Below are 58,140 nucleotides of genomic sequence, written 5' to 3'. Positions count from 1 at the left end.
TTCCAAGAAAAATACAAAGGCTTAATAAAAGTAGTTCAAGAAAAATGGATCAAGTCCAAATCCAAGGCAGTGCTGGCCCTCACTTAAGGCTTTTTGTGTCACTTTGAACTGAAATCAGAACATTTGAACAAGAAATAATATAAAAGACATATAAAGCGTGACTTAAATCTGCTTCCTAATGACCAATTCTGAAAGGAAGCCTCCATCTTGAGCTCCACTGATTAAAATAAAGGCTCTGAGTGTTGTGGCATAATTAATTGGGTGAAATATTACATCCATAACACAAAACAGAGCAGCGTTACATGAATTAATCAGTATGCAAAATAGCAAACTAGATAAGCAAATGTGTGCTCGAAGAGCTGCTTATGCAAACAATCCTTTATATTCACGTACTGTCTCAGATGCACAGACAGCATGCTGCATATTTTGAATAAAATTTCAGATAGCCCGAATGTACTGATTTCATGTATTTCCAGGAAAGAAGAAGAATTGGTAAGTAAACAACATCTTAAATATAATTTCTTTTATACTTGCTTTACACCTAAGAATATTCTGAGCATCACTTACAGACTAGGTAATTTGCATGTGTCCACCATGTCACTGGTGCAGTACTCATCCATATAGTTCCCTTTGTCTCTCTCCTGTCATGACGCTGCATATAACAACTACTTTGTTCCGACCACAGTAAAGGAAACTAGCAGGAAGTGAATTCCTCTGAAGCTCACTCACAGACTGCCTGCTCACATGTTTCAGAGTCATCAGATGTTTTCAGCACTTCAGTACAATACCAGTACAGGCAAGCATGTGCATCCAGCCATCAGTTTACTGAGTTCATCAGGTCACAAAGCAGGTCTGAGTAGGAGTAGAAAGGTGTGTTTATATCTGATCAGCAGGGTTAAGATCTGACTTACAGTGATCTTCCAGAAAACAGATGATTGTAATTCAGTGTTTACACAAGGCTCAAGACACAAGCTAAAAAAGGCACTTTTTTCAGATCAAACAAAACAGGGATATAGTCATGTGATGCACAGAGTAATGACAAAACTAGTATGGACACATTTGTAAAGGCCTTTACTCCCTTGTGTGGAAGGCATCAGGAGGCTCTCCTCTCGAGTATCATTGCATCCAAGCTCCATGACCATGATAAAAAAAGTGAATGTATTTCACATACTTGACCATTAAAGCAGTTATTGCTTTAATTGTAACAGTTTTACATTGCTTAGAGCCTGAAGGAATGCAGAATTATACACTGTGGTATTGTGGTGCAAGGATCATCCTGATGTCGACCGCTGCAGATCACAGCACGACATTGGTTTGCTAGTGATCAATCGCTTTCTTTACAAAGTCAACCCTCTTGTGGTATACATCAGTATTGCAAAGTGGAAATCTCAAACAACATCTACAGTAGTTTTCAAGTTTCAAGGAGCTTTAAGAAGGGGCCATTGCCAAACAATGGCTTTGGGACATTAAACAGCCCAGGGATCACAGCTGTTCCTCCGACAAGAAAGAAGCCAGGATCATGGAGTCTGGGGAGTTCACAGCATTACTTCTCTCTGTGTCTGAGGCTGTATGTGCATCAGCGTGAGTACATCCCTGAAACATGACTCAGTGAATATACAGTTCAACAGCAGTTCACGTCAAACACTGAGCTCTTCTCCATCCACATGAACGAGGCCACTCTTTGGAATGATGCCGATTAAAAACAATACACACAACCGTCTATGAAATACGCAATAAAATATCAAACCATTTAAGAATTTTTTTAAAAAAGTGCTCAGTGTATAGTTGCTCTCTCAGAGAGATCAGTGGCTGAGGAGGAAAGTTTCCCAGCATGTACAGTAAAGGAAAGAAGGCCTTGTTGAGTCTGCGGAGCATCTTGCCGGTGCAGATTTCTCCGCCATTGCTCATCTCATTTGCCAGCATTCTCAGTGGGATTATATTCAGTTTCACCTGCCGACACCTGAGAGATGCGGCGCGTGGAGCCCCACAGACGACGGGAGAATTGTCCTGAGCGAACCTGAGAGCAGGAGGGGAAACGTTAATCTTCACTTGAGGGCTAAAATGGAGATGTTAGACTAAAGACGCTCAATTATCATCTGAAAAAACAGGCTTTCAACAAGTACTTAACATATAAACACCCCCCGACACACACACACACACACTCTCACACGTACAAACATGCATCACCACCCACTCCCGCATGCCACAACACTTGATGTCCTGCTTCTCACCTCCTCTGGCTTCCCTGCCCCCACCACAATTAACTTCCCATCCTCTAGTCCCACTAGGATATGGCTGCACTCCTTTGTGACAGACACACTCCTCACAGGGACCTTCAAGGCCAGGGGCGTGACCGAAGCATCCAGACTGTCAAACAGAGAAGAGCTCGAATGGAGGAAACCATAAAGTTTTGTATACACAATGCAAATGATGCTCTCAATGTCTTTACCTGCATAAATCCCGTATGTGGAGGCTGCCTTGCATGGTCCCCAGGATGATGTATTCAGACACCAGGTGGAGAGCAGTCACCTGCTCCTCCATGGTGAAGGAGGACAGCAGACAGCCATTTACTGAGTAAACATGAATGGAGTACTTGCCCTGTAGGAATAAACAGACGTGGCATAAAGAGGTTGAGAAGCTTGCCGGAGTGTGTTTTTCCATTTGCACTGTATGTATGTATTAATGTACCTTTCTATGAGAGCGTTCCTCCAGCGAGGTCTGTACCACAATGTGTCCCTCCATGCCCACCTGGAGCTGAGAGATTTCGGCAGGTACACAGCTCTCACCAGGAGGCCGCAGGGTTCGCAGGAACTGGCCTCGTCGGACAGTGTGCACAATCACAGTCCCATCCTGACACACAGTGAGCAGCAAGTAAGCGTCAATGAAGATGATCTCTCTACACCGTTTTGTCTGTATGGCCCTTATCTGTCTTGTGTATTTTTGTAATGTTTTTTAGTTTCACAATACAAATCAGGGACTTTAAACCAAAGACACATGGACTCACAAATAGCTAGTTTATTGGAGTTTTTTTGGCAACCTGTCATACTGCAACTTTTGGCAACAGACAGAGTCCAAACAGATCAATGCAAAGCGCTCCAAACAGTTAGGCATAATGAATTTTTATGATTTATACGTCTTCTCTAGCTTTAAAACCAGTTAGGTGTCACACAAAACTGTGATTTTCCCATGGTTCATTTTCTTGCATTACACTTTCCAGGAATGATAAACTGCTGGCTATAAGATGATTACATCTGTCTCTTCATCTCTATAAAGAGTGTGTGCTTTGGGGTTGTTTCCTGTGGCTGGTACAGATTACATTCTCACTTCTAATGAACCACATCACAGTTTGCTTGGAGAACATCCAAGTTTTTCAAGCATAATTGCGGTTACTTAGGTTGAACAGCATTTTTCACACCTGCAGAGACAGACAGAGCTCAAGCAGTATGAGAGAGAAAATAAAAAAAAAGTCTAACATGATAGATTTCTATCATTACTATAGAGCAGACACAATCAGTCGATGAATCAATTAGTTGATCAACTGAGAATTACAGTTTTTTCCTTGCTTTACATTATCGAAAAAAATGTTTGGGCTTTGGTTTTTTTTGGTAAGATTAAAAAAAAGCTGTTTGATGATCTCACAATGGGCTCTGGGAAATTGTGACTACATTTTTCACTATTTTCTGACCTCTCACAGACCGAACAGTTAATTAATGAAGACAATGAATGTCAGATCAATGAAAATAATCACCAGTTGCAGCCCTAAATTATTTCCTTGCTACTTCTTGTGTATACTGTGTGTTTTTTATCAAGCCTCTAACAATTCAAAGAGAGAGAGGGGTCTCTGACCTTTGACCCTGAGACAGCCATGTCCAGTTCAGTGCTGATGGCCACACAGGTGACCTCCTGGTCATGTCCACAGAGAACCTGCACCGGCCGAGGAGACAGGCCACTGGAGAAACCACCCTGATGGACAAAAAGCCATCCTTTTGACAGCAGTTCATAATTATGCATGTGCACAAGCATGTGACAGATCTGAAGATGTCTACCTGCTGTAGAACCTGCCACACTATGCAGGATGTATCCCTTGAGCCAGAGATGAGGTAGATGCCACAGAGATCCAGAGCCATGCAGGTAACAACGTCTTTGTGAAACACACAAAAACACAAATAAATGTGTAACACCAAAAGGAAGCATGTGTATACAGTAAGTTAGACATAAGACAAAAAGAGCTCACCTATGTGCCGGCAGATCCTGCCCACCAGCTTGCCCTTCCCCAGCTGTGTGACACGGAGACTGCAGTCCCAGTGTCCCCCACTGAACAGCAGGCGGCCGTCGTTGGACACCACCAGCACCTGAGCGCTGATCTCCACCCCGGGAGAGAAAGGTCCGCTCAAGAAACGCTGCGTCCTGCACCACAACGCAGGGTTTGAGAGATCAAAGCAAGTTCAAAATGAGAAGTGAGAGTGAGCCGTGGTCGAAATGTGAAGGAGATTTATAATCGGCACATTAAACTGTCATGACATCTGCAAATTACAACCTGCATGAAACCCAGTGTCCCAAAGGTTCTTAATCCTCATTCAGCCTGCGTTTATGTGATCTGTGTTCAAGGTCAGTTTGAAATAAGATCCATTAAAGCACATTTCAATTAATTAAACAGGCTTTGAAGCTTCACAGACAAAGAAGCACAGCCAGGCAGATGTTATCCAACTGTCAGGGAAGTTTTATGCGTCCTTTGAGTCTGCTAATGATGGCGTATTTCATCACTGGTTCTCAGAAAAGAGAAAAGCTTAGTGCAATATTCAGCTGCACCAACAACTAGACACACATCATAGTGATAACCTTAAAGATGGGACCCTTGTGGTTGGGACATTTTGGTAAACTGATATTTCACAGAGAGTAATTTTGGATGGCGGGTGATGAAACTTAAATGTGGGTGGGGGTATGTTTTCGTAGGCACTCACTTGGGGTTAGTCATGGTGGGGTCCTTAGTGAAAGTGAAGTAGTTGGCAATGTTTTTGTCATATGGCAGCCAGCTGTGTGTCCCTATCAACCCATTTGAACTCACAGTCACCTGCAGAGAAAAAGTGCCACAATACAAAAATGCTAAACTGCAGCTGTTTAAAATGAATGTCTTATTGCTGTCATGACTGAACCTTACCAGTATATCTGAGCCCTGGATGATGAAGGAACGATTCTGGCTCTTTGGTACCACTGCCTGGACCAGAGGGAGGCCATCACTTACCACCTGAGGCACACACACACATACACACCAACACATGATGAGTTATTCATTTAGCAGAATAATGACATCATGACAGGAATTTAAAGCATTTTAGAGCCCACCTCCACAAATGGTCGGAGCTTATTGAGCTGCTCAAAGATGCTCAGGGGCATAGTGTCCAGGCGGGCCTGCCGCCTCACCGCGTTCTCAGCTGACATGCGAGGAGGATGAGGTTCCTGGTTGGAGACAGGGAGATGATGAATAGAATTTAACAGCATTTTATTGATAAGCACAGCTTTAAAAGCAGCTGTGAATTTGGGAGTTGTACCTTAAGGAGCTGACAGGGAGTCTGTCCAAAGTTGCTGATGATGCCTTCCAGGGCCTTACGCTCTGTCTCATTGGCAATTGCATCCAGATCTACTGCACCTGCAGGGGCGCCAAACAGGAAACAAGAGTGAGTCTCGTACAAAAGAACACAGGAAAACACTGTTGATGCATAAAGGCTGAAGGCTTACCCTCATAAGTGCAGTAGTAGAAGACATTGAGGGCATTCACTGCCTCTTCACCTCTCTGCTTGCAGCCAAAGATCAGGTCAATCCACTCATGGAGGTGACTGGACACATGCTCACATTCCTTGAGTTTAAGATAATAGTTACTAGTTGTCTTAATACATTATGTTAAGTTTCATGACTCTGGCTGTTTGTGTAGACTCACCAGGGCTTTCCTGTGCTTCCTGATGAAGTCCTCTCTTGATGTGGCCCAGCGTGGCAGCAGAACATCTGTCACCGGGTCCTGAGATATCTGCAAGTGTCCCAGGTCGAAGCCTACAACAGTCATGCAGCAGCGATGCATTAGGTTCTTTCATTAAACAAATATTTGTACATATCTTTACATGCCATGACAAAACAATGCAGATTCATTCACTTTCTAACAGTCGCATTTGCCCAAAGTTACAGTCTTCCTCACCGTTCATGTTTTCCAGGAATTCTGGGAAGTAGAAGAACTCCGGGATGAGCTCTTTGACGTCAGCTGGACTCTCCATGCGAGCCTGCCAGGCCGCTGCCACTGAGTGGAACTGTCTGTCAGCGCAGTCAAACCTAAACAACGGCAGCATGCACCAACATGAGCCCACAGAATAGCAGGAAACTCAATGTAATATCACGCACTCGTCAGAGTTCCCACCTGCCACTCTGCAGCTGGATATGCAGAGTTGTGAATGGCTCCATGCGGATCATGTAGTGCATGACTCCTGCTGCATTAGAGTAGTGTGTGCCATAGTGGAATTTGTCGATGGTGCCTGTTGGGTCTTCAAAGCTCTCATACCTAGTGACAAACAGAAAATAGCTCATTGATTAAAGCATCAGAGGGAGGGATTTTCATGTTTTAGCCCATTATTGAAAAATTAGGCATCCTTCAATCTCTCTTAGCTTCCACGCTGCCATTTCAGTATGCTATGATTATCAACAAAAAGTCTGCTTGTGATAGGTAATCTAACACATTTCTGATAATTCAGACTGCTTTGAAACCTAATCCTTCTTGCTTCATTCAAATGCTTGGGGAAGACACCTGAGAAGTGATAGTCGGCTCCTGCTCCGCAACCCTTTTAATACGAGAAACAACACTGTTTTATAACCACTTACTTTTCTCTGACATTCTGTGCGTGCCGAGGGTTGACCACACCTATGGGCTTGGACAAGTCTCTGAAAACTGATGGGTTCTCCAGATCCAGAATGGGAGAGGTATAGTCACACAAGACCCAGGGGAACTGAAGAGAAATAACAAACACAACAACAACATGATCCCTGTAAGCACATCAGTGACAGGATCATAAATAGAAGTCGTACCCGCCGTCAGGGGAGATGGTGTGTACGTACCACAGGATACTGCGACAGGTCGTTGTAGGTGCGTCCAGCGATGGTGTTCAGTTGCATCAAATACTCAAAATTGGAGATCTCTCTGCACACCCATTTCTGTTCAACACATCAAAATCAGATCGGTCCAACACAATAAGCGCAGATCACAATAACCGAGGTTCATGAAGAAGAAGAGGAGTGAATAAATAAACACCTGTGTAAGCCCAGATGCCTTCAGTAGCTCTTGGGGGGAGCGAGAGCCGAAGTAAAACAGGTTGGGAGGCCGCAGGCCCAGGATCCTAGAGTACACTTTGTTTCGAACCTGAGATGGAAGAATTTAAGAGCCTTTGTGTCACAATTGCAATATTTCAAAAACATCTATTTTGCTTTAATTATAGAGAAGAAGGAGATAAATTTGAACTATGCATCACCTTCTTCCTGAAGTTGATGAAGTAATGAGCCTGGTCTATGAAGAACAGCTCCAGCGCAGAGCGTCGCAGGTTGTAGCGTCTCAGATGGACTTCTCTGAGCTGAGACAGAGGTCTCTTGAAATCGAACCCGATTCCTAAAGACACGGGTATTATTCACCTCTGCGAGCACCGTTTGAACAACAGTGAAAAAAAAAAAAGAAAGTTAGGTGTGATGCTTCTGATCACGTATTTTCTTACCTTCCTCTGTCTCTTCTTTCTCACTGCTGCCATCGTAGAAGTAAAGATGATGTGTAGTCACCTCCAGACGACCTGGAACAACCGCCACGATGGTGATGAGCTCACAGTCTTCAGACAGAACCAGTTTTTCTTTCTGGCTCTCGTCTTCTCCCTCCACCCTGACAACACAGGAAAATGGTTTACATTTTCTGCACTGCATGTTAACACACACACATATATATGGACATTATATTCAAGGACTTTTCAAATATTTTCAAGGCCTGTTGTGAAATTTAGTAACTGGTGTCCGAGTCCATGTGAAGTGCCTTTTTTCTGTGTGTTTATGACCCCTGGAGAACTTACGCTGGCACAAAAGTTATGCAAACCAGAGACTCACTTGTCATCCAAAAAGACGACGTCCTCTTCTCCTAACTGGTCATCCTCCATGTCACTTACTTTTGCCTGCTTTGCAACAGCCAATGGGAGGGGTTCAGAGCTACGAGGGCTGTCAGCTCCTGATGATGACAGAAACAAAAGCATCAACCATCACTGTATAATGCTCATATGACAAAACAGCAAAGGAGATGTCTTTATACTAGTGACATACCCATGTTGTCCCTCTGGGCGCTGGCCTCACTGTGGGGATCGTAGTTGTAGTTGGGCACAAGTTTGAGACGCATCTTTGAATAGGTCTCTGCATTGGACAATTTGAGTTTCACCTCTGGTTGAACTCTGGCAAAAACAAGGCAAAGGAAAAATGAAAAGTCAGCAAAGAACAGGAAAGTTTCACATAAATATTAAACAAAATTAAAACCAAATAGATCTCAGAGACCACCTTATCCCCTCAGATGTAATTCTTGGCCGGGGAGATTTTAAGAAAGATTCCTGATTAAAAGTCAGAGGTTGTCTTACCGAAGGGCCCATGCTCCTCTCTCACTGGTCAAAAGCCTGCGCAGAGCTCTCCAGTGCTGCCACACCACCCCCTGCTGGCTGGAGCTCTGCTTCTGCCCACTGTAGTACCTGTTGTTCTCACTCCTGACTCGCTTCAGGTACGGGTCCACGATCACTTCCTGCTCTCACACAAAGGACACAAATGTACGGTCAGTGATTCGAAAGGTTAAAGCCGCATTTTGAGCAAGATTCTTTCATGACGGTGTTTGTTGCATGACACCTGAAAGTTTTGTAACCTGAAACTTAGACTTGCTGTCTGATCGGTCTTTGTCCCGTTTGAAGGCTGTGCTCATCAGGTCATCGAAGCAGGAATTCCAGAAATTGGACATGATGTCATGGCTCCTCCCAAATGTGTCCAGCTCATACTGCTCCATGGTGGGCTGAACCTGGGAGTAGATTTTCAGAGGGAGGACATTAACACACACGCACACACAGGTACAAAAACGTCAAGGACACCTCAACAACTGGTGCTACGACGCAGACTAGGAATAAGTGCTCACAAACTTGCCTTTTTTTAAATTTATTGTATTAGGAGATATTTCATGCAAGGAATTTGAAGCTGTATAAAAATACATACCTATAGAATGACCATATACATTAATTTAAAACAAGTAGGCTCAACTGCAAACACACACACGCCTGAGAAATCAGCCTGGGTTATGTTTCAAATCTGTCACGGCAGCCAAAGCTATGCCATACTGGCTAATGTATTGCAGGATCTGTATACAGAAGCAATCTAAACAAAACAGATTTATGAACATGAACTGTCACACACACCGATGATAAATTCGCGTCTCAGCTCGTGGTTAGTGCTTCTGGCATCCGTTCATAAAATATCTCAGCTTCAAGTTGGAGCATAAACCGATCGCTGCTTAAAATGTATTCAGGGTCAGCTTGAAAACACTTGGGAGTTTCTGGCTGTTTTTCTTCTACCTTCTAAACTTGTGATAGCATTTCTTTAAAATGTGGATTAGATTTCCCAGCCACCCACCAGGAGGTAACTGGTCGCAGCAGGAGGCAAGATTGGGAAACTCCTGAGTGTATGTGACAAAGAACAGAGCCAGCAGTATCTGAGAGTGGATGCTTGATTACATCTGCGTTGTTATACTGAAGGCTGGAAAGGAGGCTCTCTAGACTCCTTAAACAAAAGCTGAATGACACCTATTTTTAAATGAAAATGTCAGCCAAAACACTGACCTGCTGCTGGTAAAACCCCTGCCACTCCACCGTGTGACAATAAGCCTTCAGGTCCTGGGCGAAGGTGGTGCTGCCGTTGGTGATGGGCAGGTTGGGTAGCAGGTTTTGGATGGTGACTGGGTTGGCATGCTGGTCGAGCAGCGTCCGCACAATGGGCACCAGATGGGGGAAAGCCTCTACATGGCCACAGTTGGTGCTGTCCATTACACCTCCCGGCCACAGGGGGGCGCCCAGCTGCCCCAGCAAGAAACACACCTCCTCCCAGCTGAGACACAGCACCGTCTGGAGGAGGCTGAAGAGCTTCAAATATGCCATCTCACACACCTGAGTAGGGGCAAGAGGCGAATCACTTGCTATGCTTCTGACTGAGCGATAATACATACAGTTTATAGTTTCTACAAACACATACATGTAACGTGTTTTACTGAGTTTCCCACTTTTTTTTTACTTTATCGGTGGTAGTGCTTTACCTGCATAAAAGCATCCAGACTACATTGTAAAAATACCCCTTTTACAAGTCAAAATCAGACTTTGTTCACAATAATACTTATTGTGCTGAGCAGGATTTAACTGATGTATTTTGTCAAGGTAGAGCTTATTTGTAAAATGTTGGGTGATTCATGACATAGCCTCATATTTTATAAGCTGATCACATGCTTTGTGTGGAAAAAAAATGTGAGATAACACATTAACAGCTGTCAGATGTATGTAGTGGAGTAAAAAAAAAGTATGATACTTCCCTCTGAAATGGAATTAATATGGCAATGTCAGGGTTTCTCTTATTTCAAATTGTATATTCACTCAACTTAAGTAGCAGCAGGCTTTTATTTCCAAGATGCCAACAGCTGTGATGTCAGGGTGCAATTAAGTTAATTCATTTCAAAGCAGACGTTTTGAAAAACGAATAGCTTAAGGGGGAGTTGTACCACTTTGGAGATGAACACAACCAGCAGCAGTGTGTGATGAAAAACGTTCTGGTCAGTGCATTTATGACCACTCGCTCTATCCCACAGTCCCACAGTGAGAGCAGCAGTCATAACTCTGAGAGGAGCTGCCCTTTCATACAGAACACTCCCTGCGAGGAATGACTGCAATGTCTTTGAAAAGAAGGCCATAGAAGGCCTGGTATTTCTAAACTAGCTCTATCTGAGTGCGCTTATCAAGTTAAATGAACACTGTTAACCCCTTTAAGTTTATTTTCTGCACAGTCCTATCACTTAAGTGTTTGGGCTGTGAAAGACATGTACAGTGAGGAATATGTGTGATTGGTGTACATGACTGAACAAGTTGTGGGTGTAGCTGACCGGTGAGTGCTGCTGTTGAATGTATCTGGTGATGATCCGCAGGCCGATCTGGGCCATTTCCTTCAGTTCGGTGTTCCCGGGGCTGCCAGGGGTGCTATGCCAGGCCTGTAACCTGTCCAGCAGGTTCACCACCCCCTCAAAAATCTGCAATACAACAGCAACATGCGTCAACAAAGGGCTCAACAAAAAAAGGCTCGACCTGTTTCCACACCTTGCAGCATGTACGACAACCAGCTCAACCTGCACTTAAAGGGTGATTCAAACGCTACCTGCACCAAACCATGACTCTCCACCCTCCAGTAAGACAAGATTTACTGTGTATCTGAAAACATCTACCTCATAGCTGCTACATAAATTATGATAGTGTCTTTTAACTATTACATAACAGTTTAATGTTTATACAGTGTGTGCCACTAGCTCAGTCACTGAAATCTGCTGCACTGCTTTCTGGCAACAAGAGATTTGATTGAAGAGTGTTGGTGGAATGCTGCCCTGAAGACTGCCCATTTGTAATTCATTCAGTAATTTAAGCTCCACTGTGTACTGAGTATTTACAGCAAGGGAAAGAAACGCACAGATAGCGACTCTGTCTTACTGATGTAAACTATTCTCAAGGCCTAAAGATTACCACAGATACACCACATGATGAGGGTTTGTGAATCACGACCCAAGAGTCCGATAAGAAGACAATACAACTCTCACGTCTGTGCAGTAAATATAAAATAGCTTAGCTTAGCGTAAAAACTGGAGACAGCTGACCAAGTCTGTCCAAAGGTAACACAATCCGTCCACTAGCTCCTAATCGACACGTTATATCTAACTTGTTTAGCCCACACAAAGACTGAAGTTTAAAAGTGACAAGTTGTGGTTTAACGGGGTTTTTATATTTTTAGGGTTTAGTTTTAATTTCTTGGCCAGAAGCAGGCACTGATGTTGGCAACCGGCAGCTCCAGTCTCTCCCCCTGATCTTCATGCTAAGCTAAGCTAACTGGCTGCTGGCTGTGGCTTCATATTTAAGAGACTGACAGGAGATGGGTGTCATTCTTCTCCTCTAACTCTCAGCAAAATAAGTGAAAAATCGGATTTCCAAAAATATTCAGCTATTATTTTAAGTGCATACACCATCATGCGTTTATGTCCTAATGTTTGAATATTTGATTTTAATATCTATATGAATATATTTTGTATCCAAATTTCCTCCAAAGTCCTGGTCCTGGTTCCTTCTTTATCTTCTATGTCTTAGGTGGGACATGTGATATACCTTTTCACTCCACAGTGTGTTGTTGTCTGTACCCTCAGCGAACAGGAAGTCCTGCAGCAGCCTGAGGAGCCGAAGCAGACCGGGACAGAAAGGCAGAAACATTCCCTGGGCCTCCCTCAGGTCCGACAGAGAGGACTCCAGCATCATCTCCAACAGACTGGCACACACAGTGGAAAACACACTTTGAATGCATCACGCCAGTGTGACAACAAAACATTTCTAGATATTTAGACAAAAGGTGACGCAGCTGAAGGTGCGGTTCAGTTTGTTTTTCCATTGCCATTTCCATACATTTGTTTTCTTTGAAATCTCCATCACTCACCTGCGCTTGATGTCATCAGGAGGCCGGACCAGTTGGCAGGAGGAGCCCAGTTTGGTGAGAACAGAAAAGACCTGTCCTCTCTCTCTCCACACCACATCCTCTCCCCCCTCGACGCCGCTGCCGCTCCACAGCACACGGAAGACGATGTTGGTTAGCAGGTTGCACAGCTCCTCCTCTGGGGTCTGCTGTAAAGCCAGCAGCAATCAGTCCCAAATCCTTACAGAAAACATCTATTCTCATAAAAATGACATATAATAGACTCTAAATTCAGAGCTTAGCTTGATGTATCAGACAAATCTGAGCTGAGGAAGCAGCCATACCTGTGGGTTGGACGTATTGGAGATCGTATCGCCAGTAGGAGGATCTGTCCCATAGCTGGTATCATCCAGCACGTTGGACAGACTGGAGCTCTTCCTGGGTCTGAGCGGTGGAAAGGGTTTGCATTGCTCTAAAGGAGATGGTGTGTTTGTTAGACTACCTGCAGGAGTGTGTGTGCCGCTCTCCCCCATGCCTCCTAGCTCCAAATCAAAGGGGGATGTACTAAAGGGGGAGAGGGGCTGGTAGTCTCTCCCATCCTCGTCCGGGCGAGATGAGGTGATATCGACTGCATTGGAGATGGAGGACGAGTGGCTCCCCTGGTCTACTGAATCAAACGGCTTAAAATGGAGGGAGCTGGTGAAGTTTTTAAGCGGGCCTCCACCTCCGCTTGGAGGCGACTGGGACAAGTCAGAGAATCCCTCAGAGATATCCCGCTGACCGCCGTCATCCTCCTCCTCATCCTCGATGTCCTGCGAGGTGCGGTAGCTCAGGAAGATGTCCGTGTTCGCGTCCTCGATGACCAGAGCCTGATCCCTCTGCAGCGGTGGCCGATAGCTTGGTTCAAAGGAACTGTTAGTGCTGGAGCCTGCAATGCTGGCAGCGTGGGACTCATAGGACTCTTTCACATACAGCTTGGTGAGCACGTCCTGCCAGCCGGGCTGCTTAGCGAGCTGCTTCACATAATCGTCATTGGAGTAGATCAGATGAAAGAGCTGGAGGAATATCAGAGGGAACAGAGGATGAGCTTGTTTCCAGTAGAGACGATAAATATGCTTTGGATGAAACTTCACTCTCAAAAGTTGACTCTTTTTAGCCAAGTACAAGCCCAATGCTAGACATGTTGGGACGCTGTATAAAACTTAATCACAAATTAAAACAGAATGTGATCATTTGCTAATTGTTTTTGACATATGCTCAATTGAAAACAGTACAAAGACAATATATTTAATGTTTTACCTAATCAGCTTCATATGCTTATTCTTAGTTTGATGCAGCAACATGTTTCAAAAAAGTCATGATTGGGTATGCAAGCAAGGATGGAGAGAAGTTCACCACTTTGTGAACACATGATTATATAAAGGATTTTAATACATGGGCTCAGGAACGCTTCATGAAACTGTTATTGGTGAACACAGTTCAAGTTCAAATGAATGCATTCTGTTTTTCTTTAGGTTTCACACAGCGTCCCAGCTTTTGTGCAAACAGGGTTGTCTCAATGATGTGAGCAGACTGACCTTGCGGCAGACGTCTAAGCGGACGGTGAGCTCAGCTCGATGAGACAGGCAGACCACAGCCAGGAGGTCTCTGAAGTTTGGGCTGGCATCTGTGGGGCAGCAGACAAACTGAATTCATTTCAAATTTTCACATGGAAGTTTCTGTATTTGTGATCTTTCTGTGCTGTTTTGATTGATTACATGATTAACACCAAATGACACAGTTCTTTCCACGAAAGACCTTTAAAAAATGTTAAGTTGTTGTTAACAAATGTAATAATGAGAATCAGACCCTGATGTGTCCTGATAAAGCAGATGCCTTTTTGAACGTTAATCTCTTCTCGCTTATTTAATGTCATAGAGAAAAACTTGAGATTTGAAGCAAACTTTGGGGTGCTTTGAAATTTTGGGATTACCTGTAGCAAGGACCTGCTCGTACAGACATCGCACAGTGGTCATAGTCACTGGAATGTTTTCAAGGAAACACACCAGACCAAGATATCCAAAATCCTTCAGCTTAATGCGCTGCTTGTTGCGCTCAGTCACTCGTTCGCTTTTGAGGAGTTTGTATAAAACCTGCAAAATTAAAGAGACGAGTTAATCACATGGGTGTTTGCAGTAACCATCAGTCATGGGATAGGCTGAAATATGTCATGAACAGGTCCAGTCGGTCGTTCTCACCCTGAAGACCGTCTCTCTGGCCTCGTCTCCGAAGTTTGGAGTGAGCAGCAAATAGTACAGCTGCTCCACGCCCCACTCCAGCAGCACAGCCTGCACATGCTCACGAGGAGGGGTCTTCTTCAACAGTTCATACAGCACATCCAAGGCCCTCACCACCTTTGAGAGAGGAGAAAATCAAGAGGTCAGAGGAGAAGGAGGAAGTACTAGGAAATATGGATAAAAGAGGGTAAAGTTTGAGGTCACAAGAGGAGTTTGGAAGTATACACACAGGAAAAGTCTTTAGTTTTTATCTATTTGGTCATATTTGTGAACACAAAAAGGTTGAGGAGGCTTCGGTGCATATATCCATTGAGACCTGGATGCCTAAATCTTTCCTTTTCATTCTGCTGCTGTAACACGTGAATTTGGAAAAAAGTGGGAAAAATTTTATCTTATCTTATCTTATCTTATCTTATCTTATCTTATCTTATCTTATCTTATCTTATCTTATCTTATCTTATCTTATCTTAAATAACTGTGAATCAATCACCTTCACAAGGTGTTGGGTTTGTATTGTAATAACTATTCAGAATTTCTTAAATCTTACCCCTGACAAATACTATATCACACCTTATAGTAAAACAACTTTTTAAACAATAAAAACCAACTAACTGAAACTAAGCTGGATTAAAACAAAAAAAAAGAAATAAAAATGAAAAATACAAAGTCTCGCACAGAGATGCCAAAACGCGTGAATAAAAAAGTAGGCATGGATGATCGGGGGGAGTTCATTCGAGAACTGGAAGTGAAATACGAAAAGGTCAAATGACACCAAAATTAAACTCTATACTGAAACACAGATAAAAGATACCTGCTGCTCCTCTCCTACAGACAGAATGTAGGCGAGGACACTGTGAAGCTCCTCTGACGTAGGAGACTTGAGAAAGTCTTTCAGCAAGGCGAACAGAGAGGTTTGAATGGTCTGCTTTTCATCGGACAGAGAGCTGCTGCCTTTCTCCACACTGTGACCAAAGATATTAGAAAGCAATAAAAAAACTATCCACTATCACGGTTTATAACAGGACAAGAACAAGTGTACAGATGTTTGTTTACACTCAGCTGCAGTTTCACTTTGCTTGAATTTCTCTTTATATTGTCGTGTCTTAATTTGAAACCAAACTGTGGATGTCAAACTCACCTGTAGTATGTGCGAATAGTGTCCAGAATATATTGGACGCCATACTTCCTCTTTATGCGCTGCTTGCCTTTGTTTATCACAGACGACAGGTACTGCACATGAGCTATGGAAGAAAAAGAGTGCTTTTTTCATCTCCCTTCAGTTTGACATTTAGAAATGTCAAATCAATATGCAAGCTTGTATCAAAGAATTGCATTCATACAGAATAGGGTACTGAGGTGCAGCTTTATGGTACACAATCACTTTTAATCCTTGCCACAGCTTGAACTCAGAACATTAATGTATTCTATTTCTGCTCTATGGTGCTCTTAGCATGCATGTACACATAAAAGGGACACAAACAGCTTCGGCATACATGAAAAGGTTCACAGGTGCATTGCTCAGCAACACCAGGGCTGCTAATGCCTTACCCAGACAAACAGCGAAATGGCTTTTAGTCCAGATGCGGAAATCAAAGAGCAGGTGCTGGTAGAGTTGCTGTAGAAGTGGGATGTTTCCCTCGTTGAAGACCTGCTCCAGCAGCAGCTGGCATGCCAATAAAACGTTCATGTCCATCATACTGCCAGGAACCTGCAGCAGAGGAAGCACAGAGGAGGGTGTTTAAACGCATTTGTGTTTAAGCATCTTTCCATTCATTTGGATTTATCTGTGTGTGGCGTCTAATTTCATTATCACTTCAGGGCTGATGAAGAGGTTGGGTTCACTACAGACTGTATGTCTGTTTCTGTTTCTGTCTTTGCCACTGCCAAGCTTGGCAACCCCATGTGATTATTAAGACACAGTTTCCTTACAGGATGCTCCACCTTAATGTCATATATTGCCACATATCCTGTAAAAGAAGAAAGCACGTCTTTGCTGCACCAAGGTGACACCTGATTGGCCTCAAATGTCAAAGATTCACATCTATTAACACTGTGATACAATGTGAACTTCTGAACTCAAAAACGTCATCACGAAGCTTAAGAAATCGTTTGCACTACTGATGCTGTATACTGCGATACTGCGCTTTGAGAGGGCTGAACACTGATCATTGCCTCAAAAGCCTTTGACAAACGCTCTTGATCAAAAATCAGAAAAACTGTGTTGTCTGTCACAAAGCAATAGAAGTTTGTCTTGATGTCTTAATTCCCAATATCACCAATTTGTATTCACAGTATATACCGACAGTAAAAAGCAAACAACATTAATAGTCATGCTTGCTTGACCCCCTCTAAGCAGTTTGAAAATGTATCAGCAAAACATGCTTCACTACTCACAATAGCTTCCATGTCTGTTACATGATATCTAATTTGCATATAATTATCCCAGATTTCAATACAACATTTTCATGCAACAGATTTTATAATTGATATCCTTTGTTCTCAGTCACAGAGACCACGCAATCTGGTAAACTCTGCATAAATTCCCACACACAAGCATGTGATACTGTCAATCTGAAAGAACCACTGCTGTTTCAGGAACACCATACCCATTCATTACACAGCAATTACACAGCAGCAATGCAATGAAAAAGGTCAAGTATTCACTTTCAGATGCTAATCAGCTCTTCGCGCAAATAGTTCCCACTTGCTTGAGCAATCTGACGTGCAGGGCACTTACTTTGCTGAGCATCGCTCCAATGATGCTCGGCCCGTGGCATTGCAGCAGGCTCTCCTGATTGACAGGGTGATGACGAATCAGGTTTTTCACCATCAGCAGGAAGGCAGCAATGCTGTTTCTCTCTAGTCTGCCCTCTGAGAGAAAAAAAATAGGGCAAAACAACTTTTAAGATTTCCTGTGTTAGCCACAGTCATTTCCACATTACAAAGCACTTTATTGACATTATAATATCTCAGGATGAGTCATTAGTCATTTGTCAGGGTATTTGTCTCACATCTGCAATGTGATCTTTGTTCCATCTACCTCATTTTGTCCATGGTAGAATTTATGCAGGCTACGGTGCACTGAGCCACTGAACTGCAATTCTTCATGCTGCTGATTCTGACATTCAACCTATTAGCACTGATTTCGCAATCTTTGCTGTGTATGTCGGTTGTATACAGTTGTATGTGCTTCTTATCCTGTTGAGCACTTCCTGTTTGTCCTTGCATCATGCACCATGTGTAGACTCACTGCTATTCAAAATGTCTTCTGACTCTGAAATTGTATTCATGATAGGCTACTTTAGCAAAAGTGCCTAAATATTTCCACCTCCACTCCAACAAAATGAAGGTGAATGATACATGATACATGCTCACAGTCATGAAAAATTACATTAAAAAAAATTCTAACATCTCTTTCCAGAAACAATGTCACTGTAATTGAGGTGAACCAACCCTTTAATGAACACAGTATCATTGCATTTAACATACAGTGCAGGAAAAAAATTGCTACTAAACATGGCCTAACCTGAGGACTTATTCAGTGGCAGCAACATGGCGGCGGGGCCTCTGGAGGAGGTGAGCTCCGGTCCTAGCAGGTCTGAGATCTCCTGACCACTGTTGTAAATGGGCTCGGCCTCACATACCTGCTCAAGCAGGGGCAGCAAAACACCTAAACCCCCCACCACGTTTAAGACATCCTGCAGGGGGGAAAAAACACACTCAGAAATGTGTTTTATAGTCCTACTTTGATCAGAAATTGAATTACAACCCTAATTCCAAAAAAGTGAGGACGGTGTGTAAGAGACATCATAGGCACATTCATGAGGAAAATCAAACATGTCTCATATCTAACCTTGATGTCCCAGTTCACTACCCTGTGTCCTGTAAGCCTGCCATCATATTGGTGATTGGGCGACAGGTCCAGGCATATCTGGCTCTTGAAGGCCTGAAGAAAACATACACACACACACACGTAAACAAGAATATGAAGCTGGTATTGTTAAGGATTTACTTAACAAATGCAGTGGAGTAAAATACGTTTTCCTGTGTTTCAGTGGGTCACCTGTGGAGTGTAGTAGAGCAGAAGCCTGCTGTTGAGATCAGATAACTCTCCATCCGCTTTGAATAAGGACACGTGATTGGGGCCTGTGATGGAGATAAGAAACCAATATAGGGCATAAAATAAGCAAACATTACTTGATTCATATTAAAAAAAATACTTTGTAGGAGTATTTTTTTACTTGTTTTCTTTACTATTAGTTTCCTGCACATTGTGAACTCTGGAATGCCAAAAGAAATTAAATGTTCAAGGAGTATAACGTGTGCAACATTTGCATTGCAGCAGAGCGTGACCTACCCGCAGCATGCAGAGCTCTCGCCTGTGTCTGCTGCAGAGCCTCGTGGCAGATGAAGGCAGTGCCAAGGAGCCCATCCAGAGACGTGGGGGTTCCCCACTCTGTGTCCTGCAGTCCGGCGGGGATTGTGTGCACTGGGGAGTCACCCAAAGAGCCCCAGCGACCTCCTGCAAAGGAGGCTGGGAAAGACTGGGAACGCATGAGGGAGGGGGCATGGGCAGGGAAGGCAAACTCAGGAGATGATGGGTTGGTGTACGAAGACATAGGAAGGTTGGGGGAGGTGGTGGTGGTAGTGGTCCGGTGGCCTGCAGAGCCAATGCAGCAGGAGGTAAAAGGCTAAGGGAGCAGGTTCAGGTGTGGGAGAAACAGAGGAAGTTAGATTGATAGAGAGGAACTACTTAGAAATAATACCATATATGTACATTAGATACCAGTTTCAGTTACCTCACTGAAAGATGGAAAGCGAAGCTGAGCAGTTACACGCTGCTCACCATCGATGTAGACGGTGACCAGGTTCTGACCAAATGGACGACGGCCTGGGATGTGGACTATAGCCACTGAATGCTGTGATGAGGACATTAAAGAGAACACAAAGCTGTCAACACTGGACGATGCAAATTTCGTGGTTGAAGTTTGCTGCTTATAGTGCAAAGATAAATTTTTAGAAGAAAATGCAGCAAAACAGTCTCACAGGCACAGTTCACAGCTTTAATTCAACCACACTGATTCTTACAGCCACTTGTCTCTTCAGGAGGTGCACTCTTCAATTTTCTACAGTGATTATCATCCAAGGTCACAGGCCCAGACAACATCGCTTAGAAAAATGATGAGTGATTTTCTCCGAGGTGGACTCTATTTTTATTTGGGACAGACTAAATGTGGACAACTGTTGGTCAAACGCCTAGTTGTCCACACTCACCCAGCATGAGTCAACTAGTGGGTGCTCAGGCAGCGCGACAGCCATGTAGTCTTTCTTAGTGCAAACAGCCACGACCAGCACACCCTCCATGGTGAAGAAGGCTTCCAGCCCAGTTCCACTTGCTGTGAAGAAACTTTACAAAAGACAACAAATTCTGTCAAAAAATACAGCCATCTATATATAATAGCTTGCAATTCAACTTAATTCTCACAAATGTGTCCCTTTACCTGTAGAGCTGTTTCCTGCGTGGTCCTTTTCCCATGTCGTGCTGCGCCCCTGTGCCAGAGTTGGTAGAAGGTTTCCGATTGTTGGAGAACTCCATGTTGAGGCAGAGCCAAGCGTGAAAGGCAAACCCACTGCCAGGCCAGCGTTGGATTGTGGGTACCATAATACCTGCCATGGGGGGCGTAAGATCGAAGTACTGCAAGGCACTGTCCTGGCCTTCTCTGGCCGCCATGGCTGAGAGCACTCGGATGATGCGAGTGCAGTAAGGGTGCACCTTCCCCACCACTGTGCCATTGTCCTGATCCACCCGGAGGAGTCTGAGCAGGCTCTTCAGCTCCTCTGGTCTCAGACACAGGGAGCCAAGGTCCTGCAGGAGGCTGAGCAGGGCGTCTGCACACTGCCTGTCCAGACTCTGGGGCTGCAAGAGCACCTGCAGCAGTGCCACCACCATGCCTGCCTCCACAGCCACAGTGCGACAGGATAAAGAGCCACCGCAGACGGCAGCCAGCCACTGGGCCACCAGCAGCTGAAGGTCCCTCTGACCCGACAGGTCTGGCAGCCACTGCAAGAGCAGCAGCAAAGGCTGGTCGTTACTAATGCCAAGGTGATGGGCGTGGGAATGCTCGCCCTCCACCGCCTGGAGACATAAATGAATACAAAGAATCAAGACACAGGAATGTTCACAAGTTAACAAGCAACACAGTTTAAGTAGGAACAAGGTCATCCATAAGAGCAAATTGAGTTCTACTATCTCTACAATCAGTGGGGATAATGAGGTAATGTGTCTTTCACCATGTTCATCAACTCCTGCAGCAGCCTTTTGGTGGGTTGACCTTGACTCTTCAGCACATCAAATAGCTGGGAGTAGCCAATCCTCTCCTTGAAAACCTCCTGAGGGGAAAGGAGACAGAAATAGGCTGGAGAAAGCAGCTCCACAGGGGATAACTAGTTGGCACACTTGGAAAGGAATACAATGAGGAAACAGCTTTCCTCAGACCAGCATCAGAGTATAATATGCTTTACAATACATGTAAGAAGTATGAAGTATTCATGATTTCACCACAGAAGATCACCGAGGGCCTTACCTTAGCAGAGGGTGAGTTACTCATTATAGCTGTGAGGACTCCTAAGGCATGAACTGTAATACTGTCTGTTCCTTTCTCCCAAACCTACATCAAAATAAGGAGGTACTGTTGATTATGGTATTGCAGAACTGCAAATATGCACCGTTATGAGTTGACACCAAAACCCCCCAAAAAGGTGGACAGTTCATCAACACTACATGACCAAGAAGAAAACATATCAACTTGGAGGAAATTGTTCACCAAATGAATGAGGGATTTTTGTTCTGGTAAACTGTGAAGTGTAAGAGCAAGTACAGCACATTTCCACACCACAATTATTGGAGCACACTGGCTCAAAGTAAGTGAACGGCTGTACCAGTCACTAACAATCACCTCTTTGTCAATTACTGATAGGTCCCAGCATGCAAAAAACAAAGCCAACCACCAAAAAAGAAAAACTGAGGTAACCCCCAACTATTGCTGGAAGAGGCAACGTCAAACCCCAGGACAAGAGCCAGGTCTTTCATACAAGCACAACCAGTCATACGACAGAGCAGCCCAAAAAACGGGGAAAAGAAGGAACGACATGCATCGAAAAACAACAATTTCATGCACTATGAAAAACACTGCATGCTCTTCTTACCCGGTGTTGTCAACAGGGAATTCAGCCTCTAATTATGAGTGTGATATAAATCAACACTCCCACATGAGCAAAGATTAATCCTCCAGCAGTTGATAATCTGAATCTTAACTTTTCAAGTTAGCTTGTCCTTAAGTGTGTTTCAAGTTGGATTCAAGTAGAATAAACAGAAGCACTAAATAACAGTAATCAAATATACCATAGGCTATAGGCAACATTGCATTACAGATGAGACAGATAGAAAGGGAACTCCAGACAACTATCAGGTACAGCCATATCACCTGCTTTATTTACAAATGAGTGTGAGCCAGACTTCCTGCCTGAAGCTTCCTGTTTGAAAAGCTCAAAGCTGTGAACGAGTGGAAAGAAGGCTGAGTTTCCTGCTGACAGACCAATATCAACACCAAGTGGGGGAAAGTACCTGGTCCACTTCGACCTCTGTGAGTAAACATGTAGTGAGGTCACACATAACCTCACGTTCCGGCCTATGCCTGTTGCTCTGAAAGAGCTACACAAGCAGGTACACACACAAACACACACAAACATACAAAACACAAAAAGACAATTAGACAAAAAAGTCATCTGTCAAAGGTAATGGAGACAGGTTTGATCCTGGTCCTGCAGGTGCAGCGGGGCAAAACATAAGCTGGAAGCATGAACATTTTTGTGATATTTCACATTGACCAAATAAAAAGAGGTTAGACAGCAGATGTGGTGACAGATGTGGCGGAAACTAAAATGACATAAATAAAAAAGGTGACAGACTGACAGGCAGGAAAAAAGACAGAAGGACGGATATGAAGAGCTGACAGAGCAGACAGAGACATTTTAGATGGGCAGGGGTCTGACCTTGCTGTTCTGAATGAGCCTGAGGATGTGTTCAAAGCAGTTGTTGTTGAGGAACACAGCCTGCAGGACTGGTCTGTCAGAGCACTGCAGGATCTCAGGAACGGCAGCTAAAATTGGCAACAAGGATGTTGTGAGGATGTGGTAATTTATCAGACACTGGGGAAATCAATTATTTGACCTCCACACTGATTGAAGGAGACAGAAAAGGAATGCTTTCTTCTAGACGAGCAAGACTCAAGACCTAGTGCACATGCTCTTACTCAGCATTAGGCTCTGGAGGGAGATCAGGCTGTCTTCCCAGCTCTGCCTGTCTTGATCCTCACTGCTAAGCAGACGGTTCCAGTTGAGGAGCTGGAAGAAGCTCTCCAGTATTGTTTTGATCTCCACCTGCCGCTCCGCGGGGCTGCTGGAGTGCAGCAGGTGGATCATCGCAGTCAGGCACTGCAAAGTCAGCCTTGGGAGCACCACGGCCTTGGGTTCAGGGGAAGTCCTGCAGCACCACACTCGCAGAACGGAGAACATGTCCTCAACAGAGTGTGGGGTGATGGAGAGGAGGCCATTCTTCTGCAAAAATACAGACAGAGTAACTGTAATCAGTTTCAGTCTGCACTTGTAGTGCAATCACTGATGAAGAGGACAGATAAGATAGCACACCTTTCCTCCACTGATGACAGCACCCTGGAGATGAATCAATCTGAGTGTGAGGAGCTCCGGGATCTGGTCGCTTTCCTGGAGGCTTCCTGTGAACACGTTCAAACCAAGAAACAATTAGATGCAAATTAAAAATGCACTTCTTTGTTTGTAGCTTCTCAAGGTTGTTTCTTTCCCCTTTGCTAATACATGCTGCGACTGACTGCAGCCCCCTGCCACTAAAGATAAAACTAAGTAAAAATAAACAGATAAATAAATAATCAATGGGAAACGTTCATGGTACAATGGCTCAACAAAACGCCCCTGAAAAGGCACCTCTGTAGCTCAGTTATGCCAAAAAAGAAAAGTCTTAGCCTTGCTAATTGGCAAGGTATTACACAATTAGCTCTTAATGTTTCTAATTAAAGCATGCTATTATGGTATAATCCTCCTAAAAATTTGGACATACTGAAACATGCCCAGACTGAGATTTCCCACATGACTTATAGAATAGCGCTCGCTGATCAAACATTCTTCTATAATTAGAAATGCTTTGACTGATAACCTGATAATTAGATGCTGAATAATTGCGTTTCTAGTCCAAATCTAAGATTCTGACCAGCAGAGCAAGTATGATTTAATAGGAAATTTGGAACGAATGAGAGCGATTTTTTTTTTGTTTGTTTATTTCAAAGATGACAGATCTAAGTTGTGTTTGGGCAGCAGCGGGAACAGTTTGATTCTTGTGGTATGTGAGGTCTGACGGAGATCAGAGTGGCAGAGCAGATGGAAGGGAGTGTCTCACCATGGAAGAGAGCAGGCAACTCCTCTGGCAAGGCCAGCGGGGAGAACTTATACTTGTTCCTCTCCAGCAAGCTCACCTCCTCCCTGCAACACACAAAGCCTCAAGTCACCACGCTGACTCCCACTCACATCACGCCTAATCAGTCAGCGACCGCCGCTAATACTGCTGCGACTCATGAGGCTTGACTTCAAGGCTTAGAGGCCACAAGACAGGGTGTTACACATCACAAAAGGTTGGGTAAGATGTTAAATGCAAAAGATAGTCTTTCAGGCTTTGTGCGGCTAAATTCCGCCTCCCACACACTCGTGCAGGCGTCTGCTAGCTAAAGCAGCACACACTCACCCTGCCAGGCGTCTCCTCCACGTCTGATTAGGGTCAAACAGACTCTCACACAGCACAAGCCCGTACTGCACAACCAGCTGCAGAGACGACTGCTCCCCTTGTCCTGCCTTGAGCTGATGAACATGAATGAATGAAACACATCCTCAGCACAGGTGCATCGGTTTTTGACGTTATTTTTAACATGCAATAAACACAACACATTCCAGTACAATGAATAGAAGGCCATACACGCCCACTTCTCTTTTCACTGTGAACTAGTTTTGTTACTTCTGGGTGAGGATGTCACACTCTGTAAGCAGAATAAATTGTGTATAGGTTTACGGTCTCTCTACTGTATATCACACTTCTGCAGTTTGGCCAAAATGGCACTAAATAATCTTTGCATGTATGACATACTGAGCATGCTGTGGAGCCAAGCCTCAACATAGATCACTGAAATCTGTGTCCTGTTTGAGCTACAGTTTAAAATAGCCTTACCTGGTCCAAACAGAAATTCAAAAGCTTGATGGTTTCGAAAACAAAACCAGGGGTCTTGTCTGGGTCGATGTTCTCCATATTCCTAGAAGTAAAGAGAAACTCACGCAAGTGAGTGTTGAGAACATCTGCCTGATGCTTACCCAATATAGCCATCTTAGGCATAAGAAAGGACCAATTCTACAACATTTTGAAAAAAGTATTTCAGATAGATATTACTTTTGAGTTTGTGTCATTATGTTTAGGAGTTTTACCATCGGAAAACGTATCCTCTAATGACAAATACCTATTTCAGATACTAAGTGCTGCTTCTAGAAAAGCTATAACAAGAAAGTGGCTAAAACTAGAAAAACCTTCAGCAGATGAATGGTTTGACATCATTTATAACATCTTCAAGATGGAAAGAATTACTTTTGCTATAAGATTAAAACAGGATCGGTTTTTGAGAAGATGGGAAAGATGGATTAGATATGTCACTCCGGTCCGTCCATCCTTTGTATAGATCTTATATCCATCTCCTTTCTTCATCTATGTTTTTCCTTTTCAACCCTTATGCATCAGTATATTTAGCTTATTTATTTATTTAGTTATTTATTTATTTTTTGGTATAACAGATGTGCACCCCAGCATTCTTGTTCTAAGTCAAAGGAGTTATGTTCTTAATTTTTGTATGTAATTGATTTCATCTGTGGTGTGATTGAGAGAGGACTAATCATCCCTAACTGTATATCTTGTGCAATTGTGGATGTCTTGCTGGATGAATCTGTGGTAATGTACAGACAATAGGAGGTGATTGGTGAATTGTTAACCTTGAAAAGCATAATAAAAACAGAATTGAAAAAAAAAAATAAAAAGAAAGGACCATTTCAGTGAATGCAGAGAACATAAGGGGATGACTTCCTGACACTGAGCTGCAGCTGTTTTGCACAATCTGCATCACAATTGCTGGAAAAGTTGAAAAACTAATTCATCTAGTTCCCTTTATCAATAGCTCCTTTGTTATTGGCAATGATTTAATATTTCAAAAGGAAACTTGATGACCGAATTTTGTAGATTATGTGAACTCTGGTAAATTTGTATTTACCCAAAAAAATGTATTTGGTCGCTGGTAACAACTTGAATATTGTTTTATCCCTACAAAAATACATCCAACAGCCTAACATCTATTACTACAAGCAGCACTAACATAATTTAAGGAAGAAATATTAAATGGCCAGCAACTGAAGATGTAGTCCAGTACTTCTGTCTGCTGCTTAATATCATGATAATAACAGCTCCACTATGTCACACATTTTCCTGTCATGACGAAGAAGCACGCACACAGCAGGCTGAGCCCTCACCTGCACACAATGATGAAGAACTTGATGAGGAGCAGGGGGTGTGGGGTGCTGCTGTTGTGCTCTGCTACGCCTGAGAGGTGCACCGCACTGTCCCATAGCTGGGTGCTGAGGAAAACCAGGACCTCCCTGGGGAGCAAGGGCACCTCCGAGCTGCTCTCCTCCAGCCTGGGAGATGGGAGAGGAGGACGTGAAGAGAGCGGAGGCAGCAGCAGCAAAGAGGCAAAGGGCGTTGTAAAAGGGGCTGTGTTTACACATAACATAAACATGTCATTGGTATCTCTACAGAGGGTCAAAGTTAATCCTGCTTTGGGCAATAGAAACTGGTGGGAGCTCTTGGGTATGTAGTTTCTGTAAAATAAATGTTACAACTCACCTCCGAGGCCCCAGTGACTGCACATCAATGAGCCTCTCAAAGGACGCCACAAACGCCTCCAACCACTGCTGCAGATAACTCACATCTTTCTGCAGGAGGGAGGAAAGAGCATTTGAGGCAATAAAGTCGACTTTACGCCTTGAGGCACATGCACAGTCTTTGTAAAGAATGTATGTAAGTATATATATATGTCAATGGAATCAACTCTTTGGTTTAGTTTAGTTGTATCACTGTCAAAAAATGTTGAGCGTTTAGCTGTGACACGCTGTGGCTGAAAACACAGCGCTGACTAAACCATATGACCTGTTTTTGTAACAGTGTTGCAAAGAGATGCAACTCACAGAGAGGAACACATGGTTTTACCAATTATTTCCCTTTTCAAAAACAGGGAGGTTGAAAGAAAAAACTAACTGTATTTCATTGCCTTCAGCGAGACCACTGCCTCCTTATAATGTCATTTAAGATGCTCTCAACCCTACGAGGATGTTTACATACAACACTCGTTATCTCAGCTTTAATCAGCCTCTGCAGTGCAACATATCCTGCCACTCTTGCCTCCTCACATCAGTCTCTCAATCTCACATTGACTAAATAACACAGATGAGTAACGCAGCTCACCAGAGAAACAAGTCAACTTTAGAGTAAGGAAGCTGCTGAATTAATCTTGTATAAAAGAAACCAAACGATCAAAAATGCGTCCTGATGATTGAGACATTTCAGGCCTCTCTCAGGAACCCTGTGTTTCAAAACCTAATTGCAAAACACAGGACATCTAGAACTGTTCCTCGATGCGATCGTGTGATGGAACAAACTGAACACTTTGATGAGCAACAGCAGCCTCTGCAGAGCGGGAAGCGTGAAGGAAGACATGAGTTGTTTCAGACTGACTGCCTCCTTGTACACAAATAGCAGACAGTGCTATGCGTATGGCACATGGTGCAACAATCAATCAGGTGCTTCCCCTTGGCCAACAAGCAGAAATGAGCAATGTACAGTGTGCTGCAGTTGATATAAGTTACTTCCAAAGCTGCACCGTGACAAAAACCTCAAGCACAGAGCTCAGGCATATATAATGCATGTCTAATGTGCAGCTAACTGACACAGTTCCTCTGCTGAAGAGAAATGGAAATCTAATGCAGTTAACTCTGAAAACATTGAGTAACCGTATCTTGTCTTATGCTGCATTAATGTTAAATGTACATTACCAACTGCCATTGACTTATGAGCCAGTCCATCTCTCATTGTATGTGGCTGAGCAGGGTGCCAGGTTCTTGCGAACCCAGTCTCAGGTGAGCCTTCAGCTTTGTCCTCAGCCGGCAGCTCAGAAGCTGCACAGCACTCCTAACCAGCACCAGGGTCTGACCTGTGCCTTTCTTGTCTTCCAACGTCAAGCAAGCAAACCAGGAAATGACATGTCACTTTAACCGACGCTTATTTCCTTCATGCTCTGCCTCTTCATCAAACCCCTTCCTCTTTTGGGTCTCCTGCTAGCTGTGAGCAGATACGAGGGAGGTCTCTATAAAAACATCCCACAGCATCAATAACTGCCTTTAAGCTCTCTAAAGTGACCACAACAAAAATCTGCCTTTCTTTGTCTGAACATGTGCCACTGGCCGAGCTGTGAGAGAACAGAGACCGACTAAAATGTGACAAGATGAGGCAATAAATGTCATGACAGAAGGAACACTGTATTTCCACTTGGGGAAAGTTTGGTTTGTATGCATTCAAGCCGTCACTGGAAGCTTTATGTAATAACTTTGACAGGTCAGCTATTGAAAAAAAATTAAATAAAACCTCTGCGTGTACTCTGTGAAAACAGGAAACTGCAAACAACCTATTGTTTTGTGCCTCTAACATCTGGACGATCGGGTATTTAAGACATGGGTAGGAGAGGCAAGGACATTGAGAAATAGTTGCAACACCCCTTGAGCTTTGTTTTATTTTCCAATTAAATATACAGCAGCAGAATAACTGATTCCTCCCTAACATTACTGAGGATATAATAATAGGCTTTTTGGATGACACCTAACAATACAGCGTTGCTGATGATGATACCCTGCACAGAATGTCATCAACTGCAGCCTACTGGAAATGCAGTAATAGGGGTTAATTAGTGACAAGATCTGGAATTTGTGAGTTTGCATATGGATGTTAAACTGAACCTGACTACATGGAGAGAATAAGCTTTGCTTTTCTAGTTTTATAAGTAAGGAAGTATCATTTTTCTGTTCCTTTCAGATGCTCTGATGTGATTTTTAGGTACGCTGATGCTGGGGGCAACTGCAACCAATAGATTTTTAGTGTATAATTTGAAAAAAATTAGATCGCAAATAGGAAGTGAATCTAGTTTGCTAATGAGAAGCAAAACCAGGGGAACACATTACGGTTTTCTGCAGCAAAATAGGTTCAGGCACCTGGTGTATGCCCGTGACCCTCCTAAAAATCATATTTTACAAAATTAGTATTGATCCACACCTCTCCAAAAATACAAATCCTTTGATTTTACTTCTATCGACTTCTTTCCCTCATCACCCCGCTCAAGGATTTGTTCAATGTGTGTTTGCAAAGAAACAAAGAGGCAAATCAAAGACACTATTAGAACAGATGTCACAAACCAACCATGAGGCACCAACCCCTACAAACTGTGTCATTTATCTCTGTTTTCTCTGCACATGGCCAAGCAGCTGTGCCGCTCTCTGCTGCTTGGCATTCTGCTTCGCTCCAGCTTCCTGCACAAGTGAAAGCAAAGAGCACTTTGATTTTCCTGGTTGGCCCTTCTGTTGGTAAACAGGGGAGACGGAGGCACACGAGGGGATTCAGTCACAGGGCTCATGGGACAGTCGTAGTGAGCTGCAGGCGATGGCTGCTGTTGTTGCACCCCTCAGCGTGGCACACTGAATCATAGCATGATCAGTGATGGAAACAGTAGGTTGACTGATGACGTGGTGACAAAAGCCAGGAAATGTGACTGTTCTCTGATCACAGCAGGCAGAGGAGGTGGCTTCACGGCTGTGTGGATGGGCAGCAGTCAGGTGGTCACTGTGGTCCATTTCTACCACTGCAGGCTTTAATTAGTCCCTCCAACAGTCTCTCAAGCTGATGATCACAGGATAATCACACACTTTTTTCAGCAGCTTGTGACGTCAGCCCCTCATTCTGAAGCGACTGGGGAAAGATGCTTCGTCCTTTCTCACTTTCGTTCAGATTACGAGACTTAGAAGGTCAGCAACAGTTGCAATGATTAGTCAATTAAACAATGAACAGAAAATTGGGTCGTGACTATTTTAATAATGGATTATTCACCATTTATCCAGCTAAAATACCAAATATTTACTGACTCCTGCTTCTCAAAGATGAGGGTTTGATCATTTTTCTCTGTTTGTATAACTGCAAATTGACCACAGCTGGGTATTTTAGCAGTTTAGTGACAAAATAGGTGGCATTAAGACTTGACTATGGGCTCTGGTAACTTATTTGACCACAGTTATGAGCTAAATTATCTACTAATTAATTGCAAAATGCATCTGCAAAGTATTCAGTTAAGACAACTGAAGTTATAGCCCTACAACTGGCATGTATGGACACAAAACTACTTTAACTGTTGTCAGTACACTCCAGTATTCCTGTATTATGACTTGGATAAAAGAACAAGCACATCCAAAAACAATACCATTTTGGGTGTCTTCAGACACGATCCAACAAGTCATGTTACTCCCTCTGTGATTGGATCAGATTGTTCTGTGTCTGTCCATATCTGTCAGGCAAGAGCATTTGATGATGGTCTGAAACACATTCTCAGATATGAGATATGGAGCTTTGAAATTGTGCCAGCAATGCGGTTTTCAACTCCAGCAAATGAAGGAGACAGGCACGTTTAGCTCATTGTATGATGTGCACTGAGCATGGCTTCGCTTGACGCTGACAGGAGCTCAATAACAAAGAAGCGTTTCGTCAATAAACACTGTATGTTTACATTGTCAATGCAATAAATGCATGTCTGTGGTGAAACGATGTGTCCATACAGTGTTGTCCCGAATATAGCAAATAATCAACCCTCTGGTCTTTAACAGAAGATGCTATCCAGAAAATCATCAGCTCATCTGTTTGCCTGTTTGTTTGGTCATTTACAGAAAATGCGTCATTTTGGGCCAACTTTAGTGCAAGATATGTTTATACTGTATCACAATGGCTTTTCAACATTTCACATCAGTCCTCAGACCTCAGCTGATCTGAAAGTCTTTGCGTGGGGCGTGTGACTTCTTGCACAATCGGAGGAAGCAGAGCTCCTTTATCACCAACAAGCCTAAGCAGGTTGGCCTTTTCTTATTGCAGATACAGAACAGCGGCTGTCATACTGTATGTACTCAGACATGCTCGAATCAATTGTTGGGATTCATAACAGATTTATTATATATTGCATACTCCTATATGATGCTATAGAGGTTTACTGAACATCTGAGCAAACATGCACTGATGCTGTCAGGATATCTCTTGCATACTGAGGTTGATTAATGCTAAAAAAAACTGAAATGATTGAAATACTTACAGACTTATATTCAGAGCTGCTACGCAGAATAAAGACAGCTGCAGGGGTGTGTTTGTTGGCACTCAAACAGAGAGTGTTAGGCCATTGCTACTAGTAAGTAAAGGCTTGTTTACAGCACTAACAAGAAGCCTATTTAATAGAGCTCAGGTCTTATGCCCAGGTTGACTCATTTGCAATAGTCAGAACTTTCCATGTTGTGTCACAAATCAGAAAACAAGGCCTGTGAGTCGGAGTTGGGATGTGTCCAGTTTAAAAAAAAAAAAAGACATTGTATGTACCAACTTGACTAACAGGCAGACAACAAAAACATTACATACAGTGACATGTTGATTTCTGTAAGAGAGCCAAGTGTTTGTTCTCTGAAGTGGTTCTGCTGCCTATTGTGTTTTTGAGTCACACAAGGTGGTGACGTTTAATACTGGGCTCAAATGAGTCCATGTCCCTCTGTCATCCGTCAACGCAGCTCACCAATAAGGGCAGGTCATGTGCACACATGCAAAAGCAAAATCCACTAATCTCCAAAAAGCTCGCAAATCTATGTGTCATTGTCTGGTGAGAAAAGACTATTAGAAACTTTGTTCCTTTAACCTTGAGGGCAACTGAAGAGAGCCAACTGAGAGCCAAGAGGCAGCTTAATAAGGGAGTGGTCTTGCACATGGAGATGCTAGACAGCTGTCATATTCTGACACACACATACACACACACCGATGACTCTTTCTGGCTGTGGATTATTTGTGGCAGTGCCTACAACTTGTTTAGTTTGTTAAAGACCGTGAAAGGTTTAGTAAATCCACAGTTGTGCATGCAGCAGCAGCAGCCCAGAGAACAAGTAACAGGGCGTATTAGAGACACACTTCCTCTGGGATGTGTCCAAACTGACCGCAATGTCCACTTTGATTGTTCCTGCCCTCAGAACTGATTCTGACACTTCTTGTTCACTTGTGTCTCTGATGCCCTCATGGCGTTTTTGCAGTTATTTCAGCTTAATGTCCCACAGAGAACATACAGTGCATGCAAACACTGAGAGAAGTCCCATCTTGTTTTCTCTGTCCTCAGGCGTGGAAGCAGATTGCAAACACATTAAATAGTAACACGTCATTTATTCACAGCCAAACGTTCTTCCTCCTTCAAGAGGAGACTTGACATGAAGGCACATGCAATATCTTTGTCCAATTCATTTACTTTCATCGTTATTACCAGGATATTGCACCTTGATGAACAAACACAGGAATGAGCTGTAGTTGTACCCACAGGGGGCAACATCTGAGACTAATATACCTCATAAAGCAATGTGACAGTTGAGGATCTTGCCAAACTAGTTCAGATTTTAGACTTGAACTATAATAGGCAATGTACTGCTGGTGCCAATCAGTGAGAATATGGTCTTTTCCTGGACAATGCAAACAGGCTCCACTACAATATCAGTCCCATTATAGCTGAAATGTGCTTCACTGAGGAAGAGAGACAAGGAAGAACAGGAACAGGAAGTAGCCTCAGTGACACCTGCATGGCAGGTACACGATCAAACACACTTCTTTAAGAGGGTTAATCTGCTTCCGTGGTTGCTTTCTGTTGTCAATAACTTCAGTGGTTCAGTGACACAGTCCTACGATACGACATGATATCCGTGTCCGGCATGCGCAGCGCAGCCTCTGCCTCTGGGTAAACAAACAGCTACTGGACAAACAGACCAGGCAATAACAGGCGACTTCCTCATGTTATCCGTTCACAACACACGGCAGAAATAGGACACACGGTGCGGATCACAGACCACCATGGTGTGTGTATCGGTTCATGTTTTAAACTTCAGGCAGAGCACCCGCTGCAACAACAGGTGTCACCGTCAGGTCTTCCGCACTTGCACTCACCTTTGTGTAGTATAACATCCACAGCTCATACAGCCTTTCCTTCGATGGCATCCCGCCGCCCTTGTGGTTGCTCATTATTTCACCTTTTTTTGTTTTGTTTTAATAAATCGTGAAAGTGATGAGCGAAGCCGGGGCTGTCTGAAGTTGTTTCCTTAAGACAGGAGGACGCGGCACGCTCCTGCGAACCATTCCTGCAAATTCAGGCGCAGTAATCCACACAAAAGTGTCCTCTGTCTCGGCACGCAAAGTTAGCAGAGTGGCATGAAAAAGCAAAACATGACGGTGTAGATCCGGCCACGCCGCGATCACTGTCGAAATGGTGAAACCAGGAACAAAAATGCGTGGAAATGCATGTCTGGAGAAACACCCATGTCCGCATTTGTTGCTGTATGATTCCTATTGGAGAGAGTTCCCACGGAAGCGACAGATGCCATCCGCTCAAGACCAAGAAACGACTGCGCTGCCCGCAGTAGAGGTGTGCAGTCCTGTCTCACATGTGATGGTCAGGAGCAAGTGATCATCAACTGGAGTCGGACTCCAAAAAGGCAAGAAACACAGTGAAGAGTTGATTGTAGATCATGCTCACAGGTAGGCTGATATTCTTAAAGACACACACACATAAACACACAGACGCAGCCTCCTGCAGGACTGATACAGAAAAGCTACATGCACTGCCAAAGATGAAGTGGAAATGCAGTTTTTCTATGAAGTAATCAATAGGAAAAAAAGAAAGAAAGGCCGCACAAATATGCTTGTATATGTGCAAATGATCCTCGTTTTCTGAACAAAAAGCCTTTGTTGAGCAATTTCTGTAGACTGAGGATGATGATGGACAGCAAGCAATATTCAGTGCTGATAATACAAAAGCACAAACAAACACATGACTAAACTTTAGATTCTAACAGGTTCCTGGTGCCTTAGTAGTGAAATAAGAAATAACTATTGCTCATCATTTTATTATATTCCCAATGAAGACTATTGATCAATAACCTTGTAACCCTGAGAGACCTTAGTAAAAGCGGTGTTATACAGATAGATACTGAAAAATGCATTCACATGAAGAAGAGTTTGCATGTTTTAAGTGGTCCTGGTGGTGTTTGGGTTAACTCCACATACTGTAAACCTACATGGTCTGGCAACAGCTTACCCATTCATTCTGTTTGTTTTACATAAATTACATAAAAAGCAGACTATAAGTTTATGTTTACCATACTGTAAGTTTAGCACTCGTTTTTTGTGGGTCAGTTGCTAAAATTTGAACAAAAGCACATAAAATGCACATCTGTTGGATAGATTGCTGTACAGACAACTTTTTCCCTGTCTGTCAATTTACTCTATATGTAATTTGGGATCCAGGAGTTAATGTTAATTGTTAATTGTCACTTGATTGGCCACTAACATGTGTTACAAATTAGCAATTTATTGATTTGTCAGTGTTTTGATATTTACTCTTGCATCTTTAACACAATCAGGTTTGTGTTGTTACACAATGATGTTGGACATTATGGACACAGTGAAGCTGGAGGCAGCTGTATTACCATGGCGATGGCCTACATTCCTAACCAGGACCTGACAATCAACAGACGGGACAGTGTGCCAGTCTGTCGCCTTAATGTAAAGATCTGTTCATAGTACACAAGTAGGCTTAAATGAGCTATTTGAAAATAGTCTATGTAGTAAGTTTCTGATAGTTAAATAAATCAATTGAAGTGTAACTCCATGCGCCAGTGCATCCACATAACTCCTACATAAGGTTGTTAGTGTTTAGATTTTAGAAAATCTCTTTACCTTCAATACAAATTCAATTTCTAAATGAGAATGTTTGAAATCCAATCAATAATAATAACAATAATAATATGGATAATGCTGAAGAAATTTGTCAAGAAAACACAAATACTATCGATCAGGCAACAGGCCACTGTAATCGATGTGGTCGACGGTCGTTTCTACATCCTCAGGCAGGACCGTCAATGGATGTCAGAGACAACTGAGCGGCGTTTGCAAGTAAACATGGAGCGAAATGTTGGCTCGCTACGAGAGCAGGCCCTGAAGAGAAAGGAGAGGCTAAAAGCTCTAAGAGACAAAAAAATTCATGTAAGTGCTTTGTCTGAGGATGTCTGTTTTTTTAGAAATGCAACATAGCCGGTAAACAGCGCTTCATTTTGTCAGTAAGGTAGCTAACGTTAGCTGACTTAGCTTGTAGAGAGCGTTAGCATAGTCGTTAAACTTAGCAAATCAGTCACAAAGTTGGTTCATGGATATGTTGATGTGCTCTGACAGGATGTATCTCTTGGTTTTGATATTTAATTTAGATCTAGTTAAGTTCAACATTGACTTTACAGTTTATCCGGTTTGCCTGTGCAGCTAATTTCCGAAGCTAACTTGAATGGACTTCTGTCTCAGAGACGAAGATAACCTGTAGTCATGTGTGAAAGTTAGTATCTTAGCTAAATCTTAGTTAATAAGAATTGACTAGAATACGTGGGTAGTTTACAACAACAGTCCCTGTATATTTACCACAGTCACTCAGTTTATAGATCATTTGGGAAATACCAAAATCAAACAGAAGTCACATGTTCAAATTAGCCTCTCAACTTTTGGGTCTCTTATTATACTGTTTGTGCTTTTGAGGCATTTCAGGGTATTTTGTATACACAGATCAACCCTTATGCTTATCTGTACAGTGTTTGGTAAAACCGGAGCTGTATTAATAGCTAGACTTCCTTGTATTTAAGAAATTTGTTGGATGCTCAGCAATGCATTTAAAAGATTGTTGACAGACAGAGGAACAGGATAGATGGTGGCTGCAGGGCCAGGTGCTCTGTCCCATTCTTTATGTTAGGATCTCTGCTGATTCACAGTGATATGAATCTTTTTTTTTTTTTTTTTAAGGTTTCTCATTTTAATCTGTATTTTGAACAGTTTCTCTGATATAGATATATGCGGACACCAGTGGTTTTAAACGTCTTGAACTGGGGAAAAGTAGTCAGAGAAATCCTGAGGATATCAGGGAATTTCTTTAAGAATAAATAAATGCGATAAATAAGGATATCAGCCATTTACTTTTGTGAAATCTTTGAATTGATTTAACAATAATCCTTGATTCTAAAAAATATGATAGCTTGATTGTTTAGAGCCCCTCACATCCTTTGCCAAATAGACCCCAGATTAACAAGCGCATGTTGGAGGAAATGTGGAGTGGAGTCTACAAACCATTCACATGTATTTTGGAGGGTTATATATTATATTTACTGCATATATGTTTACTTCATACATACATACATATATATGTATATTAGTCTCAGTATGGTAAAATAACTTTCATGCTGAGACTGCAACATCCACAATTCAGAGACCGATGGTCATGGCGGATGGAGGCATGCAGCTAGACATGCTTGAGAAACCTTTGTGTTTCATCAGTTTGTATTTAGTAGCGTCCTGGTGATGTGTAGAGTAATTGCTGTTAGCAATGTCAGTTTTTAATGTCAGTTTCTGTTATTTTCAGAGTGTATGTTGCTTAGTTTCTTGTATGTGGTGCCTGCTTATTGATTTTGTTGTTTTGTGATTTTTGTTGTGTAACTAATGGTTTTGTAAACACACAGTTTCTAAATGGTACTGTCCCATAGATGGAAATGATGAGTTGATGAGGAGGCAAAGGGCAGTGGATGAGGGAAGAGATGAAGATGTACATGTGTAGGGGTGTGTGTTTGGATGTGTGTCTGGATGAACGCAGAGGTGAGGGTGGTGTGGAGGGAAGTTTTAGATTTCTAGAGAGTAAACTTTAACAGAAAAATGTTGTGGTAACTGGGACTTGTGTTTGTTTATCTTTGCCCTATCAAGTTCGTTGTCACACAGCTTTAAACTGGACAATGTGGCATGCCAGTAAAAATCCACTTCTTATGGAGGAAGGTGGAATAAGAGAGAAATTAACTTTTACTGCTGTAAAAGAGGATTTGAATGAAATGTGGAGATAGTTCATTTACATGAAAATTCAGTGGGGGAAAACAAATAACAGCACATCTCTGGCCACTGCCACACGCTGCACTGTAAAATAGGGTTTGGCGGTAATCCGGTATTAAGGTATCCCGGTATCTAAAAATAGCAACGGTATCAGTTTCATTACCGTCATTAAAAAAAATGCTGCGCATATAGGTCTATAGGGGTCTAACATAATTGTAGCATCATCATAACAAAAATGAAGTCCACTTCGTTCAATGTATCTGGTTGAATTTTTACTCGAGAAAAAGGTGACTGTGCAAAATTACATACTAAAAAAATGAACCTGAGCAGTTTTACAGATGTTTTAACACAGGTATGTCCAGGCGCTCATATGGGCGCGTCTGGGCAGAGTACCGTTATCTCGTCCAAGCACACGGAGAAACTCCTCTGTTGAAAACACCTTTTCAGCCTTTTTCTGCTTGCTATTATTTTTAGCTCTCATAAAAGGACGAAATGCAAATAAAACTGTAAAATAACATTTCGGGCTGCTCAGCAGAGTCCTCTGTGAGCGCTCTGCTCTTTCATGAGACGGAGCGATGAAACTAACTGCGTGGTTTCGCTGGTCAATAGCTCAGCGACCCGACCACATTCACCATAGAAACACCAATGGCGATCCAGCAGGAAGTAACCCCAGAGATAGGTTATTGCATGAAGAGCGCTCCCTCCAATCTAGAAACCACCTCCTTTTTATGTAAACAAGCAGGACCTTCGTGATTGATCTCAAACTAACACAGTCTCAGAGTCATAGGAGGAGACATTAGCAGCATTTTTTCGGGCTGGAATATAACATATGACCACAAAACAGCAAACGTAAAACTTATGATATAGCGAAGTTTTTTTCTGGTACTTTTTTGGCTGCTAGCTCACCGAGTTTACGTCGCACAGTGAGGAGGCAGACATCTTCGTCATCATCAGACTCTCTGCTTTCATATGATACCGGGCTTTGGTCGTTTGCGTGAAGTGGTGAAATCAGCAGATAGTGCCATTGACGTGCGCTGTTTTCGTGTTTGTTGTTAAATGCGCACATAATTTCGTGGGGTATGAATTATGTTTCGTTTGGGTGACAATGCTTGGTAGAGGCTTTTAACTGAGTTTCTCACCGTCATTCTGGTTTGCTACAAGTTAGGACTGGTGCTTCTTCGCTTGAGCATTGACCGTCTGAACTGCGCGCATGTCACGCTGCCCTGCAAAGTGATTTTTAATTAGTCACGGTAATACCGTATGCCCCGGGAAAATGTGGGGAAAGTTTGACGGTATCAAAATTTGGATACCGCCCAACTCTACTGTAAAGTTTAAGTTATGTGTCAGAGGTGTTTGAGAACTCTGTCTTATCAGCAGCATTGTACTTTCAGCAAATTGTGCCAGTGATAAATTCACTATCCCAACCTTTGGTCTCGGCCCACATGTTCTACTGGACTGAGAGCAGATCATTGGAGCAGAGTTTCACTTGCTCCCTGTGTTGAACCACTGAAACATTACATTTGTTCTGCTCCATTGTGACAGTCATTCAGTTCTGGAAATGATTTCTTCTTGCAACAGGAAACCTTGTTCAGTGTGTAAGCCACTGTTCTGGCAGTTCGACTCCAGCGTGTTTCTCTCAGCTAGTGTTGAACAGAAGCATACTGGCTTGGCTAGCGATGTTTGATAAACGATTGTTGACATTCCTGAAGCTGGGGCTTGTTTTCCTTTTGTGCTGCACTTCAAGAATGAGTCAGTCCCCCGAATTGTTCTCGCAGGTGGACAGGAAGCCTCTTCAGGAAAATGGAAGATGGGAGGAGTTCAATATGCTTGTTACTCTGTTCACTTGGGGTCAATATAATGTTTCCCTGAATTTCTGCAAGCCTATGTCATGATTTGGAGAAAGTGGATGATTTAGTGTAGGCCACAGTCTGAAATGCTGCTGCTGTTAGCTTTTTTGTTGTTACAGCTCATCCTGAAGCAACAAGTGATTTGATTTTCCTAATTTAATCGGCCCAGTTCTGAAAGTTCAGCATCTCCTAAATAGTTAAAAGCCTTCAGTAATAGTCAAGCTTAAAATGTTACTTTTTCATTTGAGTCCCAAATAATGACTTTTACTTAATTACTCTGTGAAATGGGCTGATGCTTAGGTTAAAGGGCTCATCTTTTTGCCTCTGTCTTGTGTAGTTGTCAGTATTTATTGAATATTTCAATGTTTCTTTATCTCAGAATACAATATTAAAAATTTTGCTAATTCTGGCCAGTCCATTGACTGAAGAATGAGATTTTTACTTTGGAAATACTTTATGGTAAATTGAAGTTATTTCAAAGATGGCTTGGTGATATTTTTACAGGGGCAAGAGGACGATGGGGAGCCAGAGAAGAAAAAAACTTTACTAGATGAGACTACTGAGGAGAGGCACAGGTTGGTTCATCACAGCACACACAAAAATAGCTGTTATTTGCTTGTTTTTATTGTTTATTTTCATCACATCTTCAATAAAAGCACATCATGATTTTTGCAACTGTTGCTTATTGTTGCTCGACCTTTCACTTGAGTCTTTTGAAGCTGCACAAGCGGAACTGAAACTGATATAGAAGTACATCCTCAAATCTTCAGAGCATTTATCTGACCATTATCTGAACACCATCTTCTTGTAACACCGCCCAGTGCAGGTTGTGAGATGTAGTGTTTACACTGGGCCGGCTCACAGCCTCGTGCTATTAACTGCTCAAATATCCAGCAGGTTACTCAACTCAGTCAGTAGGAATGAGCAGCCATCTTTCCTGTCCTACAGGACCTTTTTTTCCATTGTTTATATTTAATGACTGCACTGAGGGAGTGCCACTGTGTTTCCTCCAGTCCGATAGAACAGATCTCTCTCATGAGAATAGCTGCAGAGACTAAAGGCCTAATTTAGACATTTGTTAGTCAAGAGAAAAGGTCAGTGTTCAATGTATTCTGAGTTTTTTTTAATCTGTGTTTTGCTCAGTTGAGACACACATCTGTAGCAGAGTGTGAGTATAATGTGTCTTGCTATTAAAATTTCATGAGAGATCAAATTTCCAAAACAAGCCATGAAAGAACACAACAATCTCACACAAGTTGTGGATGATGGATGGATGATCCACAAGTTTTTAATATGTTGGGCTTTTACAGCTCTGTGTGTGTTATCATACATTCCTCCACCCCTATTCCACAAAAGGCACCAGCCACACCAGGCAGCTCTTCCTGTTAAGTCTTGTTAAGTGTTGTTAGAGCTACTGTTTCCAGATAGACTGACAGGTAAGTAGATTTAACATAATAGGAAATAGCAAATGTGTTTCAAGTTCAGAAGCCTCTAAGATAATGAGCTAATTACATGTTAGCTTTAACAACCTCTGTGACTCATGTGGAAATGAAAAGGCTGATTGTCGTCTGGAGTTATTTTTGCTGTGGAGACAGGGGCAGGTAGATTGATAAGAGTGCGTAAAGATTCAAACACTGACTCACCTCCTCCTCCTCCACAACCATTCACTCTAAACATTTGGAGAGGGCCACACTTGGGTCAATGCTGCGAATTTATGACTGGCTCTCTTTGATGCCGCTGCTTGAAGTGGAAATGCGGAAGCGAACTCTTAAAGTTTGGACGCATCAAACTAAAAGACAATGTAGAAAGATTACGTGTCCAGCCTGTTTTTCTCTGCCCTGCCTGTGGTGGGACTTAAGAGGGCAATGTTCTTCAGTATGTGTCTGCCCATCTGTGCTTTGGTCCTCCGCTGGGGTGCGTGACCCCTCATTAGTTTTTTCTATAATACATTATGGTGACCCCATTCACCACCCCCTTTGTGCCACAGTTTCTACAAGAAATGTAAAATTCTAAGACATTATAAAGGAGATTGCACCAAATCTTGCTTCTCAGAGGACGATCTTTAGAGATAAATTATCTGTTTATCACCTGTAGGCCCTGGCCAGGTGTGAAGTTAGTGACCTAAAGTCAGCCTAATATCAAGAAACAAGTTTCCTTCATTTTATTATAGTTGCTGTCTAAGTTCATGTCATTTTTATATTACTTATGATTTTATTTCACTTTAAATGAATAAATAAATAAATTACATTAAGTGTGTGTGTGTGTGTGTGTGTGTGTGTGTGTGTGTGTGTGTGTGTGTGTGTGTGTGTGTGTGTGTGTGTGTGTGTGTGTGTGTGTGAGAGAGTGGCACAAGAATTCAGTTTAAGGTTGAGCAGGAGGCAGAGAGAGATGTGTGGACGAGGAGTGGACCCCAGTCAGCCAAAGGCAGAACATGACCAGCATTCCTGCCCTACCCATACAAGGCATTGGTCTGTCTGTCGGTAGCAGGGGTGTGACAAATGTACCAAGGGTGCACCCTCTCGAGCCTCATCACAAATCCACATTAAGCCCACAACAGCTGATAACTCTCTTGGTCCGTGCTTGGTCAGACAGTAGTTCATGGCTGCCCCTGGACTTTGGGTATAATCTGCAGAGATGTCAGCTAAACTCGCCAAGAATTCCTGTGTGTGGAGATGTGATGAAAGACTGCGTAATTCAACATCAAGGAAAGCATTCCTCAGCTGCTCGCTGCTCTCCTCAAGTCCGTGCCCAGGAGCAGGTGGAACATGTTAATCAGACGTGTTCATAGGAATAAAGAGGGACATTATACCCGACCCCCTTCAGACATTAGAGGTGCAGCTGTGTAGGATTTGCAGATGGTCTTTTATGCTCCTTAATCTCTAGTGGAATATATTTGCCTACACTGCCACCCCCTGGATTTTCACAAGTGTGTGTGGAAAAAGAGTGAGAGAGACCTGTTGATTGATAATGTATCAGTTAGCATCTCTTATCAAACCTACCACTAAAAGTAGACGTTTGTGACTGTGTATTTTGGTCCTCAGAGAGCTGAAGCTGAGGAACTACACACCAGAGGATGAAGAGCTTAAGGGGAGGCAGGTGCCCAAAGCCAAACCTGCATCAGGTGAGAATTCGTCAGTCATTGACAAGCTTTGAAAAAACAAACAAACAAACCATCAACTCAGATGATTTTAATGTCACAGTGCCTTTCTGTTGAGTGCTGTTAGTATCATACTGTCATTACTTTACTTCCTGGAAGGTCATAGCACATGAGTGTTGCCCACTGCTGCCATTGTCTTGTATCCTTTATGACTCATGATATGTATTCTTTGCTTGCAGTGGAGGATAAAGTAAAAGACCAGTTAGAGGCTGCTCATCCAGAGCCCATCATTGAAGAAGTGGTGAGTACTCCTTTCCGTCCAAGTGTGATTTCCTCTTTTGAAGAAGCATAGTAGTTGTGGTGGTTGTAGTTGCCATATTCAGCTATTGTCTTTCCACAGGATTTAGCCAACCTCGCCCCAAGAAAACCCGACTGGTATGAGCTTTTTGAAAATTATTTTCCATCCTGTGCATGAAATCAAAGATGATTTGTCACTGACATTGTCTTTTTGTTGATTCTGTATCTAGGGATCTAAAGCGTGATGTGGCAAAGAAACTGGAGAAGTTGGAGAGGAGAACGCAGAGAGCAATCGCTGAGCTCATCCGTTAGTATTTCCCTCTTCAGGTTTTTGCGTTTTATCACTGAATTTTGCTGTCACCATAGAGACCGGCCTGTCTGAGCCGGCCGTGAATTATTAGGCTAATTGCTTTGTGGTTTCCAGACTCCACGGAGATTCGAAGCCATCTGATAACATCAATGGTGTGATTCCTCCACTGATGTGTGAGCCACTTTCTAAAAATAGGCGTGAGCTTTCACAGAGAGCACAGAACAGGTTTAAAAGTTAAGGCTGTCCCTCATCGTGATGTGTGACAGACTAATTGCTCTCATTTTCATTGCATTTCTGTGAACATGTGTACTCACAATAACACAATTAATACATTCCAGTTCATAATGGCATTTAAATATAAACAACAGTCAATCGTGTCAATTTGGTCGTAGGGATGCTTGGTTACAGAGTGGTGCATTTTATCCACTCATCCTGAATGAAAACTTCATCAGTGTCATGGCCAACATTCAGGATCTACACATAGATGCAACAAGTGAGTGTTTGTGTGTGTGTGTGCAGGGGATCGTCTCCAAGGCAGTGACCAGGAGTTGGCCGCCGTGGTGGGAGCTGTTGGAATGGAGGAGGGAGACTCAGACTGAATCCAAGATGTGATTACAAAAAAAGATTACAGAGGAGAGGCCTTGCTTTACTGGGACTGTTCTGTCACATCTGTGTCGTGTTCAAAGAGATGTCCACTTACCTCGCTGCAAGGAGTAAAAAGACGTTTTGTCAGGTCTTCATATTCCCTTCCTACCTTGTCTCGTTGCATTACTACATATGAATATGTAGTAGTATGTTCACTCTTTGTGGTTTATTGATGTGCATCGACGTTTTGTTGTAATTTTTATATTTCAAGTAAAAGAATGTGATGTTTTCAAAAGTCGGATTATTACTTTGATGCATTTTGCCTTAATTGGAAAGTCGGGGTGATCCTTTATCACGGTATTTGTAATTTTATATCATGATATCAATATATATTGTGATATGGTACATTCTGCAGAAAAACACTTCACAGTGATGCAAAAATTGCCTAAAAATCTACCTAAAAATAGCCTAATGCATCCAGAGATGTTCAAGGGACCACAGTGAAACAGACATGTCCCCTCCTGATGGGGTGCAGTAGAGAATCCGGAAAGGAAGTGAAAGGGTCCAATGAGAGAAAAGACACTTTTTAAATACATCATATTTATTCAGAAAATTACCTGAATCATCATGAAGTGACCCCTATCGTAGTTACTGTAACATCAATGACTTGCTACACTTGAATCAGGAGTTCGTGTTGATTCAGTGGGTGATAAATAGAACAGTGATGAACAGTTAACAGTAAGCTGTTTTTGGTATGACATTCACAAGTGATAACTATTGCAAGCACCTAAATACCTGTTTTCAACGGAAACACTCACAGTAAAGTGCATCTTCTATCCACGTAGGCCCAAACTGTCTCCTCGATGAGGAGGATATTGCACAGTTCATTGCGTTACCACTCTTAATACAAGGCCACCTGCTCTCTTTCTTCTTTTCCCAAGAGGCAAATTATCAAGGCTCCAAAGAGGAACAGAAAGCGCTCTTCTGAAGTTCACAAAAACTACACTAATATGTGACTTAAGTGTCATTGAAATGCTTCTGACATAGTTTTGCTACAAAACAGATTCTCCTACACACTACAACCTCCAAAAATATGCAACATTGGAGATGAAGCTCACAAACTACAGACATTTATAGCAAGATGATTAATACAGAAAAAACTGAAGTGTTGTGGCTCTGGAAGCTTGATGAAACTGTTTGAACATGATGCTGCACTAAACACTGCAAGAAACCTCACAAGGCTGACGAGATCTTACGAGATAAATCCAGGGTGGCATTTTGGCATTTAATAAAAAGGAAAGTGAGATATTGTAGTTGAAGGAAGCAGCCAATCTTAAATCATGGGGGAGTCCGAGGTTGTTATGGCACTGGAATAAATACTCCTGCATGCAGATTACTTAATGATAAAGTCTTACCACTTGTCAGAAGCAGAAAATGCAAGGAGGAGGCCAATATCCTCAATGCCAACAATCAAAGGCTGGCATTCAGGTGCCACACAGACCTCCACACATTTAGCCCTTGAGCAGGATTGCTGTTGATCTCATTGACGCTGTAGCATTATGATTGGTCGGTAGGGTGGATGATAATCTCGCTGATGCATTTGTGGCTTCCTGGGAACAGGAGGCGGTTGATTCCAGGCTGTCAGTCGCACAGTCCGCCACCAGACTCGATCTTCCTGGCTGCAGGACCCAGTTCCACCTTGCAAACCCTCTGGGCAAACTTCAGTGAGCAAAGTGTCTCTCCCACATTGCTCTCCAGTGCAGACACCTTTGGCAGGAAAGAAAAGAAAACAAGGCTCATAACAAGCATCAGAAAAGATGCAATTTACTGCCATACTTCAAAAAATCTATACATTCGGAGCAGCAATCTCACCTGCACCACCATGACAGTCTTGCTGCCTTTGCCCAGCGAGTCTTGCAATAAGTACGTGAGGCGAGAGTTCCTGAAAGGGATATGAGTCTGCCGAGCTCTCAGGGCCTGAATTACGTCCCCCAGTGCCAGCAGGGAGCGGTTGATATTCTGGGCCTCTTTCAGCCTCTCTCCCTCTGCACCAGACTTCCAGACCCTCTCTGAGCCAGCCAGGTCCACCAGGTTCAACTTGCCTGTGGACAGAAATGTCAATTCAGAGAAAAGGTGAAGCGATGAAGGCAAGTCATCTCTGAATCTGAATCCTGATCAGAAGCTTCCCTTTTGTGCCTTTTCTCTCTCTCCACCTTCTTTCTGCTTAAAGACTGTAGATACTGACAATGATGTCCCTCAGGTATTAACAAGGAGCCTTTCCTACACTTTCCCTGTTGACGGTGAAATGCATGTGTGACTGACCGGTGGTTTTGGACCCGGTGGCGAGGTCAGTGCCCTGAACGGTGATGCAGAGCAGAGCATGGGAACGGGAGCTGTGCTGGTTCATCTGAGTGCCGAAGGTGATCCTGTTCCTCCGGGCTGTGGCTAAAATCTTCACACAAACAAGAATAATTAGTATCAGTGTAATGTCTCGTTTTTAAAGTGGAGTATGGGTTGTTTAAAACACACTGCATCACCTTCTTGATGTGTTGAAAGCTCTTAACTTCGATGACCCTGAGGCCCGGAACATGCAGCTGTCCTGTTCCATCCGGGTTGATTTTTATGTCCAGTTTTTCTCCGTCCTTACTCAGCAGGTCTCTGAGAAGCAAAATATAACACCATCAATAAAACAAACAACGTCGAGTAGCTGTAAATTTGGCTGTCTGGTGAGAAAGTGCTGCATGCTGTACCTTAGCACCTCATTGTAGATCTCCACAGAGCTGACAGTGACGGTATAAGACCACATGTCCTTCCTCTCTTCGATCTCACTGAAGAGATGCTTCAGGGCTCGCTGGTTGATGCCTGGGTTCTCCACACTGCCCTGAAAATCAGAGGATTATCAGCCTGCACCCTGTATTATGGATCGTCACTCAACGGCAACAATAATGCTGTCCAACTAGAGAACATACCTCCATGGTGTACGTTTTTCCAGAACCAGTCTGCCCATATGCAAATATGCAGACATGGTAGCCATCGATGCAGGACGTCACCAGAGGCTCAATCTCCTGAAAGACCTGATGAAACCAAACAAAGGGTTAAAGTTCTCGCTGCGACTATATTTCCTGCACATGCTGTTCATTTGCATACCTCCTCCTGTGTGGCCTGAGGGTGGAAGACCTTGTCCAGTTCAAAGATGCGACCTTTTCCTTTGTTCAGCACGTTGAGCGAGGACTCGTTGTTTGGGTCTGTCGTCACCACCACAGACTGGCCCTCCTCGTGCTGGTCCTCCTTCAGCACAGGCTTCACACGGCACAGCACGCGAATGTTGCCTAAAAAAAACAAGGCAGCCCAGTTAATGACACAGATTTCATTTTCTGCAGTGACTTTTATTTGTCTGCATACCTTTCAGCTCCACCAGCTGCTCATGGTACTTCCTGCGCAGCGCAACCTCTTTCCTATATTTCTCCAGAAGGTCTTTGTTGGCTTCAGACATCTCGCTGATAGCTGCTGAAATCTGCCACAGACAAAAGACAGCCAAAGACTGCTTAGCAGGCTTGTCAGTTTGGTCAGATTAGCCGTTCCACTACACAGAGGGGACTGAGTACCTGTTTTTTTGCGTCACTGATAGCTGCTCCGTAAAAGTCTGAGAAGTTTCGAACCTGGCTCCTCAGACTGGTGTAGTCTGTCTTCATGGAGCGCAAAGTTGGAGGGAGTGCTGTCAGACGCTTCTGCAAGCCTGACAAAAATAAAAACCTATGTAGAATCACGCTCAAATAGAGTTTTGTCTCTTCAAAAGTAATAGTTTGACATTTTTTGGAAAATATGCTCATTTGCTTTCTTGTTGAGGTGCTGTGACTTCCTGGAGTCTCATGGTGATGATGACAAGGAGCTCCAGGAAGTCACTGCACCCAATCAAGAAATAGACTGACCCATAACTCCCCTATAAAAGCATAAAGTGTTGTTTTTACACTTTCTGTATGGATTATACAAATGAGAACGTGTTTATTGGTAGTGCTGTTAGGCAGATTTTGTTTCATTTGGACAATGTTACACCAGCAGACACAAGGGTGGTATTAATCTTCTCATCTCACCCTCGGCAGTACAAAAGTAAATAGGTTCATTTTGCAAAATGATGAACTTTGTCTTCAAGGACATTTTTCTTTCATTTTTTTGCATGCAGAAACCAAGATATCCTTGTTTGGGGTTTTAAAGGACCAGTGTGTAGCATTCAGTGGCATCTAGTGGTGAGAATATGCAAATGAACACCCCTTGCCTCACCCCTCCCTCTCTGCAGTGTGTGACTGGTCTGTCTGCTCTGGGTTGCTCTAGTGTAGAAACATGGCAAGATGGTGGATACTGTGGAAGAGGAGCCACTCTCTCTGTAGATATAAAGAGCTCATTCTAAGGTAACAAAGCACAAAAAGTCTTATTTTCAGGTGATTATACATGAATCCATGTAAATATTATATTCCATTTCTGCCAAACATCCCCTAAATTCTGCACACTGGTCCTTTAATTAGGCGGTGTTCGGTGTAACTCACTGAAGAATTGGTCCTGCAGGTTCTGAAAGTGCTCGGCTGAGCAGCTGGCAGCAGCCTTCACAGCTTCCTCCTTCCTTTCCTCCAAGTGGCCAATCTCTTTCAACAGTTCCTCTCTCAGTTTACCAATTTCTCTCTCATACGCTGCAATCTGTAAAAGGTTCAGCACAGTAATTTGTCAATCTGTCAGCTCGACGGGTCCAATCTGTGCAGGTTCAGCTCTGTAATGAGTTCATCTGTCAATGAAATTGATCCAGGTTGTGAATTTCCAGCAGCGAAGTGGAAACTTCCTCCTTCTGCCTGTGATTTTCTCTCCTTTGATCATCTGTTCTCTAAACACGGAGTGGTTTATTCATCCCTCTAGACTTTGTCAGCCCTGTCTCTTTCATTTTTTAAAATGAGAGTTGATGGCACCAGGATGACCATCTGGGATGTGTTGCCTCTTAGTGGCCAGCAGCCAACAGTAATAATTTGGGTACTGATGGATATTTAGCATCATTATGGAACATTATTGTCAAAAGCCCACATGATGGCTCACAATTTATGTCCAGCTTGTTTCTGCACAATGATTTACATCCCAAAACATAGGTCACGTATATCAAGTACAAACTGCTTTATACAGTATAAAAAATCAGTTTAATCCACTGGTGTGTGTGTGTGTATCACTGTGTTTGTTTACATTATAAAGCAGATAAGACAGGTAAGAGTTCAAGGCAAGCTATTTACGTGTGATTCTGCAGCCTCTGATACCTTGTGCTGAAGATTACAGCTGTATTCATCAGACTTCCTGATTTGCTCCTCCAGCTGTTTGCACCGCTCATTCTGATGGGTCAGCTTTTCAGACAGTAGCTCATTTCTCTGCCTGGCTTTAGTCAGGTGCTTTAATGTGGCAGGTGATTCCACCTCCACAGTCTGGGTGACATACTGAGAGAGAAAACAAATCTGAATCATCTACTCAACTAACATGAAAAACAAGGAGGCAGTGTGTATTTAATTGCAGTTTTGTTTTTTTATTCCTTCTTTATAAGTAATATTGATGTGTTTCCAGTCAATATATCTCACCCTCATATCCAACAAAAAGCTGTTGTATAATTTAAGCCACTCGGCAGTGTTCAAATCTATTTCGATAGCCAGTTCAGATGGGACTCACCTTCACCACTGGCTCCTTGCCTCTCTCTCTGTCCAACTCCAGCTGCAGCTCCCTCACTCGCTCCTCTCGTTTCCTCAGCTCCTCTCCTCTCCTCCACTCGCTTTGTTCGCTCTGTCGCTCCAGGTGAGACAGCTGCTCGGCACGCTGCTGCAGGGACATCTCCAGCTGCTGCACTCTGCTGCGGAGGTTTTCATTCTCCTAGCACAGCACATAAAACAAAGTACAGTACAAGCATTTGAGTTAGCGGCAGCAGTGGAGGAAGTATTTAGACAAGTGAAAGTCCTGAAAGTGCTGAAAATATTAAGTAAAAGCATAAGTAACATTAGGAAAATGTGCTTTAGGGTAAAAGCACCCCACCCCCACTGACTGTTAAACTATTATATCATTAACTATTATTCAGGCATTAATGGAAAAGCAGGATTTTGCTGTTGTGGTTTGTTGAGGTGGAGCTCATTTTGAACTATTTTGCATAGAACAAGTACTAGTACAAAGACAATATGATAAATATTTTTACCTCATCAACTTCATTGATTTCTGTAAATATATGTTTATTCTGAATTTGATGCAGCAACACGTTTCAAACAAGTTGGGACAGGAGCAACTAAAGACTGGGAAAGTTGTTGAATGCTCCGAAAACACCTGTTTGGATCATTCCACGGGTAAACAGGTTCATTGGTAACAGGTGATAGTATCATGATTGGGTATGAAAGAGGCATCCTGGAAAGGCTCAGTCGTTCACAAGCAAGGATGGAGCGAGGTTCAACACTTTGTGAACACATGATTGTATGAAGAAGATTTCTACATGGGCTCAGGGACACTTTGTAAAACTGTTGACGGTAAACACGATTCATTTTCATGTGACTGCATTCTGTTTTTATTCAAAGTGTCCCAACTTCTTTAGAATCTGGGTTGTATCTGCAGCCATCAGATAATCGCAGTGCCTCAGCAGCGCATCAGTGAGCTCTCAGCTGTGCTGGTGCGTCTCACCTTGATGAGCATGGTGCTGGACTGGGAGGGGATGGCTGACAGCTGCTGCAGGAGGCCTTGTGTAACGCTCAGGCTCTGTTTCAGACTCTCGTTCTCTGCTGATAGACACAGAACCCGCTTCTCTGAGTCTGTGGCCCCCTGAGGAAGTGAAACATGAGGTTCAGCGTAACAATGAGAGATGCATCAAAACAGAATTCTTTGCCATATTAATTCCTCACATACACAGTGTTTCTTCATCATAGATATATTATTTGAGGTGTTATACAAGCTTTCTACAGCATGGCATTTTATTCAGTGGGTGTGGGGATACAGCTTTGCTGATGACATGGAAAGTGACAAAGGCTTGACAATTGATTAAGTCAATAGTTAACAGTGCTTACAGTGGCTGTTCTCAGTCTTGACAGCTCCTCCTCGCGCTCCTCTATGCAGCTCTTGAGCTCATCAATCTGTGCAAGACATGGAACAATTAAAAGTTACTAACACAAGTTTGATTTCAGAATTTTTATTTAACCTTTTTCTGACCAGGACGTCTCTTGAGATGCACCATGTCTTGGCCATAGTGGTTGTGTAGGGTACATTACACAGAGTCGCATAAAAAATTTACAACACTCACATATATGCATAATGACATGAGACATCCTTCATTCATATGAAGGTATGCCTACAGTAACTATGTGTCTCTATACAGTAAGTTATGACACCTTCTCTTCCCCAAAACTTACAGGCATGAAATAATTAAGCATAACAGAATGGAGATTTTGTCATGAATAATTCATATTTTAACAGAAGAAATTTGTGCTTTTCAATTAATTATTTATGCATTTCAGGTAGGCTTATTTTCTATAAGAGATATAGCATAACTAATATGTAGCATCATACCTGCTGCTGAAAGGTCTGTATGCGAGAGTGTCTGTCTCTTTCCTTCTGCTCCAGCTGGGAGTGCAGCAGACGCAGTTCTCCTCTCAGCTTACTCCTCTCACCCTGCAGACCGTACAGAGACTCCACCAGCCTGTGGACACCAGCTTGTGTCCCCGCATCACCGCTGGGTTCACCTGAGGGACATAAATAAGAAAAACTACAATCAGACTCTCCATCAGCAACAGCAAAAGAACCCCCTGCCATCTTTGGATCCTTATTCACATTAGGCCGCACAGATCAGCAAATTTCCTTTGAACTTCCTCTGACCTGTTTTCTATATGTAATCCTTGCAGTTATGAACAATTTCCACAGTACGCTTGAATGCTTGTGTTTGTGTGTAATATTAATGAACATTAAAGATGCACTTAAAGCTCTTTCACACACCATGCAGTCACTCTGCACTGAAGTTAACATTATCGTTGCCGTGTTTCCACTCTCGAATCTCAAGGGTAACTTCACAGACCAATATAGGATTGTTGAAGCTTCTCACGTGCAGCCCGGATCATGTGCAGAGCCAGCATTCACATCTGTATATACGGTGCAACAACCTGCTGAAACTCCTATATTGTTCGCCAGGAACCCGAGCAGCATGGCCAACAGCGTTTCAATCTCCCTCCTCCTCAATGATTTATCGGGCTCTGTCACCTTTGATTTCCATTGTGGGGCCTTATGCTAATTCTATCTTCATGCCATGTCAGGTTTGCTGTGTCACAGTGGTGCAAGGAGAGGTGGTGGTGTCAGGAAGGAAGAAAAACATAAAGAGGCTGCAGCTGTGCATCAGGGGTGTTGATGCAAACGTGCTTGCAAGAAACGTGTAAAGTCTGTGAGCTGTTCTGGTCTGCAGAGACACTGTACATCTTAAAACAGCAGCTTGAGAATATGTCAGAAAACTTATTTCAGCAGATGATAAAGATTTTTCTAAGAATTTTGATTTCTTCTTGGTGAATGACCACTGAATGAAGAACCAGGCACAATGCACAAGTGGTGGAAATTCTGCACATCCAACAGGCACGGGATCATTCCTCCACTTGGGCCTGCACCTTGCATTACAGTAAATAAACAAAGCGAACAGCCTTGGGACACTGGGACTCCGGGCTATTTTTAGTCCAACACAAGTACACGTGGCACCTTGCATGTGCCAGACCTTGTAAGTGCATTTGCAGGGAATAAAACAGCACTCTCATCCATGTTTTATTCATGACTAAGAGCCACAGAGTCACTATCCAAGCACCAAAGACACTCCCAATTTAATCATGTATCTTGGTCCTGTGACTAATGAGAGTCAGTGCACATGAGGTCCTCTGCTTAAGCACACCTCCACAGTGAGGTTCATAGAGAAACTTTTCTGGTTATCATACAAATTGACATATTTCTCTAAGGCTGCATCAGTCAGCCTGAGGACAGGAATGTGATCTGACTACAACTTCACGGAGCCATGCAAGCTTAACAAGCTGTGCACACGTGCATGGAAAAGTGATGTAAGACACTGCAGTTGGCACATCAAACCTTCTGCACTGGGGTCAAAGAACCATCTGGTCAAATCTGAAACACAGCAGACACCGACATCTAAAGCCATGAGGTCAGCTGCAGCAGTGAAGTGTTAGTCTGGCCAGCTTGACTTGGACCAGCATGCACATAATCTAATCAGTCTGCTCTTTTGCTGATGTCTGTGTTCCTCCAGAAAAAAGGTGTCCCTGGCTAAAAAAAACTAATCTCAGGCCAACGGTAGAAAAACACTAAAGTGAATTACACAAGACATCGCCTAAAAAATTGATGAATTTAGAAAAAAAATCCCTTCCTTTGAATGAACTTCTCAAATCCTGCTCACATTTATCCACAGTAATGGAAAACTATAGATTCCCACAGCTGTAAAAGAGAGCACCAAACATCCTAATCTATGCTACATAAAATAATGGACATACACCTATTATGACGAGCATGTGAAACTGTCCTCTTAATCCACCCTCCTCCATCCATCAGATAATCTCATCCAATCTTAAATCTCATATCGATTTAAATCCACCTTTCGCCCCCTGTGCCATTTCATGCTCCTATTTTCACGCCAGCTACTTCTGTGTGGTTATTAAAAAAGCCATCATGACCTCTGCTTCTCTCTGCTTTTCATCATATCCACACCCACCATATGGAAATGTAACTCATCCTGTCTTGCACCTTAATTTCATCCTCCCCCACACATTTCTTTCCTCTCTCCTCCCCCTCTGCAGCCCTTCCCTTTCTCTCACCCTCGCTCAGTGGACTGGGGGTCTGCTGCTGGCTGATGGCCTCCTCCAGGCTGCTGATGATGCTGTTCTTGTCCCTGAGACGCTGGCGGTAGGACGCCCGCAGGGCTTTCATCTGCCGGCGGTGCTGGACGCGGTGCCTCTTCAGCTGGACCCGGTACTGGTCGGCCTGCTGCTGAAGCTGCTGGAAATGGGAGTACTGCTCCAGAAAAGTCAGCAAGTGGGACATCACCGCCACCAGGGGAGACTCTGACAACTGGGCAGCACAGAAGCACACATACACACAAGGTTTAGTGACACCGCAGAGGCTCCTATTTGGGGAACTGCAAATTTATGTTCCTGCATCAGGCAAGCTGCTGAGTCAAGGTGATGACACAGTTTTGCCACCTTTCCTGTTGTTTCCAGCTGAACTTGTGAGGCCCTCCTCTTCTCAGCCTCCTGCTTGAAGGACAAAAAGGCAGCCAGAGGAGTGCATGCTGGGATTTCAGGGCCATCTTTCTCATCCTCATCACTCAGAGATATTTCATCACTGTCACTGCTACTGCCTGGGTTACAACAAATCACATAAACAATTAACAGTAAAGATATGCACTAATTAATCAATTAATAGAAACTAGCCATATCATGAATAATGTATCCTTCTTCTGTTACACAGCAGCCTTTATGTTGGACTATAAATATTCTGAAATGCTAGCTGAGGACTCACTTGACTCACTAAGCTGAGCACAAGCCTTTTTTCCCATTTTGGAGGTGTGGCCATCTCTCCTTCTGCTCCCTGTTTCCATGGAAACAGGTCCTGGCTCCTGAGAACAGTAACGTATATGAGGGTCAGACAGTAAAATACACATACATATTAACACATTGCATACATAGGAATGCAGCCAAAGGGCAGAGCGATGACACCACTAATTTCTACATGCTTTATGATGGAGACTACAGCCTTTTCTGTACGGTGAGGTGTTGTTCCTCGCGTAAAATGTTTTCCCAAAGAGGACCCCTGAGGCTTGACTTGATGTGGCTAGACATACGTCTGAGGACGCTCCACACGCCCCCTCCAAGGCTTCCTCCTCCTCCTTCTTAAAGACAGTGTAGAAGATGTAGACTAAAAGGGAGTAGAAGGCATACATCTCCACGCTGTCCAAGAGTCCCTGTGAATGACAGATGAACTCAATAATCACATAAACCTTTATCGTGGTGCAGCAAAGCAGGAATTACCCCGCTGTTATTTTAACACACAAGTAAACTGATTATCAGAGGATGCATAATGATGCTGGTCTCGACTTCTCCACAGGTTCGCTTAATCATTCACCCCATCCCATCACGCACAATGCTTTATCTTCTTTACCTTATCACATATCGTCTCCTCTTTGGTGATGACAATCTGACACTCCCGCAGTTTGAATTTCCCTTTCACTCTCCATATGTGCTGTCAATGACAAATCTTCCCATGCAGCCCTTGTCCTCAGAGCTGCAAGAGCATCCCCGCGCTGCGTGCAGCTCCTGTTACTCCCTCTCCACCGTTCTCTCTCCAGCCCTTTCTCCTCCTCTCCACTTTGCTCCATCTACAGGCTGCATCTGCAGCGAGCATGCTCAGTGCAGTTTCCTAAACCGCTGCAGTGGTGGAGTGACAGATACAGAATGGAGACTGATTGAGCTCTGGGGGGGTTGATGCTGATAACAGCAGCTAGAGGCAGAGGTGGATGAGATGTGCCAGGTTCCAGGGACTCATAAAGATCAGAAACTGCAGCATAATGCAGGTGCAAATATTGAGATGTTTGCAAAGTAGCACCGCAGTGATAAGTGGTGCAAGAGTTGGACAATTGAACATGAGCAAGAGATCTTTAGAATGCAATGTAGCGTTACATAACTGCTGTGATTTTTTTTAGAAACATCTATATAATTTACTCAAGTTATGTTGACTTCCTGTAGTGAATATTAACAAACGTTTTAATGGCTTTTTTTTATTAACAAAACACAATTAAATAAAATATTAAAGTACAACATAAACATTTTTGTTACATTGCCCCCCCCAAAGAAAGGAGAAAAAAAGACATGAACTGAATGATGAATCAAAGCACAGCCAGCACAGATGTCATGAACATTCTGGCACCTCAAACACACAAATATGAATGCCTTGAAAACATCCCCGGTCACCTGTGCCCTGAAGCCTGAAAAAGGCACCGTCCAACAGACAGGCACAGAGCCACAGTTGCTTGTACGTTTACTCCAGCAAAACTGCTGAGGCAGCTGCTTGCAACTCTGAAATCCTGAGAGAGAATCTGCAGTGTCCACTCCAAATCTCTGTAAAGAGCGTAAACATCTCGCAAGGACAACACTGTGGACAAACCTCATCTAAGTGATGCTGAGTGAAACAGAGGGGTTGTTTCTGGTACTATCACAGTCACTGAAAAGTACTAAAAAGTGCATTGATAAGTATCACATGGGCTTGATGAGGTAAGAGCAGGGCCAAGGTTTTAGACCACTGCAGACACAGTGATACTGCTGATGCTGCAGAACATATAGGACCCAGACATAAAGGCATCTGGATGTTTTTGGAATATACAACACTAAAACTATTAGCAGAAGAGATGTGAGGAGGATTGTAACAGCCTCAGAGTGAATACAGCCTGCTACACATTCTTGGAAATAATGCTGGCTGCATCAAAGTGAAATTGAATCGCTTGTTCGATGTCACATCCAGTGTATAAAAAAAAAAAACATATTGCTGCACCACAGTGATGTAGAACACCACCATGAGCTATCAGTTGTAAATTGTGGTCACGTACTCTCATGCAAATGAGTTTGCTCAGTGGTATCTGGGTTTTGTCTAATCCTGTGCTTTTATTCAAATGGAATTCATATGAAGTTCAGCCACAGTCTCGGTTTAGCAGCTACTCTAAATTCTAGTAAAACATCTGACGTATGACGGGATGTGGTGATGCAAAGAAGCTGCAAGATCTGATTTCTGAATGATTTCTGAAATACTTGGAAATTCCACCTCCGGTTTGGCTTACCATCACTAAACAGATGATTTGACTTTTTTTTTTTTTGCTTTCAAAGACAAAGTGACACAACCCTAATTGCTTTGCATAATAATGTTAACTGTAAATATAACTGTATTCTGTCCTTAAACAGCCATGTATAAAACAACGGTACCCCTCAGTGTATGCAACCTTAGGAGCTGGTGCTGCAACTAACGGTTTTATTATTAATGTTGATTAATCCATCAAGCCCATCGATTCTTTTTTAGATTCATCGATAATGTGTCATAAAATCGTTGAAAAAGCTTGCCATTCCCCAGAGCCCATGGTGAAATCTTCAAAATGTTTTGTCTTAAACACAAAAAATATTTCATTCATAATGACATATCAAAGAGAAAAGCAGGAACACACACATCAGAGATGCTGGAACCAGCTGTTGTGTGGTATTTTTGCATGATCATTAATGGATTAGTCCATTTCAAACTTGCTACCATTTCATTGTCTGTCAGTTGATAAAATCTAATAATAACTTCAGCACTACTGGAAAATAAGATTAAGATACAAGATAAATTTGTGTATTTTAATCTGTTCTTTTGTATGAGATGCTTTTATGTTGTGCTGAATGATATTCTGTCAGTTCTGTTGCACTATGAGGTAATCGAGGCAAATTCCTAACAATGCTTGTTGTAATGGCAATAAATCTCCCTCACAAATGTCCTGAAAGTCTTTTAAGTTAGGCACATTATTTTTTGCATAGGTCCAATTAGTCACTTGACAGTCCATAAATATACGCAGATCTCAACTTATCATACAGATCCCTATTAATGTGCTAAATACCCACGTTATATCGGTCAGTCACATCCAACAGAAACTTGCTGAGGGCCTGTGTGGAGGCCCAACAGCCAAGAGACATGGAACCTTTTAAAAGCCACTTGACGAGTCCCTCAGTTGCAGGTGGAGAAATGAACAGAGCTAAAGTGTTTGTCCCATCTCTTAAAATCAGAAGCAACGGGAGGCTGAGGGCCACACCGCCCAAGGCCCCTAAAGCATTTCCGGCAAACAGGCACACCGTCAGGCAGCAGGACAGGGAAGACAGACCCAGGCAGCGTGCCATCACTGTGACAGTATCTGCTGAGAGCCAGTCACACAGTCCCAGCAGCAGACAAGAGCCACACAGGAGAATATGTGCCGTGTTGTGGTCTTCGCTGAGCCACAGGAAGTCAAAGGAGACCAGCGCTGGAGCCAGAACCTCCCCGGCCCACTCTGCTTCTCTCTGGATGGAGGTGAGGTATGAGCTGGAGGGATGGAAGATGCAAAGTGCTGCAGAGAGTCCAAGCAGGAAGATGCCTACTGAAGGAGCCCTGTGGTCCTGCAGAGAGACAGAGACATTTTCTACATGGATTCACTGATGAGCTAATGTCTAACTAAAAGTAACAGAGATGTCAGCCATGGAGAGTTAACATTACAGATATTCATTGTCTATTGCAAATAAACATGGCAGTATCGCTGAAAAACACGCAACAGAAAAAAAAAAATCTGTGAAGGAAGCGTAGTTTTTTTTTTTAGCCGTAAATAATTATTTTCTGCATGAATTACTTTTCCAATTATTTTCCTTGATTAATCGATTAATCGTTCGATTAATAAAATGTAGGAAAATGGTGAAAATTCAAGATTTGTCGGAGCAAGAGAGACATTATTCCCCTGTAGATCGGCTAATTGGTTAATCGGCGATGGTTTCAGCCCCAGAAGTTCGTAAATTACAACATCGTCCATCTTTAATGGCACTACACTA

At 43.0% G+C, this 58,140-nt stretch overlaps 3 protein-coding genes across 7 annotated transcripts; 1 reads left to right on the top strand and 2 right to left on the bottom strand.

Moving 5' to 3' along the window:
• Window positions 1-441: 441 nt before the first annotated feature.
• nbeal2 (neurobeachin-like 2) lies at window positions 442-33,968 on the bottom strand. 5 transcript variants are annotated; one of them, XM_070966279.1, is made up of 55 exons: window positions 33,439-33,968; window positions 27,025-27,113; window positions 26,652-26,816; window positions 25,315-25,396; window positions 24,838-24,950; window positions 24,496-24,578; window positions 23,715-23,800; window positions 23,321-23,624; window positions 23,061-23,167; window positions 22,633-22,719; window positions 21,593-21,676; window positions 21,300-21,398; window positions 20,510-21,144; window positions 20,283-20,415; window positions 19,808-19,927; window positions 19,366-19,699; window positions 19,072-19,154; window positions 18,862-18,954; window positions 18,535-18,706; window positions 17,746-17,879; window positions 16,557-16,716; window positions 16,147-16,249; window positions 15,820-15,970; window positions 14,970-15,125; window positions 14,705-14,864; window positions 14,310-14,398; window positions 13,077-13,787; window positions 12,757-12,941; window positions 12,435-12,591; window positions 11,174-11,317; window positions 9,870-10,193; window positions 8,909-9,058; window positions 8,634-8,791; window positions 8,329-8,453; window positions 8,119-8,236; window positions 7,743-7,900; window positions 7,506-7,639; window positions 7,289-7,396; window positions 7,096-7,191; window positions 6,862-6,986; window positions 6,404-6,544; window positions 6,188-6,318; window positions 5,936-6,045; window positions 5,737-5,854; window positions 5,550-5,647; window positions 5,344-5,457; window positions 5,159-5,245; window positions 4,962-5,071; window positions 4,235-4,407; window positions 4,047-4,141; window positions 3,847-3,963; window positions 2,689-2,850; window positions 2,450-2,598; window positions 2,232-2,367; window positions 442-2,017 (listed from the first exon to the last, which is right to left on the bottom strand). In XM_070966279.1, the coding sequence occupies exons 1-55, from the start codon at window positions 33,511-33,513 to the stop codon at window positions 1,910-1,912; spliced, it is 8,439 nt and encodes a 2,812-aa protein (XP_070822380.1). In that variant the 5' UTR covers window positions 33,514-33,968; the 3' UTR covers window positions 442-1,909. The 5 variants fall into 5 exon arrangements, with proteins under 5 accessions (XP_070822380.1, XP_070822381.1, XP_070822383.1 ...); XM_070966280.1 differs by having other exon boundaries at window positions 12,757-12,938; XM_070966282.1 differs by lacking the exon at window positions 33,439-33,968 and adding an exon at window positions 28,230-28,402.
• A 1,436-nt stretch (window positions 33,969-35,404) lies between these two features.
• ccdc12 (coiled-coil domain containing 12) lies at window positions 35,405-43,937 on the top strand. The gene is made up of 7 exons (XM_070966362.1): window positions 35,405-35,532; window positions 39,750-39,820; window positions 42,287-42,366; window positions 42,582-42,643; window positions 42,743-42,777; window positions 42,870-42,946; window positions 43,469-43,937. Exons 1-7 carry the CDS (start codon window positions 35,413-35,415, stop codon window positions 43,546-43,548), a joined length of 525 nt encoding a protein of 174 aa, XP_070822463.1. The 5' UTR covers window positions 35,405-35,412; the 3' UTR covers window positions 43,549-43,937.
• Window positions 43,938-44,117: 180 nt separating this feature from the next.
• On the bottom strand, window positions 44,118-55,065 carry LOC139333734 (kinesin-like protein KIFC3). Its single transcript, XM_070966361.1, has 20 exons — window positions 54,713-55,065; window positions 54,396-54,515; window positions 54,074-54,170; window positions 53,755-53,912; window positions 53,371-53,623; window positions 51,089-51,261; window positions 50,590-50,655; window positions 50,210-50,347; window positions 49,223-49,420; window positions 48,823-48,996; window positions 48,076-48,223; window positions 47,140-47,270; window positions 46,937-47,048; window positions 46,682-46,863; window positions 46,504-46,608; window positions 46,285-46,415; window positions 46,072-46,192; window positions 45,857-45,986; window positions 45,407-45,636; window positions 44,118-45,301 (listed from the first exon to the last, which is right to left on the bottom strand). Exons 2-20 carry the CDS (start codon window positions 54,492-54,494, stop codon window positions 45,176-45,178), a joined length of 2,772 nt encoding a protein of 923 aa, XP_070822462.1. The 5' UTR covers window positions 54,495-54,515; window positions 54,713-55,065; the 3' UTR covers window positions 44,118-45,175.
• Window positions 55,066-58,140: the final 3,075 nt, after the last annotated feature.

The sequence above is a fragment of the Chaetodon trifascialis genome, chromosome 7, assembly GCF_039877785.1.
Source record: "Chaetodon trifascialis isolate fChaTrf1 chromosome 7, fChaTrf1.hap1, whole genome shotgun sequence".
Classification (NCBI taxonomy): domain Eukaryota; kingdom Metazoa; phylum Chordata; class Actinopteri; order Chaetodontiformes; family Chaetodontidae; genus Chaetodon; species Chaetodon trifascialis.
The sequence above is the reverse complement of the archived record's forward strand: the minus strand, read 5'-3'. Positions and strand labels throughout refer to the sequence as shown.

What these genes read in the sequence shown, in the direction of transcription:
- nbeal2 (XM_070966279.1), bottom strand. Translation starts at nt 33,513, where the DNA reads ATGAGCAACCACAAGGGCGGCGGGATGCCATCGAAGGAAAGGCTGTAT. An exon ending in TGCAGGAGTTGATGAACATG is followed by an intron (nt 21,145 to 21,299) that starts GTGAAAGACACA and finishes TTATGTCTCCAG; the next exon opens with GCGGTGGAGGGCGAGCATTC. An exon ending in CGCAGGAAACAGCTCTACAG is followed by an intron (nt 20,416 to 20,509) that starts GTAAAGGGACAC and finishes TCTTTTGTAAAG; the next exon opens with TTTCTTCACAGCAAGTGGAA.
- LOC139333734 (XM_070966361.1), bottom strand. Translation starts at nt 54,494, where the DNA reads ATGTATGCCTTCTACTCCCTTTTAGTCTACATCTTCTACACTGTCTTT. An exon ending in GCTGTAATCTTCAGCACAAG is followed by an intron (nt 48,224 to 48,822) that starts GTATCAGAGGCT and finishes AACCTTTTACAG; the next exon opens with ATTGCAGCGTATGAGAGAGA. An exon ending in CCTGCAGGACCAATTCTTCA is followed by an intron (nt 47,271 to 48,075) that starts GTGAGTTACACC and finishes TATTTTTGTCAG; the next exon opens with GCTTGCAGAAGCGTCTGACA.
- ccdc12 (XM_070966362.1), top strand. Translation starts at nt 35,413, where the DNA reads ATGTCAGAGACAACTGAGCGGCGTTTGCAAGTAAACATGGAGCGAAAT. An exon ending in AGCCCATCATTGAAGAAGTG is followed by an intron (nt 42,644 to 42,742) that starts GTGAGTACTCCT and finishes GTCTTTCCACAG; the next exon opens with GATTTAGCCAACCTCGCCCC. An exon ending in GCCCCAAGAAAACCCGACTG is followed by an intron (nt 42,778 to 42,869) that starts GTATGAGCTTTT and finishes TTCTGTATCTAG; the next exon opens with GGATCTAAAGCGTGATGTGG.